We start from the raw sequence: 72,089 nt of genomic DNA, 5'->3' as shown, positions 1-72,089 counted from the left end.
ACCAAACACAGCAGGGGAGAGGTCGTGAACAGGTACAGTAGCGTCCTTGGTCGATCGACTAAGGACAGAAGTCGATCGACCAATGTGTCAGGAACAGTAGCTCCTGGAAAGTGCAACTCAGTCGATCGACCAATGTGGCCAGTCGATCGACTGAAAATACTGCTGTACTCCTTATTTCTTCGTATTTGCTCAATAATTTGAGCTAATGAGGTCTAAAAACCTGCAAATGCACAGTAATACGCGCCCAAAATTGCGCAAAACCCAAAATAAAGTCTAAAGTACTTAAAAATCCTAAACAATCAAAATAAAATGCGAAGTTCCGCGCACACAAAAGCAATAAAAAACGTCTAACAAAAGCAAATAAAATGAAGTTTATAGCGAGCTCGATCAACTAATAGTTGATCAAGAACGACCACGGTATGGCCCACTTCGTCGGTTTCTGGCTACTAGAGGTAGCCTCAATGGTGCTTATTTGAGCAGTTGCACCCTTCGTAGCTTCCACGTCCGTATGGCTCAACGGATCAACATTCTCATCATCTCTCCAGTCAAGGATCTCTTCGGGCTTATCAGAATCCAAATCAGACTTTCTGGCTTTGACCGGCTCGTCATCAACTACCTCATCAATTCCATAGCTCAGGCAACCAAGACCTCCTCTTTGTATGATCGGCTTCTTTACAGCTGGAGCAACTTGCAGCACTTCCTTCCCCAAACCAGCTCCTGCAACATCTAAAACAACAGATTCTTCCTCCTTTTTGCTCCCAGTTTGGGGCGGAGGGGTTAACACAGAAGTGGTAATAGAGACAGGCAATTCAGGAAGCACAAAGTACGATTTCTTTTCAGAAACCGTGTTACAAGTCACAGGCCACATGGGGTCCTTTTTCTTAGCAGGTTGGGCAAAGACAATAGAATGCTTTCCCACTTTGAAAGTCAAGGTTCCTAAACCGACATCTATGACTGCACCAGCAGTGTGCAGAAATGGCCTACCCAAAATAATGGGTATATGAGCATCCTCAGGCATGTCAAGTACAACAAAGTTGACGGGGAAGAAGAACTTCCCTATTTGGACAGGGATGTCCTCTAAGACGCCTATTCGCTGGACCACAGCTCGGTCAGCCATCTGAACTATCATATCTGTCACCGCGAACCTAGTCAATTTGAGCTTCCTAGCTAGACTCAAAGGCATGACGCTTATACTAGCTCCTAAGTCACATAATGCCTTCTCAATAGAGAAGGTACCTATATTGCAAGGAACAGAAAAGCTACCCGGGTCCTCTAGCTTATGGGGTGCAGTGTGAGACAAGTAAGAGCCTGACTCTTTAGTTAATGCAACAGTGTGAACATGTTCAAGCGACTTTTTCTTAGACAGGAGTTGTTTCATGAATTTAGTGTATGCTGGCACTTGATTGACCAACTCAAAGAAGGGTACTTGTACATTCAAGCTACGAATAACTTTTTCAAACTTACTGAAAGATACATGTTCCTTTGTTGGCACTAGTCTCTCCGGATACGGGGCTGTAAGAAGTACCTTAGCCCTCTCCTCTAAGTTGCGCATGCCGGCATCCGTGGACTTAGGCTGGAAGTCCACTGCTTTCTCCCTGTTCAAGCTCGAATCCTCCTCAGACCGTCTCAAATGTGAGCCATTAACCGTCATTGGATCGAACTTCGGAATTGGGACGGACCCATCAGCACTCGGGTCTGGCCCTAACACCTTCGGAGCTGTCGTACCCTGAAACAAATAGTCCCTCAAGTTATCGGGCATCAGAGGACGAACAATCTCGCTATCAGCAGTAATCTTGGTCGATCGACCACCATCCTTAGTCGATCGACCAAGGTGTACAGATTCAGAAGCCTGCTTTGTAACCGCGTATCGGTCGATCGAGGGTGTATCGATCGATCGATCGATATACCAGTAGACGCCTTTTCTTTGAATTATTCGTTTCAGCTTTCTTTTGACTCGGATCTCCCTCATTCTTTTCAACAGCATCCTCGACCATGGCAGGCCCCTCCAGGGTGGACCCACTCCTCAATGTGATGGCGTTCAAGGTCTCCTTTTGGTCGGTTTGAGTCGGTAAGTGTCCCGGAGCTCGAGAGGTACTCTTACTAGCCAATTGAGCAATTTGGATCTCTAGTAGCTTCATCCCGGCCTCTCTTGCTTGGGACTCCTTCATCAACAAGCTCTTAAACTCAGCAAATTCAGAACTATCGGATTGTTGTTGCTGCTGCGGCACATAGGGAGGTTTTTGATATTGTTGTTGCTTTTGATGAGGGGGCACATAGGGTTGCTGCTGCGGAGGTGGAGTTGGATTTAGGACATTCTGGCTACTCCACCTCAGGTTGGGATGAACATTGGGCTCATAGTAGGTGTTTGTCTGCCTATAATGTTGAAAGGCAGCACAAGACTCAAAGGGACTAGGGCAATTCTTCGAGACGTGTCCCTCAGCTCCGCACCTTTCACAGACGAATGGACCGTCTGACACAACATTTACTTGGTACATCCCACCTTTAGAAGCTCCTCCCAATTCATATTTGTCAAATCTCGCAGTGAGAGCTTCAAGTGCAGCAACAGAGGAAGATTCAGCAGCTCTCCTTTGGTTCCCTCTGGAATTCCCATACTCGGCCTTGTGGGTGGCTAGATCGTCGATGATCTTCCACCCCTTGGTCTCTCCCAAGTTCTCAGCAAATCGGCCATTGGCTGCAGCATCCAAAATAGCCCTCTGATCGTCATACAGCCCATTATAGAAATGATTGCACAAGCTCCATTTTTCGAAACCATGGTGCGGTATGGTTCGCACCAGCTTCTTAAATCGGACCCATGCCTCGTGGAAGTTCTCATCTGGCCCTTGTTTGAAACTCGTGATTTGGGCTCTAATAGCAATCGTCTTTAAAGCAGAAAAGTACTTCTTATAGAATGCCAATGCCAAGGAATTCCAGTCGGTGATCCCATGAGCGGCTCGGTCCAGATCTCTATACCACTCCCTTGCAGCATCACGAAGAGAGAAGATAAACATGGTCTCCTTGATCTGGTCTTGGGTCACGTCGGCTGGTGGGGGTATGGAACAGCAGTAGTCAATAAATGTTTCCATGTGCTTAGCTGCATCTTCATTTGCAGCTCCCCCGAACTGGTTTCTCTCAACCATATTAATGTATGAAGGCTTTGGTTCGAACTTCCTGGCATCTCCTGGTAATTCGAACCCCTTATATAAGTTTGGTGTCGGCTCGGCTCGAATGACTTGCTATACTCGCTTCCTCGCCATGACTGGAATTTCGGAGAAGTAACGTCTCGGTGAAGAGGTGGAAACGGGTGAAGAATGTGGGTCTTCCTCGAACAGCTCGTTCTCGTAATAGCTTGACAGAGTACTCAGCTCTTCCTCTGTCGGTAATACTCTTTGTGATCGTCTCAACTCGCGCAAAGATTTCTCTATCTCAGGATTGAATGGTACTAGTTCACCACCCTGTGACCTGCGCATAAGAAGAAACTACAAAAAGAATATAAGAAAAGTTTAAGGAACAGAAGTCCCTTAAACTAAGAAAGACTAAAATTAAAACAACTAAAAATTAGAACTATTGCCTCCCCGGCAACGGCGCCAAAATTTGATACCGTCGTTGTGAGTACCAAAAATAATATTTATAATTTCCTATTAAGACTAACCTAGGCTAGTGGTAACAGGGTCGAACCACAAGGAGGCGGACGTAATTTCTAGCTGTCTAATTCTAGTCTAAGGTAACAATTGTGGGGGTTGAGTTGAATTGATCTATAACTAAGAATAAATAAAGACAGTAAACTAAAAAGACGGATTAAATAGATAAAGAAGGGGTACTAGGATGGTCGGTTCATTACAGCTTCGGCGGCAGCATACTAAACAGGTCTAAATCGAACACAAGTGAGGCGGGAAACAAGAGGTCCTCTCGGTCCACTCTTAACAAATAGCATCTTTCGATCTCGCTATAGGTCCCTAATATCACTAATACTGACTTTCGTCCTGAAAAGTGACTAATAATCTAAACTTTACCTATCTTTCGATCTCAGCATAGTTTAGTCATTTTAATTGGTGGTCAATCAACTGTCCCTATCTCTCGATCTAATGGGTCAGTCAAATATTAAGCATTCAACTAGTCGCATGCATTCGATTCGTTAAACACAACATTAAAATCAATTAAAACGAAAGGTAACCTCACGAGGTCAGTCGATCGACCAAGTATGTCAGTCGATCGACTGACACGCGAATTCAGTCCAATTTAATACTTCGCAACCTACGCCATAATTCGCCTACATCCTAGCACAAACTATTTAGCTACTCATGCTAAAAGTGATAACAACAATAATACTAGGGCAATAAAGTATTGAATTCATGATTAAAGCGGTAATTAGCATACAACAGTAAGATGGCTCCGGGAATCTAACTAGCAATTCTACACTAATAACGAAATAGAACGAACTGAAAGTAGAACAGGAAGAATACCGAAAATCGCAGGAGAACAGTACGGAATGATTAGAAGTATGAATAAAAATCCGATGTAATCAATATCCAAACCCTAACTATGATATTCTAAAATGAATGTGAAACTTAGATAAAAACTTGATGTCAAAACTGAATATCAAACTGATGTTTCTAGGTTACGTTATATAGCAACTAACGTAGCTTTATTTCCTAAACCTAACATAACTTTGGGCTTCAAGATTCACGGTCTTTTAATTCTCGTCTGGAATAGCAATTGGGTCGATCGACTGCTAGAACTGGTCGATCGATCGGTCTTGATAAGAAATGATAGCTTCGGAACCCGATGGTTGGTCGATCGACCGATGGCAGTGGTCGATCGACTGCTTGAGCTGCTACTTGACTTCTATAAACTCGTGGACTTGTCTTTTGGGCCTTAAATTGCGCACCAAGCTCGTTCCTCGGGTGAATACTTCACGTCATATGCAATGCAGGATACTCGGGGACGGATTTAGCTCGATTTCCGCTGGATTCTTCACATTTCTACAATAATGTACAAAAATACGGAAGTAGACGGAAATAGGGAGAAATGTAGCATAAACTACATGAATGAGCTCTGAAATGCGTGTAAAATAGGGCGTAAAACAACATACTTAGGACACGCATTAACTAGGGCGTGAAGCCACTCCCGCAAGTGACCCCACTCAGCCGAGGACACGCCTCGAGAACCAGAGACAAACAATCACAATCAACAAACCGTCACAATACAATTACTATATTATTCAATCAACCACAACACATCAACAATCATCCCATTATGGGACTAATACTGAGTAGGAAATCCTACCTGGAAAGCACAACTATCAGACGGTCTCTACAGCTGTATCAAAAAGCTTCTTCTACGAACCTCCTCCTATCATACAACATACAAATGCTACCAAATCACAAACTACTCAAAAACCCCCAAATCCCTAGATTAGGGTTTAACCAACTTAAAGGAAAGACAACAAAAAGGGTACATGGATCTTACCCTTGACGCAAGGATCTCAACGGTATAACAAACGATGAAAACCGACCTTCCAAACTCCGGGATTTGCTAACAATGCGATTAAGATGATGAACGTACTTGCTTTCTCTCTTTGACAGTAAATTAGGTTTTGCAAAAGTGTTTAGCATAATGACGAAAAAGGTTATATATCTTAATCGCAAAATTAACAAAACCCGAGAAAAACTCCCCGTAAACCGGCTACTCGATCGAGTACCCAAGGTACTCGATCGAGTACCCCCTTACTCGATCGAGTATCCTAGTTACTCGATCGAGTACCCAACAGGTCAGAAACTATTTTAAGACGCAACTCACCCTTACTCGACAGAGTAAGGCCTACTCGATAGAGTACCCAAAGACTCATAAATACGGAGTATTACAGTCTTCTCTCCTTAAAAAGAACTTCGTCCCCGAAGTTCAAACCACTACTAAACAAAGGTACCCCCTCAACACTTCCGACTCAACATCCAAAACAAAACTCAACATAAAACATGTTACTAACCCAACTCATCCCGACAAACATACCGACACAACATACAAAAAAAAGGTATAAAACTCTTCGCGATCATCTCCTACCCCCCTAAAAGAAACAAGGTTACGTCCCCGTAACCATATATACCTGATCAAAAACAAAAGGGTAACGCTCTTTCATAGCTTCCTCTGGCTCCCATGTAGCTTCCTCAGTCTCGTGGTTAGACCAAAGAATCTTAAGCAAAACTGTCTCACCACTCCTAGTCTTCCTAACCTTTCGGTCAAGAATCTGCTTAGGCACCTCAAGATATAATAAGGACTCATCTAGCTCTAAGCTCTCTGCCTCTAACACATGTGATGGGTCACTCACATACTTCCGCAGCTGCGATACATGAAACACATTATGTACTCTCTCTAGCGCAGCTGGTAAAGCCAGACGATATGCAACTTCCCCAACTCGCTCTAAGATCTCATAAGGCCCAATAAACTTCTGACTTAGCTTGCCTTTCTTCCCAAATCTCATAACCCCACGCATAGGAGACACTTTCAAAAGAACCTTGTCCCCAACTTAAAACTCTATGTCCCGGCGATGTAGATCTGCATAACTCTTTTGCCTATCCCGTTTGCTCTCATCCGTTCCCCGATCATCTTAACTGTTCCACCATCTCATGCACCATCTCTGGTCCTAAAACCTTTGCCCTCAAAGACTATCGTCCCAACAAATCGGACTCCTACATCTCCTCCCATACAAAGCCTCAAACGGTGCCATACCAATACTAGTGTGATAGCTGTTATTATAAGAAAATTCTATCAAGTCCAACCTCTGTTCCCAGCTACCACCAAAGTCCATCACACAAGCTCGCAACATATCCTCAAGAGTCTTGATTGTTCTCTCAGTCTGTCCGTCTGTCGCAGGATGAAATGCTGTACTCATCTTCAAAGTTGTTCCCAACGATTCCTGCAACTCTTTCCAAAACCTTGATATAAATCTCGCATCTCTGTCAGACACTATGTCCTTAGGGACTCCATGTAACTTAAGCACGTTCTTTCGATAGGCCATAGCCAATTGTGCTTTAGTCCATGTATCTTTCATTGGAACAAAGTGAGCTGACTTGGTCAGTCGATCCACTATTACCCAAATCATGTTGTTACCTTGTTGACTCTTTGGCAAACCCACGATAATATCCATGGAAATGGATTCCCACTTCCACTCAGGTACTGTTAAAGACTGGATCTTACCTTGTGGTCGTCGCTATTCCCCCTTAACTCTCTGGCATGTCAAACAACGGGCCACAAACTCAGCTGTCTCTTTCTTCATTCCAGGCCACCAAAACGTATTCTTTAAATCCTTATACAACTTATCTCCCCCTGTATGAACTGAATATGGTGTGCAATGTGCCTCTGTCATGATAGTCTTTTTCAACTCCTCATCATTAGGAACACACCACCTACCATCAAACCTCAAACTACCATCTGTGTGAATGGAGAATCGAGACATTATCCCTTTCTCTACTCCAGCTCTCCACTCCACTATCTTAGGATCCAACGCCTGCTTACCTCGAATGCCATCATAAAACTCAAGTTGAACTGTCAGATCACCCATGGCATCTCCTTTCTGCATCATATGTATCCCAAACCTCGCTACCTCATCTCTCAGCCTCATCAAAGATAGAGCTGTACACAGACAATGTACACTCTTCCTACTCAAAGCATCAGCAACTACATTGGCCTTCCCTTCATGGTAGATAATTTCCATGTCATAATCGCCAATCAGCTCCATCCACCTCCTCTGTCTCATGTTCAACTCCTTTTGAGTGAAAATATACTTGAGACTCTTGTGATCAGAAAATACCTTAAAGATTGCTCCATAAAGGTAATGTCTCCATATCTTGAGAGCAAACACCACTACACCCAACTCCAGATCATGAGTAGGGTAGTTCTCCTCATAAGGCTTCAATTGCCTAGAAGCATAGGCAATCTTTACCGTTCTGCATCAACACACATCCCAACCCATTCTTTGAGGCATCTTTATAAACCTCAAAGTTCTCGATCCCTTCGGGCAATTCTAAGATAGGAGCTGTGGTCAAACGCTCCTTTAATGTTTGGAATGCCGTCTCACAACTCTCATCCCAACGAAACCTGTTCTCTTTCCTCATCAACGCTGTCATAGGTCTAGCTATCTTGGAGAAATCTTTCACGAACCGTCTGTAGTACCCAGCTAAACCCAGAAAACTCTTGATCTCAGCAACATTCTTTGGTGCTTCCCACTTTGTCACTGCCTCAATCTTCGCCGGATCCACAGCTACTCCCTCCTTAGAGATCACATGCCTCAGAAAAGCAACTTTCTCTAACCAGAACTCACACTTGAACAGCTTAGCATACAACTCATGCTCCCTCAAAGTTTGCAACACGATCCTCAGATGCTCCTCATGCTCCTCCTTAGTCTTAGAGTAGACTAAGATGTCATCGATAAATACCACCACAAACTTGTCCAAAACCCAAACGGCATCACTACATACTCATAATGGCCATACCTCGACGTGAAAGTTGTCTTTGGTATGTCCACCTCTCTAATCTTCACCTGATGGTACCCCGACCTCAAATCAATCTTGGAAAAGACCGATGCACCAGTCAACTGATCAAACAGGTCATCTATCCTTGGCAAAGGATACTTGTTCTTCACCGTCACTCGGTTCAGCTCCCTGTAATCTATGCACAACCTCAAACTCCCATCCTTCTTCTTCACGAAAAGAACTGGTGCTCCCCACGGTGATACACTAGGTCTAATGTATCCCTTCTCTATCAGATCATCCAACTGTTTCCTAAGCTCCTCCATCTCCTTAGGACCCATACGGTACGTTGCCTTAGAGATTGGCCCCGTCCCTGGTTTCAACTCTACTGTGAAATCTATCTCTCTTCTCGGCGGCAACCCCGGAATCTCCTCGGAAACACGTCCTCAAACTCTCCCACCACCGGAATCGATCAATCGTCGGACCCTCTATCCGGTCATCTCTCACATGGCACAATATCAAAGGACATCCCTTCCTCGGATATGACTTCAAAGTGATTTGCAATCAACTTAACTTTGGGTTTGACTAGAAACCCACGATAAGACACACTAACACCCTTAGGACCTCTTAAAGACACTTTATTTTGATGACAGTCTATTTTAGCTTTATACTTTCCCAGCCAATCCATCCCAACTATCATCTCAAAACCGTCAAAAGGAAACTCTAGCAAGTCTACAGGGAAATCAACTTGCCCAACTATCATAGGTACATCCCTATATTACCTCCCACAAGATACAGACTCACCCGAAGGTATAAAAAACTTTCTCACTTACAGACTCATATACCCTCAAACCCAACCGTTTAACATGACTCGAAGATACAAACGACTGAGAAGCCCCCGAATCAAACAAAACAAAGGTATGAATACCATTAACAAGAAAAGTACCGGTGATAACGTGTGCATCCTCCTCAGCTGCTTTCTTCTCCATCATGAATAACTTTCCATGGTCTTTGGTCCACCTCCTGGACAAGATCTTGGTGATGTGGTCGGCTTAGCACCCGACCCTTGATTGTTGTTGTTGTTCGTCGATGGTTTCTGATAAGAATTACCGTCGTTGCGGTTACCTCCACTCTGATAGCTCTGACTTCCCCGGTTTGCCCATGATCCAGTCGGTCTATTGCTCGCATAGCTCTGCGCAGGTCTCTGGAAAGTTCCAGGTGCACTTGTGCAATCATGTCTCTTGTGTCCTACACCACCATAACTATAGCAGGTCACTCCCCAACTGCCACTAACACTTCCACGGCCACGCCCAAAGGAAGCCCAAAGATCGAACCACGACCTTAAGAAAACCCTTTAGACTAATTGTGGTTGCCTTTCTTGTGACTAGGTTGGCTACCACCCTCGCTCTCAGACTTCCTTTTCTCACCACCTAACCTCTCCTGAGCCATCTCCACCAACCTCTCAGCTCTCCCAGCCCTCTCATAAGCTTCCTTAACATCGGTAAGGACTCCCACGGGTACCTTATCCATAATCTTAGGGGTCAACCCCTCTCAAACCGGCGCCGTGATTCTCCTCACTCAAACCCATATCCTCAAAGATACCTAGACTTGTCATTGAACTCGCTGTAGTACTCGGCCACGGAGACATCTCAGCGGTCATCTTAAAATTGTCAAACTCTTCTCTCAACTTACTCCTCACATGCTCCGGTACAAACTCTTTTCTCATAGCCCTACGAAACTCTTCCCAAGGTATAGCAGGTAAACCTTGGTTCACATACAACTCCTTAGCACTCACTTTCACCGTATCCCACCACTTACCAGCTGCCTCCCTCAGATAGAACGCAGCCTGTTCCACTCTCATCTCATCAGGACAGTGAACCAAATCTAATATGTTCTCCATCTCTCTAAGCCATCTATCAAGAAGGTTCGGCTCCCCAAATCCCTTGTACTCTTTCGGGTTAAACCTCGCTATATAGAGGCTGATTTTAGAGTGATCAACCTCTTTCTCCTTATCCTTATCCTTATCTTTCCCCACGGTCTTTAAAGCCTCAGTAAGAGCATCCTGATGCTCCAACATCTTAACGATGTCATCTATGTTCATAAGCTCAGCTCTCGCATACAACGCATTCTTCTTGGGCGGCATCTTGAAACTATAACAGAAAAAGGGGTGGATATAAACATACGCGCCAAAACCTCAAAACAAGAAAACAAGCTGCTCAGACCCTACTCGATCGAGTTCCCAAACATACTCGATCGAGTAACAGGCTACTCGATCGAGTGCCCCAACCTCAGACCCCAAACAGATCTTCTGATCTCTAACATACTCGACCGAGTAGCTAGGGTACTCGATCGAGTGACCCCCTACTCGATCGAGTGCCCGAGGTACTCGATCGAGTGCCCAAAAACACGATTCTGGACTCAAAATCGTCAAAAACCCACCCGATCAAGTCAGTCCCACTCGATCGAGTCATGTTAACTCAGAAACGCTACCCGCATGCTATATCATATGCTAACATGCTAAAAACATTATAAAACCAACATTATATCATAACTAAGCATATAATGCTACGCATCTTTTCATACGATCTACGAAATCATTATATCATGTTATTAAACGCCACATTGTAAACATCCAACATGTTTCTCATTCCAACAACAGTTCTACATACATCATCAACCTTTCTTTCACATTCTCAACTTCCTACTGCAAACATCCAACGGTTACACACACTTCATCACATTCACACACAAGCTAACCAAAAAACTCATACGACCTTGACATACACCCCCCATGTGACCGGTTCAAAATTGTAGGGCGAGTTCGCGACTTCAGGACGTCTCCCAAGCCTTTGCATTAGCTCCTACAACCTTTACCCCGGGTTCATTTTAATTGACTCCCTATGTTCATTAGGTTCATTGGTTACAGGTTTCAGGATCGTCGCTCTGATACCATTTGTAACACTCCCATACTCCAAGTGCCTTACCAGGACCATTCAGGTATGAAGATATTACCATCTCGGTCACCCGAGGCATGATATTCATAAGACAATAACGAAACAACTTAAATAATATAACTTTAGTGAAAAGTACAACTGAAACCGAATCCCAAAATACGGGTACAAGTTCTTAAAACCAATCGTCTCTTGAAATCTTGAATTGTCATAAAACTAAAAGACTACAGCGGAAGACTTCTATCGTCGGACGGTGGCACCTCCCAACTATCCCAAGAGACTCAACTCAAAAACCGCTCAATTCTGCTCACCATCCCCGAATGGATCACCGCAGTTTACAAAACAACAACCGGTCCAAGACTAATCACATAACTCAATATATATCAACAATAAGATAAAAGATGATCAACCGTCACACACACACAACCACACCAATTCCAACAATCTCAATCACCGATCGTCCCTTTGGACAGACCCCGCCGATGGGGGACCGCGGCCGTACCCACCAAATCCCCGCTCCTAATAATGAGCGATAACCCTGTCCATTAATGTGCACATCCCCTTCCGTGGCGGGTTCCACGAAGGGCAAAACTAGGGCGTGAAGCCACTCCCACAAGTGACCCCACTCAGCCGAGGACACGCCTCGAGAACCAGAGACAAACAATCACAATCAACAAACCGTCACAATACAATTACTATATTATTCAATCAACCATAACACATCAACAATCATCCCATTATGGGACTAATGCGAGTAGGAAATCCTACCGGAAAGCACAACTATCGACGGTCTCTACAATTTGTATCAAAAAGCTTCTTCTACGAACCTCCTCCTATCATACAACATACAAATGCTACCAAATCATAAACTACTCAAAAACCCCCAAATCCCTAGATTAGGGTTTAACCAACTTAAAGGAAAGACAACAAAAAGGGTACATGGATCTTACCCTTGACGCAAGGATCTCAACGGTATAACAAACGATGAAAACCGACCTTCCAAACTCCGGGATTTGCTAACAATGCGATTAAGATGATGAACGTACTTGCTTTCTCTCTTTGACAGTAAATTAGGTTTTGCAAAAGTGTTTAGCATAATGACGAAAAAGGTTATATATCTTAATCGCATAATTAACAAAACCCGAGAAAAACTCCCAGTAAACGGCTTACTCGATCGAGTACCCAAGGTACTCGATCGAGTACCCCCTTACTCGATCGAGTATCCTAGTTACTCGATCGAGTACCCAACAGGTCAGAAACTATTTTAAGACGCAACTCACCCTTACTCGACAGAGTAAGGCCTACTCGATAGAGTACCCAAAGACTCATAAATACGGAGTATTACACAAGCGATGCTCATTTTTATTTAATATTTGGGTCTTCGAATCATTTATATAATTTAGTGGGAGATCATTATATAAATGCTAAAAGTTGTTAAACATGTTTTCATAAGTAATTTTAAAACAATGGATGTTAATTTTTCCTTATTTGTTGTAGCATTTTAATTGGGAATGGGAACTTCTTCAACTCCATCGACTACTTCACTAGGCAAAGATTCATGGTTAAGGTCCGTAATGGACAAATGTATCTTAAAAGATGACGGTAGTAACACTTTCTTGAATGGGAATCCAACATCAAAAGCGCCGCGTTGTCCTACAACGTGCTCACTTACTTAACCGATGCTCCTCCCATCGAGCCCGGTCCAAGGGCTTCATCGGCGGTGTGGACCGCCTATGATGACCATGTGAGGATGACGAATGATATCAAAAATGTGTTGATATGGTCGATGTCCCCAAAGCTCAAGCTATCATACATTTCTTTAAATGCGTACGAGATATTCACTCGTATGATTACTATATTTTCACAAACACGTAAAGTCCGTCAATACAATGCGGCGGCACGCTTCTTTGAAGCTAAGCTTGAGAGGGGCCAAAAGGTTGGTCCCTATGTGCTAAAAATGGTCGAATATGTTGACATCCTAGAGCGTCTAGGGTGTAAGATTTCTAAGACTCTTGTGGTGGATCGTATCCTCCCCTCACTTCCCACCAAGTTTGCCCACATGGATAAGAGTTATCATGAAATTCATGCACTCCTCACCCAGGCGGAGAGGGATATGGAAGCTAGTGGGAGTGAAAAACGGGATGTTCTAACCATGAAGTTAAAGAACATGTCCCTTGGAGTTAAGAAGGGAAAGGGGAAGGAAAAGTCCCAATTTAAGAAATCGTCAAAGAAACAAGACAAGGGAAAGGGGAAAGCCGTTGAGAATGGCAAACCCAAGGCAAAAGTTGTCAAACTCTCCGAGGCCGAATGTTTCCATTTTAATGGGAAGGGTCATTATAGGAGGAGTTGTCCCAAATACTTGGAGGATCTCAAGGAAGGGCGTGTGACGCCTATTGGTATGATTTCCTCTCTTTATGTGATAGACGTTAATTATACTTGCACTTCCACTTGGGTACTTGATACCGGATGTGGCTCTCACCTTTGTAATCATTTGCAGGGTTTAAGGGACGTGCGAGCACTAGCAAAAGGTGAAGTGGATCTCCGCATGGGCAATGGAGCTAGAACAGTGGCCGTTTCCGTGGGGACCTATGTGCTCACTTTAGCTAGTGGTCTAGAGTTGTATTTAAATAAGTGTTATTTTATACCAACGTTAACCAAGAACATCATCTCCATTTCCGCGTTAGACGCGGAAGGCTTTTGTTTTATGATTAAGGACAATAGTTGTACTTTTTCATTAAATGATGTGGTTTATGGCAAGGCCATTTCAATTGGAGGCATTTATGTTTTAAATGATGTTAATGACGTTTATCATGTGGAAACTAAAAAGCTCAAAACGGGTGATCCAAACGAATCCTACCTTTGGCATTGTCGTTTAGGCCACATAAACGAAAGACGCATTAAGAGACTTACTTCATCAAAAGTGCTCATACCATTTGGTTTTGAATCTTATGGTATATGCGAGTCTTGCCTTTTAGGCAAGATGACTCGTGCACCTTTTTCGGGAAAAGGGACACGAGCTAGTGAGGTTTTGGCTCTCATACATACAGATGTATGTGGACCATTAACCATCACCGCTAGAGGAGGTTTTCACTACTTCATTACTTTTACTGATGACTTAAGTAGATATGGGTATGTCTACTTAATGAAGAACAAGAGTGAAGCTTTTGACAAGTTCAAAGAGTTTCAAAATGAAGTAGAGAACTAATTGGATAAAAAGATTAAGACCCTACGATCCGATCGTGGTGGTGAATATCTAAATTCTGAATTTGATTCACACCTAAAAGATTGTGGTATAGTATCACAATGGACTCCTCCTGGCACACCACAATTAAATGGTGTGGCCAAAAGGAGAAACCGAACTTTATTAGACATGGTTCGGTCTATGATGAGTCTAACCGAGCTTCCTGATTCGTTTTGGGGTTTTGCCCTCTTGTCTGCAATATTTTCACTAAATCGAAGCCCGACTAATGCGGCCGATAAGACTCCATATGAGATATGGACAGGGAAAGTTCCTCATTTGTCATTCATGCGTATTTGGGGTTGCGAAGCGTACGTCAAGATCAAGTCTGACAATAAGCTTGCACCCAGGTCTGATAAATGTCTTTTTGTAGGATATACAAGGGAAACACGTGGCTATTACTTCTATAATAAACACGAGAACAAAGTGTTTGTGGCTCGTGATGCTGTCTTCCTAGAAAAGGAGTTTATTTCTAGGAGACAGAGTGGGAGAAAATTTAAACCTGACGAAGTTCGAGAGCCACAAACCGAGAATGAGGTAGAGGAGAACGTGGAGGATAACATTCCTTCTTCCTCTGAAACGGTAATTGTTCCTAGAAAGTCAAGTAGGATTTCTAATCCACCTGACCGCTACCTTGGTAACATCGAAGAGGAAGGTGATTTGTTACTTTTGGAAAGTGATGAACCCACTACCTAAAATCGGCCATGTCTAGTCCCGACTCTTCGTATTGGCTAGAAGCCATGCGGTCCAAAACGGATTCCATGTACGAGAACCAAGTATGGGACTTGGTGAATTTACCTGAGGGAGTGCGACCCCTTCATTGTAAATGGATATATAAAATTAAGCTCGGCGTGGATAAATATATAGATGTTTACAAAGCTAGATTGGTGGCAAAAGGTTTCACCTTAGTTCATGGTTTACACTATGATGAAACCTTCGCTCCAGTTGCTATGCTTCAGTCCATTAGGATAATCTTAGCGGTTGCCGCATTTCATGATTATGAGATTTGGCAAATGGATGTCAAAACCGCCTTCTTGAATGGGATTCTAGAAGAAGAGGTGTACATGATACAACCTGAAGGTTTTGTGGATGCATCTAACCCTAAGAAGGTGTGTAAGCTCAAGAAGTTCATCTATGGTCTTAAGCAAGCATCTCGAAGTTGGAACCATCGCTTTGATCATGTCATTAAACAATACGGTTTTACTAGAAGTGTTGAAGAACCGTGTTTATACATGAAGTTTAGTGGGAGTAAGGTTGCATTCCTTGTTCTATATGTGGATGACATATTGCTCATCGGGAATGATGTTCCATCGCTCACTTCCGTTAAGGAGTGGCTATGGAAACACTTCCAGATGAAGGACTTGGGAGAGGCACAACGAATCTTGGGTATCCGGATCTATAGGGATAGGTCCAAGAGGATACTAGCATTGAGTCAAGAAGCTTAGACAAAGTTCTTGACCGGTTCAATATGAAAGATTCCCAAGAGAGGATTTCTATCTATGGGCCAAGGGATTACTTTGAGCAAGTCACAGTCTCCCTCTACCCCTAAGGATATTGAACACATGAATACCGTCCCTTATGCTTCCATTGTTGGGTCTATTATGTATGCTATGATTTGCACTCGTCCCGACGTTGTGTATGCCTTGAGCACGACAAGTCGTTATCAAGCCAAGCCTGGTGAGAGTCACTGGATAGCCGTAAAGAACATCCTTAAGTACTTGAGAAGGACTAAGGATTCGTTCTTAGTGTTTGGAGGAGAAACTGAGTTGCGTGTAAGAGGTTACACGGACAGAAGTTTCCAAACCGATCGGGATGATATGAAATCCCAATCCGGCTATGTGTTTATGCTAAATGGAGGAGCTGTTTGCTGGAAGAGATTCAAGTAAAGCGTTACCACGGATTCTACAATGAGGTGAGTACCTTGCAAAGATCTCGAGGCGCAGCAAAGGAGTTTGTTTGGATTAGGCAATTTATGGAGGGACTAGGAGTAGTCCATTCCGCCGAAGATCCGATCACTCTATATTGTGATAACAGTGGAGCTATTTTTCAAGCCAAAGAGCCGAAGTCTAGTAACAAATCTAGACACATTCAAAGGAAATACCATGTAATTAGAGATTATGTGGAAAGGAAGGAAATTGACATTTATAAGGTTGAGACAGATGATAATATTGCTGATCCTTTAACCAAGCCTTTATCAAAGGCCAAGTATGATAGTCATGTCGTCGCAATGGGATTGAGACGAATACCATATTTTCTTTAAGATTATGGATATGTAATAATTGGATAGTGTATTATTTTAGATATATGGTAATCCCATTCATTGTTTTTGAATTCATTTATGAATCATTTATTTAGTGTGACTAAAGTTTTAATACCTTGTTTATCTGAATAAGTTGTAGAGACAATGTTGAACACTATTCAAGTGAATAAGATGAAAATTGTATTTTGTCCCTAGTCACTTAATGAGTTGACGTCTCGGAGAGACTAGATTGTAAGTCGATTGATGGTAGTTCAACATCATAAGGTCATACGTGATGAATAGTCGATTACATAGGCAGTGTGTGTGACACTTTGCCGGACAGTGACCATTTAGAGAGTCTCTAAGTTCTATTATAGACGCCTGGTCGTGGCAGGGATCTCTAATATGTTCCTATGAGTCGATTCTTTTGACTGGAGACTATTATCAAAGTCAATGCAGTTTCAGAGTGACTTTGGTTTTTGTCCTAAGTCGTGTCGTGAAAGGAGGCCAAAAAGACATCTTCTGAGTCATGATGAGCTGTATTGGGCAAAGATAGATAGGGCATATAGGAATTGTCCACCCACGTTGGGTAACTATATCTCAAGGCCACTCGAGGAGTTAATGACTACAAATGCGTGGCCAAGCTCGGAAGTAATATGTGGGAGATTTTTCCGGTCACGTAGTCACACTCCCGATCGAGAAAACCACTCGCGATATGTTCATGTGCAAGTGCGACCTGAAAGACACCTTGTATTGAGTGGGAGATTAAAACGGACAAGAGAATTGGTAGCGCACACCTTGTGTCGGACAAGTGGGAGATTGTTGGAGTTAGTATCCTCCACAATAGTGCGTTTACATAATAAATCTCATTAAAGGAATATCATCAGGATATTTAATTATTTGATCCTTATCAGTTGATTAACGTAAATCGATAACGGTTGGCTAACTAGAGTTTGACGTTATTGTCGTGAGACGGCGGTGATCAACTGACCCCTTTCGGTCACTCCTATAGGAACGAACCCCAATTGATAACTAATTAATTGTCTAATACAATTTATTTAGTCCCTTGATTTATAGACTAAAAGGTTAGTCGATTATTTTAGAGAGATTTCGAGTTGCGAACTCGAGGCACGACAGTTATTATTTAATTATGCGATAATTGAATAATAAATTTTGGGAGACGGGTTTAGTTAATTAATTGTTAATTCACTAAAATTATACTAATTGATTAATGTGATTAATATTAGTACATAAATAATATGTGTAGCGGTAAACGTATATTTACGGAGTGATTTGGACGAAATTAATTGGAAGTATTTAAACATAATACGATGTTTAAATAAAATTTACACGTATTTGTGCGACAAATATAAGAACCAAAATGGACCCATAAATAGGACATTGGACCGTGTAAATAGAGTGTAGTGGATGATCATAATCATTTCACTTTGCTTCATTTTTCTTCCATAAGTTGTCATGTGATCATTATGCATGTAATAATTAATTGGACAAAAAAATAAGAAAAATCACTCCCTCACTCCACCTGCCACTTTCCCCTTTATACACTCCAATTGTTGTTCATTTTTTACACTACAGTTTGAACATTTGCATGTGTAGTTTTCTCATCTCTCTAAAATAATAAAACCCATTATTTACTAAGTTGTTAGTAAACAAAATAATTACTAAGTTTTCTTTAGTAATATTCACATATTATCAAGGGTTAATTTTACAAGTATCTAGTTAATACTTGTAAGATTATTTTGGGTGTTGTTCTTGGGTACAACTTGAAGGAGACTTTCTTTTTGAAGGTTTTTCTAGGAGGATCATCCATCTTTATTTAGCTCAAGAACAAACTAGATAGGTGATCTAGTTTGTGCCCATTTTTACCATAAATATCAATGTAAGGAAATTGTTTTTCCTCAATCTTTATTTTTATGCTTTTATATTAGCATGCATGTTACATAGATCACTAAATAAACATATTATGAGAGAATTTGTTACTAATTAGAGAGTCTAATTAGGATCTATGATCTTTCAGAAAGGGGTGTGTTAGAGAGAAGGAAAGTGTCTAAAATTATGAAGATTGGGGCTTGTTTTGTGCGTTTTAATGAGCATTGGAGGTCTCCCAGCCGATCGGTGGACCGGCCGCCGGTGCCTCTGCTGGGAGATCTGGCCAATTTCAAAAATTATCGATGTGTTTTCAGAGACTTCCCAGCCGGTGCAGGGAGCGGCTGCCGGCCACCCGCCTGGGAGAGCGCCTTGTCTTTAATTCCTCCTTAAACATGCTCTCTGCCGGCCTACCGGCAGAGAGCTCCCTTTTACTCATTTTTCCATCGCGTTTTCCTCAATGGGGTGTTCCCAGCCGTCTAGCCGGCTGGCCCCCCTCCCCCACACACACTTCATTTTTCAAAAATTCAACAGTTTAATCAGCGACTTCCCAGCCGGTGCATGCACTGGCGGCCAGTATGTCGGCTGGGACCCCTTTTACACTTGGTTTCCATGATTTTCATAATTCGATAGCAGAAACTTCCCAGTCGGGGTGTGGGCCAGCTGCCGGACTACAGGCTTGGAGTCCTTTACCTTGTTTGCTCCTCTTTCTCTTGCAATTTTAAATACCGATTCTTCACTTAGCTTCGAAATGCGTTTTTTCCTCCTTCAAACCGACGCATCATGTTGGGATTTTGGCTAATTGAAGGTTATGCTTGTGATCTTCATCGAATTCTCGGTCTACTTCCAAGTGACAACCCGTCACCAACTAAAATTGTGCCAAGTAAGATGGTTCCAAATTCTTCTATTGTCTACCTACATGCATGCCATTTACAAATGGTGGTTCTTGTGGGACTCCACCAAACCAATACTTGCTTGAGATTGAAATTACTCATCCCCCAAGGATGGGGGATCTTCTAACTCAACTTCACCTCTGGTCTCAATAGGTTGACGCTCATACAAGTATTTCACTCGTTGTCCATTTACCATGAAACATTCACCCTTTTTATTCTTCAATTCAAATGAACCATAGGGAAACACGGTCACTACTTCAAAGGGTCCCGACCATCAGAATCTCAATTTTTCGGGAAACAATTGGAATCTTGAGTTGAAAAGTAGGACCGTATCCCCTACACTTATCACATTCCTCATGATCTTGGAATCATGTCATTGCTTGGTCCACTCTTTCTAGTGTTTAGCGTTCTCATATGCATCCATCCTAAGCTCATCTCGCTCATTTAGTTGGAGGAAGCGCTTGTTTCCCGCAATACCCAAGTCATAATTGAGCTCTTTCAAAGCCCATCATGCACGGTGCTCATATTCAAGAGGAAGGTGACATGACTTAGCTTATTAAAAACCAAATGATAAGGAGTGGTGCCTATCAGAGTTTTATAAGCGGTCCTTAGTGCCCAAAGTACATCGTTAATCTTGGAACTCCAATCTTTCCTAAACTTGTTTACCACACGCTCTAGAATAGCCTTGATTTGATGGTTCAACACCTCCACTTTCCCATTTGTTTGGGGGTGGTAAGCAAGAGCAACCTTGTGTCAAACACCATACTTCTTAAGCAATGCATAGATGGTGCAGTTGATGAAATATGAGCCACCATCACTTATCACGACCCTAGGCATTCCAAATCGTGGAAAAATGTAGTCCTTGAAAAGCTTGGTAAAAACTCTTGAATCATTAGTAGGTGCGGCAATGGCTTCTATCCATTTGGACACATAATTCACCGCAGCCAAAATGTATTGGTTGCCAAATAAGGATGGAAACGGTCCCATAAAATCCACAACTCATACATCAAATAGTTCAACTTCCAAAATGTTTTTTAGAGGCATCTCATCCCGCCTCCCAATATTTCATCTTCTTTGACAAGATTCACAAGAGTGGACCAAAGCATAAGCATCCTTAAATAATGATGGCCAATAGAAACTACAATGAAGAACCCGAGCTTAGATCCTAGAGGTAGATAAATGGCCTCCATAAGTCGTAGCATGACAAGCTTGAAGGATTGCCTTCATTCCCCTCTTCATGAGTGACACATCTTCTATAAATGCCATCATTGCACCTTCTATATAGGAAATGGTCTTCTCAAACATACCTCCTTGACTCATATCTCAACTTCTTCCTAGCTTGGTTGTCAAGTTCTTTTGGAATAAAGCTAGAGCTCAAGTAATTAGCAATATCCGTGTACCAAGGGTCGGAGTGCGTGATAGACAAGATAGAGTCATCGGGTATCCATTCACCAATGGGTATCCCATCATCAATATCCCCTCTTGCTTCTTTTGTCAACCTAGACAAGTGGTCCGCAACAACATTTCCGGAGCCTGGTTTATCCTTAATTGCGACATCAAATTCTTATAGCAATAATACCCAACGTATCAACCTCGTCTTAGCGTCCTTCTTGACCATGAGTTGTTTGAGAGCGGTGTGATCCGTATAGATTATCACCTTAGAATAAAGGAGGTAAGGTCGAAACTTCTCAAAGGCATACACTACCACCAACATTTCTTTTTCCGTGGTAGTGTAGTTGCATTGAGAATTGTCTAAGGTCTTGCTCACATAAGCTATAACATGAAGCTTCTTGTCTTGCCTTTGACCTAAGACCTCCCCTAATGCAAAGTCACTTGCATCACACATCAATTCGTAGGGGAGGTCCTAATTGGGTGGTTGCAAAATTAAAGCCGAAACCAAAGCTTGCTTGAGCCTACAAAAGCTTTCAACACAAGATTCACCAAATACAAATGGAGTGTCCTTGGCAAGAAGTGAGGTGAGGGGTTTGGCAATTTTTGTAAAATCCTTTATAAACTTTCTATAAAAACCCACATGACCCAAGAAACTCCTCACACCCTTGACATTGGTGGGTAGGGGAAGTTTCTCAATCACCTCAACTTTAGCCTTGTCCGCTTGGATCCCTCTTTTAGAAATGACATGACAAAGAACCACTCCCTCTTGCACCATAAAGTGGGATTTTTTCCAATTCAACTTGAGGTTGTATTGGATGTAAGTTTGGAGCACTTAGGAGAGGTTCTTCAAACAATCATCAAAGGAAGTGCCATGGACACTAAAGTCATCCATAAACACTTCCATGGACTTCTCAATATAGTCCAATAAAATTGACATCATAGCTCTTTGAAATATCCCGGGAGCATTGCAAAGCCCAAATGGCATTCTCCGATATGCGAAGACACCATAGGGACAAGTGAAAGTAGTTTTTGCTTGGTCATCCAGGAGAATAGGTATTTGGAAAAACCCGGAGTAACCGTCAAGAAAGCAAAAATGCTCATGATTTGCCAATCTCTCGAGCATTTGATCAATAAAAGGCAAAAAAAAGTGATCTTTGATTGAGGTGGAATTTAATTATCGGTAATCAATACACATTCTCCATCCCGTGACCGGTCGGGTGGAGATGAGTTCACCATCCTCATTCTCAACCATGGTTATACCGCTCTTTTTGGGGACAATTTGAACCGGGCTTACCCAATCGCTTCCCGAGATGGAGTATATAATTCTGGCCTCAAGAAACTTATCAACTTTCTTCCTCACCACCTATTTCAATTTGTCATTCAACCGCCTTTGTGGTTGGGCGGAGGGGGTAAATCCATCCTCAAGTGTGATGCGGTGCATGCACACTCGAGGATCGATTCCCATGAGATCATCAAGGCTATACCCAATGGATTTCTTGTTTGCTTTGAGGACATTTAAAAGTTTTTTCTTTTGAGTTGTCATTAGGTTTGCATTAATGATAACGGGGAACGAGTTTGCCTCATCAAGGTAGGCATACTCAAGGGAGGGGGTAAGGATTTGAGATGTTTCTTTGGAGGGTTCTTACCCCCATCTTCATCAAAGAGTGGTGGTAAAGCCTCATAGTCTTCTTCCAAATGCTCCCCCGAGCATTTATCTTTTGCATCTTCAATCACATCTTCTAGCATATCTACCGAGTAGACACTCTCAAACATTGGTTATGACATTACCCCGGTAAAGGAAAATTCTACCACACTTCCCCCCACTTTGAAAGTGAGCTTCCCTTCCTTGACACTTATGTTGACATCTCCGGTTGCCAAAAAGGGCCTCCCAAGGATGATGGGAGTTTTTTGGTCTTCCGGAATGCCTAGAACAACAAAGTCCGTCGGAATGTAGAATACCTCACCTTAACCGGAGCATCCTCAATTACACCCATTGGTCATTGCACCGACCTATCGGCTAGTTGCAAGGTCATAGATGTAGGTATCATGTCATGCAAACCAACCTTCTTTGCAATAGGGAGCGGAAGTATGTAAACACTAGCACCAAGATCACAAAGTGCCCTCTTGATACTCACATTACCCACCATGCACGGAATAGACAAATTACCCGGATCTTGTAAATTTTTCGGGATAGGGTTGAGTAGGACCGCGTTACATTGCCTTCTAAGAGCCACTAGCCCATCTCCTCCAATGCTCCTCTTCTTTTTTTTTTGGTAAAATGTGAGATTTGATTATATATTGACAAAATACAAAGCGTTACATTGCCCTCTAAGAGCCACTAGCCCATCTCCTCCAATGCTCCTCTTCTTTCTTTTTTTTTTTGGTAAAATGTGAGCTTTGATTATATATTGACAAAAGACAAAGTGTTGAGTACATTTTTGAGACCTTTCATTACTTCCATTACATAATAGCCAGGACATAGTTATAAGACTCGAATATCTAGTCCATTAAGCTAAGCTTTATCTTGCTGCAAAATCACCTTCTCCATTTTCTGAAGTATTCTGGAATGCATCAGCATCTTCACCTCTTTGATAAGCTGCACAGGCCTCCTAAGCTTCAGTTCAAGTCGACAGGAGTTTCTTTCATGCCAGATAGTATACCAACATGCTAGCTTAGCCATCTTGCACACCTTCTTTTGCACCTTTGAGTTGCTGCCATTACCATCCAAGTTCAGTAGCAGCCAATGCTCAATCCCTGCTATGATCTGGGCACTATATAGACAATCTTTAAACAGATGGTCATGAGATTCTTCACCCTGTTCACACAAAACACTGCTAGTAGTTGCACACAAACCTCATTTGAACAGTTTTGCCCTAGTATTCAGTGCCTCATGTTGAATTAACCAACCAATATAAGAATGCTTTGGAACATTCCAATTATCCCAGATATCCTTATACCACTGGACAGGGGGTATGGTCCCTGCATCCAGTGATATCCATAAGCAATAGTATAACCCCTAGTACCAGCTATCCACTGATTACCCTGGTATCCACCAGCCAGTGTATCCCTGACTTTGTATATATTCCTTCAATTCCAGTTGGAATCAGAAGGAGGTTGATATGTAAGCCAGTCTACACCTTTTAAGTAGATATGATCTATTCAAAGCACCCACAGTCTGTCTACCTTAGTGTAAATCCAGTTAACTAGCTTGCCAACATTAGCTATATTCCACACCCCAGTATCTATAATATCTAATCCTCCTTCCTTCTTACTGCAACAAACCTTATCCCATGCCACAAGGGGACTCATGTGGTATTCAGTATCCCCATTCCAAAGGTAATTCCTGCAGATAGCCTCAATTCTCCTTACAACCCCTTTGGGGATCAAAAATACAGAAGCCGAGTAGTTATGTAAAGTGTTAAAGACTGAGTTGATGAGCACAAGTCTTCCAGCATAGCTTAGTTTCCTTACACCAATCCCCCTCACTTTAGCTACAATTCTTTCAGTCAGTATGTTGCAGTCCTGCCTAGTAAGCCTGCCTACTTGAATTGGGACCCCAAATACTTAAATGGGAGCACCCCTTCCTGGAAACCTGAAATCTGGGTGATATCCTGCTTCAAAGTATCATTCACCCCATTGAAGACTACCTCTGATTTAGCTGCATTGACTTGTAAACCAGAGGTAGTAGAAAATGTAGATAGGGCCCTTAGCAGCAACATGATTGAACTGGCATCACCCTTAGAAAACATTACAAGGTCATCAGCAAATAGTAAATGAGTTAGCTTTAGACTTTTGCATAAAGGGTGATATCTGAAAAACCATTTGTGTGTGGCAAAATCCATAACTCTGGTAAGATATTCTATGCAGATACAAAAGAAAAGGGGAGAAATGGGATCCCCCTGTCTCAGACCACTCCTCCCTTTAAAGTAACCAAACTGAGCTCGACTGAGGGAGTAGGATGTTGAGGAAACACAACTCATTATCATTTGCCTAAACTTCTCAGGGAAGTCAAGTGCATCCAACATTTGGTCCACAAAATGCCACTCAATTGAATCATAAGCTTTTTGTAAATCCAGTTTAAACAGGCATCTAGGAGAAGCCATCCCTTTCCCATAATACCTGATCAGATCTTGACATATAAGGATGTTCTCTAGGATACTCCTTCCTTTAACAAAAGCCCCATGATTCCTGCTAACAATCTCTGGTAACACTAAAGACAATCTATTGCACAGGATTTTAGATATTGAGTTATATAACACATTACAACAGGATATGGGCCTGAAATATTTCACACTAGTTGGTCTTTCCATTTTGGAGATTAATGTAATCACAATGGAATTCACCTGAGCCAGTATCAAAGAAATTAATCATTGCATCATAAATTTCATCTCCTATAACATCTCAGGCATCTCTATATAACTGACTAGAGAACCCATCTGGCCCTGGTGACTTCCCTTTGGGAATGCTAAAGATACTTTGTTTAACTTCCTCAGGAGAGACATGTTTATTCAGAACTCTCCAATGTTCCTCAGTACAGCAATGCCCTCTTCTGACTATATGCTGATTCACATCAAAAGTATCCTTATTTGTCCCCAACAAGTCTTGATAGTAGTCCAAAAAAGCAGATTGAATAGCATCTCCTTCAGTACACAGGACCCCATTCTTATCCTCTATTTGAAAAACTTTGTTCAACATCATTCTTTTCTTAATAGCATGGTGAAAATATGAGGTATTCAAGTCACCTTCAATAGACCACTGCAACTTAGCTTTCTGTGATAAAAAACTATCCCTTGCTACTATAAGCTCCTTGAGATTGTTAGCTAAGTCTATCTCCTGCTGCATCAACTCTATATTTCCTGGATTATCAATTAACTGTTGCTGAATTTTCTCCAATATAGTACTAGCTATATTTGTGTTATTCTCAATATCATAAAAGCAAGTTTTGTTGAGGCATTTAAGTACTGGCTTCAGAGCTTTAAGCTTCTTCACTACCCTAAACATTTTAGTTCCAGAATAAAGTTGCTTCCACACACTCTCAACAGTCCCTTTAAAAGTTTCAGCAGTACCTCATATATTAAAGTACTTAAAGCTCTTCCTTCCTCATATCTCAGCTCTTCTATCCATCATGGTACATGGGCAATAATTAGATAATCCTTCAGGGTGAAAGTGAGCAACATAGTCCCCAAAATTCTCCATCTACTCCTAATTACCCATTGCCCTATCAAGTCTACTGTAAACCCTATCAGTAGGCTCATGTTTGTTATACCAGGTAAATAAGGCACCAGTAGCTTGGATATCCTCCATACAACATAGAGACACACATTCTTGAAAATGTTCCATCTCTACGTCAGTAGTATTGCCACCTAACCTCTCTACTGGAGATAAAACAATATTAAAGTCCCCCAACCAAAACCAGGGATCAGTGCAAGTTGTGGCCACCCTCTTTAAGAAATTCCATAACTCGATTCTTTCACTAGACCATTGAAAGCATAGATCACAGTCAGGTAAAAAGTCTTCCCATCAGTTTTGGAATGGACAAGCATATGAACATATTGAGCATTATACTCTAAAAATTGTATATCAAAACATTGAGGTTTCCAAAAAATCCATATTCTTCCTCATTTATGCCAACTATAGTTAGTGGATACACTCCATCCATCACAAATAGAGGTCTCTTTCTTAAGTAACATACTAGGTTTAAGCTTAGTTTCTAGTAAGCCAAACAAACCAACCCCATGATTGTGCATAAACCATTTAGCCACCTTCTGCTTATTCAGGTCATTAAGACCCCTAACATTCCAAAATCCAATGCTATGCATTAACACTACAATCAGGAGGATCCTTCCCACTCTAAACTACTCTTCCTCCAGGAGTAGCAGTGTTGTTCAACGCATCCATAAAAGTGTATTGTCCAAATTTCCCAGACAGTCTCACTCCCACAATCCCAGATTGCCTATTCAACCTCATAATTTGCTTAGCAGGTGTAGACTTAACAGCTGGAGTAGGTATCTCTCTAGATAGAGGAGGAAAGATATCAGGAGTAAAAAAGGGAGGAGTAGGATAAGGGACAACCTGAGTTTTCTGAATAGGTTTCCATATTTGAGTGACTGGTGCTTTTGATTTAGTTACAGGAGCCTATCCTTTCTTATCACCACTTTTGGGAGTAGGTTTCCTGCATTGAGTACTGTCATGCCCCATTCCTTTACAACTTGTACAAGAAATGGGCTTCCATTCATATTCAACAGGCACCGTAACCAACTGACCAGTTTTATCTAAGAAATGCACCTTCTTAGGCAATTTATGATTCATCTGCAATTCTACCATAACACGAGCATAGCTTAACGTGATCTTGTCTGCAGTAGCCCCATCCATCTGCACATACTTACCAACTAATCCCGCAATCCGAGGCAAGCATTTACCCCAAACTTTCAAAGGGCAGGCACAACATCCACTTTCTCCTTTACCAGGTCCATATTAACATCCCATGGTTTAATAACCACAGGTTTGTTAACAAAAAGATAATAACCTGATTTCAAAAAAGCTTCTCTACTCTGAAATTTGGTAAACGGCAATAAAAATCCCATTATCTAGGAACGAGACTTTATCAATGCCAAAGTCCTCCCATACACGATAAATAAAGCCCTCAATGACATCCCAAGGCGGGTTAGCACCCAAGATATAACAGTATATAGAATTGTTCCAAAACTGTACCTTTGTTTTGATGTCCTCAGTAGTAAATTGTAGAAGATCAACCAATTCTTCCTCTTCATTGATTGTTTCCATCACCAGAACATCTCGACCACCTCTTGGAAGTAACCATCCATCACTTTCATTTTCCAGAGTTTCAACAATTCCAGCTTCGAAGTAATAGTTGATCGTTTGACCAAGTCAGCTCATTTCATTCCGATGAAAGATAAGATACAGTTAGCTTTGGCTTATAGGAAGCATGTGGTTTGTTTGCATGGGATGCCTAAGGATATAGTGTCAGATAGAGATGTGAGATTCATATCACGGTTCTAGAGAGAGTTGCAGGATTTGATGGGAACTACTTTGAAGATGGGTACAGCTTTTCATCCTGCGACAGATGAGTAGACAGAGAGAACTATCAAGACCTTAGAGGACATGTTGAGGGCTTGTGTGATGAAGTTTGGTGGTAGCTGGGAGGAGAGGTTGGATCTGATTGAGTTTTCTTATAACAACAACTACCACACAAGTATTAGGATGGCACCGTTTGAGGCTTTGTATGGGAGGAGGTGTAGGAATCCGATTTGCTGGGATGATAGAGCTGGGGCAGTGGTTTTAGGACCACAGATGGTACAGGAGATGATAGAACAGGTTAAGCTGATCAGGAAAAAGATGAAAGCGGCCCAGGGTTGACAAAAGAGTTATGCAGACTTACATCGTCGTGACATAGAGTTTCAGGTTGGGGACAAGTTTCTTTTGAAAGTGTCTCCTATGCGTGGGGTTATGAGGTTTGATAACAAAGAGAAGCTGAGCCAGAAGTTTATCGGACCATATGAGATTTTGGATCGTGTGGGTGAGGTTGCTTACCGGTTAGCGTTACCAGCGGCTTTGGATAGGGTGCATAATGTGTTTCGTCTCAGTTACGTAAGTATGTGAGCGATCCTTCACATGTGCTAGAGGTGGAGAACATAGAGTTTGATGAGTCCTTGTCTTATCTTGAGGTGCCAAAACAGATTCTTGATCGCAAGGTTCGGAAAACTAGGAATGGGGAAACAGTGTTGCTTAAGGTTTTATGGTCTAACCATGAGGTTGAGGAAGCTACTTAGGAGGCGAAAGAGGCTATGAGGGAGCGGTATCCATCTCTTTTTAATCAGGTATGTGTGGTTACGGGGACGTAACCATGTTTCGTTTAGGGGGGTAGAAGATGGTCGCATAAGGTTTTGGTGTGGTTTTATGTTACTTTTGCATAGTTAGTAGTTGCTTTGAGTCAGGTTGAGTTGCGGTTGGGAGTTTTGTTTTGAATTTTAGTTGCATTGTTGTGTCGTGTTTTGAGTTAGTATGTTTTATTTTTTTGTATGGGTGAACTTCGGGGACGAAGTTCTTTTTAAGGAGGGAAGACTGTAATACTACGGTTTTCTATGTCTATGGGTACTATATCGAGTGGGGCTTACTCTGTCGAGTAAGTATGTTTTTATACGAAACAGTAGTCTGCCTGATGGGTACTCGATCGAGTAAGTGTGACACTCAATCGAGTAAGGGGCACTCGATCGAGTAAGTCACTTACTCGATCGAGTAAGTTGGTCTTACGGGTTATTTTAGCCGGGTTTTGTTAATAACGCGTGATTAGTATTTAAGGGTTTCGTCATCTTTCTTAATCACTTTTTACTTTTCTAAAAAACCTTTCAAAGAGAGAAAAGAGTACATTGTTTCATTCTTCGCGTTATTATCAAATCCCAAAGGCTAAGGTTGTCGGATCGTCATGTTCTTTACGTCGTTGAGTTCGTCGCGACAAGGGTAAGATTCTTGTATAATTTTCATACTGTTTCGTTGAGTTTGTTTAAAACCCTAATTGGGTAGAATTGGGGGGTTTTGGGAGTATTATGTTGTTTAGATGGTAATTGTATGAATATGTGTTTATAGGAGGAGGTTTCGTAGAGGAGCATTATTGATTAGCTACTTGTGACGGTCTCATAGTTGCTTATTCCAGGTAGGGTTTTCCTACTCGGTTATTGATTACATGATGTTGTTGATGGTTGTTTATTGTTGTTGGTTCATATCATATTGGAATTGGTAATTGGTGTTTGTTGTTGTATAATGTAGCTGGTTGTGATTATTTGTCTGTGGTACTCGAGGTGCGTCCTCGATTGAGTGGAGTCACTTGCGGGAGTGGCTTCATGCCCTTGATTCGCCCTCTGTGGAACCCGCCACAGAGGGGATGTGCATATTAAGGAACATGGGTTATCGTTCGGATGAGATGAGCGAGGCTTAGCTGGGAACGGCTACGGTCCCACACTGGCGGTGTGGAATACTTGTTGAGATGGGTATTCTAGCAGGACTACACACTTTAGTGTGTAGTCAGGTGTGTGGAGTTATGATGGAGATTTGGGTGATTGTTGTATTGTTTCTGTTGTATTATTTTGTGTAATCGGTAATTGAACCTGTTTAAATGTTTTGAAAACTGTGGTGATTCATTCGTGGGTGGTGAGAAGTTATTGAACAGGTATGAGATGGACTCACATGGATAGCTGGGTTGAGTCATCACGAGATGTTTAGAAGTCTTCCGCTGTGTCGTTAAACATTTATTTACTTTAGTTGGTTTGACATTTTTGGGAAACTGTTGTATTTTCTTTAACAGTTTTGGTATTGGACATGTATCGCTTTAAATTCATTTAATAAAGTACGTTTCTTTATTGTCTGTTTGATATACATTGCCTCGGGTAACCGAGATGGTAACATTCGCATGCATTAGGTGGTCCTGGTAAGGCACTTGGTGTATGGGGTGTTACAAGGGATACCCTCCATCTCCCTGATGGAACGTGTTTTCCGCGCATCCTCCATGGTTGGTCCACGAAAGTTACCACCTTTTCCTCCATTTTTTGAACTACTAGCTTCATCTGACCTTATTACAGTATGTTTGATAATTTTTTGTAATGATTTAGGTGCAGAATGTAAGGGAGAGAACCGATTTTGTGACTTTCATAGCCGTAATGCTTCAAACTTCTAGGTTATTATTTTTAGAGCTTTTCTCTCTCTAACTTTATCTCTCATGCTTTTGTTTCTTTTAATGCTCCTCTTCTTTGTCAAGACATCCTTCAAGAATTTGGTGTAGAGTGGCATTTGTGTCACTACCTCGGTGAAAGGTAATGAAACTTCAAGTTTCTTCAACATATCAAGAACTTAGAGAATTTCTTCTCTTCATTCATTATTCTACTCCTATTAGGAAATGGTATTGGACAGTTGTAGGTCTTTTCGGAGGAGGAAGCTTGCTTGGTGGTATCCACTTCTTTTGATTTTTTTATTTTACCTTGGTCTTTTTCAACCACTCTTTCTTGGTCTCTTTCAACCACAATTTCCTCTAAGACAAAGTTTTCGTCATCCTCAAGTTATTCACCTAGCTTTCCCTTCTTAGTGATTTCAACTCTACTTGAGGGTGACAGAGGTGGACCCTCCTCTCCTCCTTACATCACACCCCTCTTCCTTTTCGGTTCATATTCTTTGTAAGGATCCTCTAGTTCTTTTCTACTCCTCAAGGACACCACATGGGCTTGTTGGTGTGGTGGTGGTCCATCTCTAGGATGAGAACATTGAGGAGGCAATGAATGCCTGACTCTTTGTGAGGAAGAGGAGCTTTGGTTGGCCATGTATGAGTCAAATGTCCTTTGATGTGCTTGGACATTGGTGAGGTCGGTCTTCAAGTTTTTTAATTGTTGATCCACTTGAGCCTCTCTTTTCTCGGCCCTTGTGTCCATTTCTCTTAGCAATTTCTCAAGAGAAGAGTTGGGGTTTGGTGGTTCAATGTATTATTGGTTTTGTGGAGGTGGGTAAGGGTTTTGTTGTTGTTGAAACCCTTGTTGTTGGTTGAATGGTTGTTGGAACGGTGGGTTTTATTATTGGTTGCGGTAATTGTCCCTTTGATGTGGTGGGAAGTAATTGGGGTTATCATGTTGTCGTTGACCCTGGAAATTGGAGCCTTGACCTTGATTTTGGTTGTATTGTCTTGAATGATCGGGTTTTGGTGGAGGCATGTATTATGCGTGTTGGTACTTGGGGTCCAATGGTTGTCCCGCATAAGAAAGTTTGGGATCTTGGTTGGGAAAGGCACGGTAGAAAGTCTCTTGGCGTTGATAAGAGTACCTTGGTGCACCTTGCCCTTGAAGAACAAAGAATTCTTGTTGGTGTTGGTCATCTTATGGGATTGATGAGCAATATTCACTTGTGTGCCCAACACCGCCACAATAGTCGCAATTAATTTGTGGAGGGTAATGTCTAAGAGGAGACCTAGGCTCTTGAACATAATATATCTTAGAGTGACTAGGCCCTACCTCTTTAACTTGACGTAATTTCCCTTACTTCTTTTCCATTTTAAACTCATCAAACCTCTTGGTTAAGTCATCCAACTTAGCTTTGTACTCCGCTTCTATCTTAGAAGACCCTTCATTCTTGTACTCCACATCCCTTGCATAACTACTCTCCATCTCGGAAATATTTTGGATCATTTCCGTGATTTGAGCATTGTTCATATTATCGAAATTGCCACCGGATGCCGCCACGATCATATCCCGAAAACTTTGTTCAAGGGTTTGGAAAAAGGTTTGGGCGGTCATCCATTTTTGGATGTCATGGTGTGGACAAGACATGAGGAGGTCCCTAAAACATTCCCAAGCTTCACTTAGAGTTTCCATGTGTCTTTACTTGAAGGTTTGAATCTCATGTCTAATTCTTGAGGTTTTAGATGGTGGGTAAAATTTGTTGATGAAAGCTTTAGATAAAGCCTCCCAAGTGGTAAATGTACCCAACTCATGAGAATTCAACCACTTCTTAGCGTTGTCCTTCAAAGTGATAGGGAAAAGCATTAGAAGCATTTGCTCTTCGGTTACACCGTTATGCTTGATAGAACCTGCTTTCTCCATGAATGTAGTGAGATGTTGATGGGCATCTTCATTTTTCATCCCATGGTACACATCTTGTTGCATGTAATTTATCACATGGTGTCGGATCTTAAAGGTGTTAGGAGCAAGGGCTACATAGTTGATTGCTGAACAAGCCCGTTTGGGGTCCGGCCTATTATAGTATCCCATGGGTTGATCCGCCATATCGTCGTTCACAAGGTTATGTCGTGGAGAGTTTTGTGAATTCGGTAACCTTGGTGATTTGGTGTTTTTGGTATGGATAGAGTGTTGTGAATGTGTGGGTGAGTTTTGGGGAGAGTTGTTTGGTGGAAAGTGTGGTGGGTTGTTGAGAGTTGATAGGGTGGAAGAAGAGGGTGGTGTATTTGGATGGTCAATTGTGGAAATTTGGGTGTTTGGCGGGTTAACAAAAGGTGGAGATCCTCGTATTGCCGATAGAGCTTGTCGTCTTCTTGCCTGAAATGTTTTCTTGATCTCGCGATCAAGCGGGAGGAGAGGTCCGATATAGCACATATTCATGCACTTAACAAAAGTTTAAATAGTTCTAATGCAAAGATTGCACTAGGACAAGGGGAGAAAACAAACAAATAAAAGAACTAAGCCTAGATGAAAGCAAATAATGCTATCCAATATCGCCGTCTCCGACAACGGTGCCAAAAACTTGTTGTCAAATTTTGTATTTGTACCTTACAAGTGTACGAGGTTGTCGTGAGTATGTGAGGGTTGAACCCAAAAGACGGCTATTATAGTTCAAAGATTGTTTGTCTAGACACTAATTTTGTTCAATTTAAGATGATGAGTTGGTTTTAAGATTAACTAATGAAATTGAGGCTAACAAAATTGAGAGTCAAGTAATTACTAGAACGATAAGAAATGATGATTAAGGAAACTAGGATGTTCGGGTTCACTTATACAGATAAAGAAGGAAGTACACATAGATTAACAGCATCCAAGAGTGAATGCAAAGGAAATATCCAACCTCTTGATGTGAGACTAACCCTAGGTTAAGATTTATTAAGTCCTCACTTAATTAACCAAACTCACAATTTATCATGTGATTCCTAGATACTAATCGAGCTCTCACCCAACAAGTAGAAAAGATAGTGCAAACACTTAAATTCTCATTCAAGCATTCTCATAAACACCTTGTGTGCATGATAAAACAAATAAGCATATACTCAAGGATTGTAGTATCTCTATGTCATAATCCAATCTTATAACTCTATATAAGATCCCCCTCCATCCTAGTAGGAAACTACTCACACATGGTGACAGCAACTAATACAAAAGATGGAAACTTTGACATAAAACAAGTAGAATAAAGCATGTTGTTGAGATAAACTAATTAAGCAAACTTGAATATGTAAAAAATTGAAAGGTAATCAAACTAGAGGAAGAATTATACCAGTAAGAGATAAAGTTGCAATCTTGGATTAAATGGAAGATGAGTCTTCACCAATCTTCAAATTGCAACCCAATACCAATTGTAAACTATCGAGATAAACTAATTCTAAGCTAAATTACTAAGTAATTAATGTTTGATTAGGGAAAGATTAAAGTTTGCTTAAGAATACTTGCATGAATATGGAAATAATTTCAGATCTAGTGTTGTGTGTCTAAATAATTAAGAGAGGGGGGTATTTATAATTTACAAGGAAAATATGTCAAAAATTACAAAGGAAGTCAAAATGTGAAAAATACGTCTCAGCCGGTGGGTCGGATGCTGATGCACCACCCGGCTGGGAGTCTTATGATAATTGGTTATCAAGTGTGAGTCATCAGGTATGCACGACCGGTGGGTCGGCCGCCGGTGGGCTGCCCGGCTGGGCGCCCTCTATAACTCTTCTTCATTTCTTTGCTTTGACTCATCTTCATGCTTTCCTAGGCGGTACGTCGACTGCCGGTAGGCTGCCCGGCTGGGAATCTCCTATAATCTTCCTCCAATTTCTTCCTTGGCTTCAAGGGAGGGAGTTCCTGGCCGGCTAGCCGGCTGGGAACCCCTTCTTCTCCTCATGCTAACTCCTAATCTCGTCTTTCTTGCTCTCATTCCCCCGTTTCCGTCCCAAATCCTACAAGATGAGATACAAATACATAGGATAGAGAACCGGGACGCAAAATGCAAGTAAAGACATGCAAAATCGTATCAAATGGAGTCAAAATGCATGAGAATAAAGAGAAAAAATGGTATAAATTGATCATATATCAATTACGTTGATGGAAAATAGTCATCATCCTAAGAATTATAAGAATTAAACTCATATATAAATGCCCAAAGAGTAAATGTAATGAGAAAAATATCGAGAAAAGTTTATCATTAAAATACGGGTAGAAATACTACGAAGTATTCATTTTATAAACTAAACAAATTAATTTTTCAGTGTTGAAAATAGAAAAAATTGTTAAAATAAAGATTAGTTAATTAGAGAATATCCTCCGTATGAAATAATGAGCAAATTTCTAATAAATTAAATTAGATTTTGTGCTTCGTTAGAAGTTATGAGCAATAATAGCTAATCTACTCAATTTTTTGTTAATCTCAGTATAACTTGTTTTTGTCTTAGGTGTGATACTTGACTCGTCTTAAGCTTAAGACGAATAAGCCGGAGACTTGGAGGATTCGGTAATACAGGCTATTAAATATTTTAAATGGAAGATGATATGAAAGAGGGACCTTAAAGTTGAAGTTTTGTAGTACATTGAGAAAAAGAGGCTCCATGCAAGTGTCTTGGGATGTTTTTACGTCCATTGTTTAAAGCCAATGAGTGAAAAAAAATAAGGCGCAACTGTATGATAATGGTTAAGAGCAACTCGGTTAAATGTAGGGGCTTGAAATTTATAATAATGATAGAATGTTCAACTTTTAATGAGAGAACTTGGAAGTAGTTTTTGATTGTTGGACTCTTTCTAATTAATATTAAAATTAGGGTCGGTCCTAGACTTCTGGGGACCCTAGGCAAAATCTTGAATTGAGTGCCCTTTAAAAAAATACAATGTATGATCAGTGACGGACGTAGAAAATTGGGGCATCGGGGCACAATTTTGTTTCCCTAATAAATTATTTCAGCTTGAATTTTTTTTAAAAATTTCCCCCTAAATAATTTTATACAGTATAAAAAATATCAAAAATTTAGTAATGTCTCATTTTATATACACTATAATTTTTTAAATAAGTAATGTTTTAGTGTGAATTAATATGGATAATATTAGTACAAGGCGGACTATGTCAAATAAGATAAATTAATTTCTAGTTACAAGACTAAAAACAGCTTTGCAATATTGCCAATTATAAATAATTGTTTTATAAATGTCCATTTATTCTACTAAAGATTTTATTAAAAGTTGTTTCATAATCATTTAAAACTAGTTTTAACCCCGCGCAAAATTGCGCGGGGTTGCTTATTAAACTTGTTTTAAATACTGTTTGACTAAATTACAAAATATTAAAAACGGAATTCCATAAAATTATATTCTGAAATACTAATTAATTAATATCAACTAACGAACAAAAAGTTATAGTGTGTTACATAATTTAATATTACAAATATTGTAAAGTTTTTTTTGTCATGGCATATCAATTTCTTTATAAATTGGTTTGCTTTAATACCATTTGAATATTAAATATAGAGTATAAAATTATATAGCAACGTATATGTCTTATACAATAGTAATATGGTAATAAGTATAATATAGCTAATGTCTAATAGATAGGAACTACTCTTCCTTACGACGAAGTATCCATCTTAATAATAAAATTGGTCAAATATTATCCATTGCACATATAAGATAAATCTATTATATACATTATATCAGTATATAAGTATATTTTTATAGAACGAATTTAATTAAATTGAAAAGTTAATTAGAAATTTGATTTGAAAGTAAATATATTTATTTAATGAATATAACAGGATTTTAGTATCACACTTAAACCGATATAAAGGGTAAAGAGAAATCTTCTATACTTAATACGAGTGACTGAAAATAAAATAAAATATTATCTCGATATTATTAAAATAAACGTAAATCTGAAAATTATATACTTACAATGTTCAGCCCTAACATTCATGATTAACCCAAATTTTATGGCTGGCCCAATTACTACCCTAAAAACTCAACTCAATTAATATAAGACCTACCTATTCCTAAGCCCTCATTTGGTCGTCCTCAATACTACTCAGTACTTATCATCTCCATCTCCCTCTCCCTCTCCTTTCTACTCACTTTCTCATCTCCTTACTCTACCTCCATATTCCAAAATATATCCTATTGTCTTGCTTTATTCTTAGCAAAAAAGATAAATCACCCTTTAATTTTCCACTCATCTTCAATTTAAATCAAAATATATTTTCTATGAGATCTTGTATATGAAAATTTGTTGGATTTAATATCAATATTGGAGTTAGTTGAAGAGGATAATCTGCAGAAATTCATGCAATTATAATCCAAAACTTATATATGGATTTTTTTTTTAATATTCGCTTGAATGCATTATAATTGCATCTTTTTTTCGATTTTAAACTTTTTTATGTCAAAAAAATACTGAGTCTGTTTTTTTTCCATAATTTTCAGATCTATTATATTTTCTATAATCTTAGTATAATTATGGTGTTTTTTTATTTTTAAAAGAAAAATCAGTAATTTTGTTTTTTCTCAAAGTTTCTGATTTACATTTTTTTACTATGTTGTAGTATTATTATTAAAGTAAATTATCAATTACACTCACGCTTAATCACTACTACAGATACAGGCTATAACAACGGTTAAAAACCGTTGTTATATAAAAAAGCGGACGTTGTTAAAGCGTCCGTTGTAAAAGGTTTTAACAACGGTTGGTTTTCTTAAGAAACCCGTTGTTAAAACTATTAACAACGGTTTTAAGTATAAAAACCCGTTGTGGAAAGTGTGACTCAATTTTGGGGGGAAAGTTATAACAACGGGTTGTAATATAAAAAACCGTTGTTATAACTAAAGACAACGGGTTGTTTATCAATAACCGTTGTTGTTTGTTTTTAAAAAATAAAAAAAATTAAATTAAATATTACTAGATGCATGCCTAATTACAGCCCGTTATAATTCCGATGCATGCATTATTACTGCCATCCCTGTGCATATGAATGGACAATATGGAATGAGAAGGGTTATAATAAGATTTGAAGCAGCAGAGAGAGATATGATGATGATTATGGCACAACTTCCTAACATATATATTAATTAAAAAACAACTAAAACCACACATTACTTAGTATAAATACATGCATTATCTCAACTAACATTTCATTATCTCACTATACATCTCTGTAGATACCCGTATCCGTCGATATTGGAATTTATAGAGAACCCGACAAACACCCGATGATGATAGGACACATGTATTCTTTAGTTGTCATTGTCATTATTTGGAGCTCGTTTTACGATATAGAATGGGCGTCGTCGATGAAGTATTTTATTAATTTAAATGATATTTAAATTAATGTTTTTTTAAGTGAATTCATTTTATTGATTTAAATGATATTTAAATTAAAGCTTTTTTTAGGTGAATTCAATTTATTTTATTTTGAATTTAGTTTCTCAAGTTTATTTTATTGAAAATAAAATAAATATTTGATTTGAAAAATCATTTTATGAGTGTATTTGATTTGAAAAATCATGTATTTTAATGTGTTAATCGATTTGAAAAATCGATTTAAAAATCGAAAAAAACTCGTTTTAAACACCGTTTTGGAGCTCGATTATAGCTCGGTTTTTGAGCCCGTTTTCTTTACGTGTTGGCACGAATCTCGAGTACACTAACCAACCTAGGCTTCTACCCATCCAACCACAGTTCGAACCCCCTTATCCACATCCCAAATCTCGTCCCAAGCCCCCCAACATAGCCCAACTCCTTCCCAACCCGTGTTCAACATAGCCCGTTTGTTTTGCTCCAAACTTGGTCCAAACCCGCAACCCATCACCACCAACCCGTACTCCACACTACCCACCATTGCCACGTCCAAACCCACCATGAAACCCCTCCACAAAACCCGTCTCCAACACTCCAAAACAGGCCCCAAACAACACGACACAAACAGCCCCCTGATTTCGTTCAGCTCAAACCCGAGTCCAAAACCCGCTCCAAATACCTGCAAAACCCGTGCCCATTAACCCTAAACCATACCCTAGTATCCTACCTATACTTCCCTAGCTTAACCACCAAGAAAACCCCTCACAAAGCCTCTCAAACCCTCACAAACGCTGCTGGACAGCAGCTATGCGTGAAAGGAGCCCGTCTGCCTCTCCCCCCCTTTACCCTACCTTAACTCCTTATAAATACCACCCCTTCACCATACATTCATTCCTCTAAGTTCTCCACACATACTACCGTCATTCACAAGCTTTAAACTCCAGAAACAAACCCTAATTTCCTCTCAAAACCCCTCGACAAAACCGACTTACAAACTGAGAATCAGTTTGTGTGTCCTCTTTGAAACCCTTCGTTCTCCCTTCAAACCTCCATCAAAATTCGAGTTTCTTGTTCCAAATTAACCATACAACATCCATCAACACATTAGATAAAGATTTACGAGCCAAATTGCCCTTGAGAGTACACGAATTCCCTCGAAAAACAGAGTGTTATACACTCTGTTTTCGCGGCTTTTCCTGTCTGTCCAGTTCTGTTTGTGCTCGTTTTTCGTGCCCAATAACTCAAAACGAGCAGGGATTGTTTTAAGATCTCTCTTCTCCTCTCTTTCTAGTTTTCAAAAAATCTTTTAAATCGAATTTTCACCGTGAAACGAGAGAGAAATCGCAGTTTGAAAGTTGTTGTCCAGATTTGCAAAAAAACGTGTTGTTTGCTTTGTTTCTTCGTCGACGACGGCCTCTCGAGATAAAATCTACCATCGATTACGACCCAAGACGGTGTCAACGATACATGTAGGTTGAGGGTGCATCAAATCCTCCTCTTTCTCCCTTTTATTTCGTTTTTTATGTTTGTTTTCTTATAGTTCGTTTTTGTTTGTTTATCGTTTTTGTTTATCGTTTGTTATAATTAACTATGAAACTACTTTAGTCCGAGTATGAGTTAAAGTACCACCATGAACACCCGCGTTGACTTGAGATGGGAAATAAACCACTACATCAGTCGGTCGTAACCCCCGTCTCATTTACATATCCTCGTGTTCAAGGTAGGGCATTAATAAAACGAATTCTAACTTCGCTCTTCGCTTTTGACCCCTCTTTTGTTTCGTGTAATTCGACCCACCCTAGGACCATTCACATGTTAGTATGACCTCTGATTGTTAACATATAACTCGTTTAGATTACATTAGATCAGTTTAATAACCTAATTAGACACGTTAGGGTACATCGACATAGCTTTAAAAATCAACTAACAATTATGTAACTTAATTGAATGCATCTCTCTCTTTCACCTAATTTCTCGCTAGTATAAGAGTGTGTGATTAGCACCGTCTTATTAACACTCGATGAGTTAAATTAATTAGCGAACTTGACCTAATTTGACCCCTTTAGGCCGTGTAGAATACGCGTTTACAAGACATCTTTTCGATCGATCAACGTCGTTTCTAACTTGTTTTCTAGCCCGCTTACGAACTTGTTTCGCAATCAATTGATCTAACTAATGAACCTGACCTAGGACCTAGGGTTGGACATGGCTTTAGGCCGTGAGGCTTGGCCGTGTCCTTTGGTCTTTCTTGTTTCGTTTGTTTTGCATCGTTTGTTCTTTTTTGTTTTGTCGCTTGTAATTTATCGTTTGTTCATCGAGTTGTATTTTTCAAGTTAGCTTTCTTTTATCGAGTCAAAACCTCTTCCAAAAACCTTAGTCTTGTTTGGTTAGATGGTTGTGCCCCAATGCATGTAAGAGCGTAGTAAATCGCATGTTGTTTAAAGCAACATGGCCCGATTTATGCTAATGCATGCTTTGGTGCGTAGCCCTATGTCTAATTCGATGAGATTAAGTGAAAGCACACATTACGAGGAGTGACCCAAGGCCGTGAGTCATGTAAGCCGTGGGCCACCCCTTTGTGCACGTTTTCCTAGGCCGAATGGCCGTGTAATGCGTCGTGTACGGTTTTATGTATAGCGTTGTATTTTAGATCGAGTTGTATCTTTAATTTATCGTTGTGTCGGCATGAAATGCCTGGTTTGTAATAGGATAGATCCCAACGGCTCCCCCACTCCCATCAAGCCTTGTTTGTTTCGTTTACATGTTGCTAGATCAATCAACCCACATGCTAAATTACAACTTTGACAAAGTTAGTTTAGTTGCATCTAAATCGACTTAGAAACTTCACATGTTAGGGTTTTAAAACGATGTTTGCATATCATATATCGTAGTAGCTATGACCTTGTTTGAAATCCGACACTTGACTTAGTAGAGGCCGTTATCGACGGGCGGGGTTAGGTGTCCTTACGGGCTTCCTAACACGTACCCTCACCCCTTACTCAAGATCTATGGTTTGTGGATCCGTCTAAATACCATTGGATTACGAGAGTCATTCAAATCGAGTGATATAGGGTAAATGTCTTTATCTTTAATCACTCGTAGTCGATTGGCTTTATGCTTTTCGATGAAAGGTGTAAAGTTGACTTGAACGGTTCCAAGTTCCCAAAAAACTTGGTGGCGACTCTAATTTGTCTTAATTCGATTCGAAAGAACCTCGAGTCGATTATGCCTAGTGTGGATCCCGCGGACGCATTTCCGAGGGCTTTGTCCACAATTTGGCGACTCCGCTTGGGGAAAAGAGGACTAGTTACACTTTGTTTCTAGGGTCTTTTCCTCCGAGGTGAAACTTGAAAAGAAAGTATTGGAAAGTAAAACATTACTCATAGTGCTACGATTCATGCATAAACCCTTAAGGATTTTCCCGGGCCGTCCCAGCGTTTCTTTGTGATGCGTGGGGGGCGACGTCCCACTATGCCAGGAACTCGCACATTGCTTGCTTCCGCTCCGCCTCGCGTGGTTCTTGATGGTGGGGATGCTCTTCTAGGTACTCTACCTAAAGGCCCTTGCTCTATAAGACCGCAAAAGGATGGAGGGCATAGACCTTCTTGTAGAAGACTTGCCGAGACTTAGAGATGTCTAGGAGCATACATCCTTATAACATGAGAATGACAATGTGCAAGGTGTTTTCCCGAGTCTTTTCAAAATTTTCCATGTCAATTTCAAAACCGAACTTTTGAACAACTTACTTTCAAATAGCGCGATTTTCAAAACGCGGAATACTGCCCAAATAGGACTAGAATTTTCGGCCAAAATAAGCTTTTATAGCCGGCATGCTGCCCATTTCAAATCTCATTTTCAAATCGATTATTCGTTTTTTTCAAATTCAATCCAAAATGTTTATCGAACCTCAACCAAGCATGAAATGCGTCGAGTCGTGTCCGGGTCCTGGCCGTGTTAGGCTAGACGTTTTTTCGTTCCAAGAGTCTTGAACACGACCCTGTTGGGTCACCCAAGCTCACCTCTTGGGCTTTGAGTCATGTTGGTCGACCATTTGGTCTAGGATAGTCCACAGAAACGCCCAAGCTAGGCCATTTAGGGCGTTTCACCCGAACCTATGGGCTATGTTAGTCCAATCACGGGTTTAGTCACACCGAGTCCAGTTTAGAATCGAGCTATGACAACTTGAGTCATGTCGTCTTGTCGAGTCTAAAATAAATCAAGGTCTAAATCCAACCGTGAGTCGAACCTTTGGTTAGTCAGTCTCAAGTCGAGTCTTTGCTTGAGTCAAGTTGGTGTCGTGTCCATAAGTGTGCAGGGGCTCTTACTTTAAATATTGACTCGGTTCGGGGTTTTCTTGTAGAAAGGCCGCCAAAAACCCGACGTCAAGCAATGGAAGATGCTGTTAACAAGCTCACCGAGGCCGTGAACCTCATGATGACCCGAATGGATGCAATCGAATCTAAGCTGGGTGAAGATTCCCCTCTATCTACCCCACCTCCGATCGATCCGGAGAAACGGTTCAAGTTCATCGAAGACCGTTTGAAACTCTCCAAGGGGAAGAACATCCACTATGAAAATGCTAGGGCCTATGCCCCGATTCAGATAAGTTGCCCACGAACATGGTACTCACCGACATCCCAAAGTTCAAGGGCACCAAGATCCATCCACCACGTTAAGGCCTATAAAGGGTACTTAGCATCAAGGGAGTACTGCCGACATGCTCTCGAAATTTTTGCCCAATCTCTCGGATGAACACCGAAGGCGTGGTTCTATAATCTTGACCTTTAGAACTTCCCCACTTTCGAAGATATTACGGTGGAGTTCTGTAAGCACTATGCTGACAATGTCGAGATTCAAACCACCATAAGGACTTTGGAGGTAATGACACAGAAGCAAAAAGAAGGCTTTACTGAATTCCTCGCAAGATGGCGCGCTGAAAGCGTGAAACTAGCCAAGAAGCCTGATGAAGTTGAAATGGTAGATAAGTTTGTAAAGAATTTACGACCTGTTTACCGTAATGCTCTGAAATACCAGAATTTTGGTTCTTTCAAAGAATTGATAAGAATCGGGATAAAGGTAGAGGACGACGTCCGAATGGCTGAAGCTGAGAAGCCAAAAGGATACCAAGGGGCCTCGTCATCTAAAGCAAAACCACCAGCAACGTCCCACTTTGTTGAAACTGTCAATCTCTTAGATGGACAGTCAAAAAGGCCTCCGCGCCAAGCTCCGAGGGCATTCACCGATATCGGATGCACTTATACAAATGCTCTCCAAAGGCTCATAGCCCAAGGAAAGCTGAAGCCTATTGGTCCAACTCCGGACCCTCCCGCTGATCAACAAGGTAAATGGTATAAACCAAATGCCTATTGTGCCTTTCATCAAGGGAAAGGCCATGATACTGAAAGGTGTTATCGACTGAAGCACGAAATCCAAGACATGATTGAGAATGGAACACTCCCGATCCCAACTGTTAAACCCAATAACATCACCAATCCATTTGGCGATCACGCCAACTTTGTTTCTGTCGAAGACAATGTCGGTTATTCCCATCTTATCCGCCCATGTCACTTGAAAGAGGTGTTTATCGGGAAAATATTTGTGGATTGCTTTGAATTCTTGCCAAACCCGAAGAATGAAATTCAAGTCGGGAGTCTTGCTCTAGAATGTACTCCTCTCGTTAACGAAGTTAATAAAAGACAATTCGGTTCACCAACCTTTATCACTGGCGTAGATCCTCAGAGGACTACCTCGGGATGGAGGCAAACCATCAAAGGGATCAAGGACCAGAGCCGGGCATCTAAGCTGACAGCTGAACAAGAGAAAGCTCAAGACCAGATTTGAAAATTATGAGTCGGGATCTGTTTTCTTATCTTAGTCGAGTCGAGTCTAGAACTTTCTTTTTTTGAATTTGAGTCGTTTGTTCCGCGATGACCTAGGATGTGTCCTAGGAATCATTTCTTCGAGTCTGTTAAGCATGTCTCATTCCAATAAAAAAGTTGCAGTTTCGTTTCCAAATATGTCTTGTTTCCAATCCTCAATCATTTCGAAATATGATAAAACGCACAACACACTCAAAGGAATCCCTGGGGTAGAAATATGTCCTGTTTCAAAATGTAAGGTACACTAGGATCCCGTGTTTGATTCCTTTACCTATTCCATGTCTGGCGGTAGAAAACCTCCATCAGAACCAGTGCTTTTGACAAGCTTTTAGATGATTCTAGGACGAACCCGGACTAGCTCCTTGTTTTCCATATCTATGACGGAAGGCAAGCCCATCCCCAACAAAATCATCCCCTCTCGAAGAGAGAAGATATCGGCCTGTTCTAACAAGTAATTGTTAGTTCTTACCCAAATTAGTTGGCGAAGCCCAGTTTTCAAGGTGTATCCATTTATGACTAAGAGAATGAATAGAAGATCATTTTCAAAGAGAGAAAAAAGATGAAAAAGAATGAAAAATGAGAAAAAGAGAAAAATTGGAAAAATGAAAAAAAATGAAAAAATGAAAAAAGAAAAGTGATGAAAGAAAAAAAAAAAAAAAAAAAAGATGTTGAAGTAATTGCAGAACGCTTTTGGTTGAATGTCGAAGTTACGGAAGCCAGAATTCAAGCAAGTACCCATAGTTGAGGTTCAATGGGTGAAGCCCAAAAGCGTAAGTAGTGACCTCTTTACCCTCTAAGTCCTTCGAGACGAGACGATTCAAGGGGATAGTCGGGAATTTTGAGAATCATTCCGCTTGTGTTGTTACTTGACCTTTAGGGTCCAGATATGGAGATTTGAACCCGCATTGTTTTCCAACCCATTTGCACTCGGGTTTCAACAAACCTGAGACACCATTTCCAACCACGTTATAAGCCATAGCCCTTGGCCTTAGCACCACAAAATGAACCTTCAGAATGATGGTTTACCTTGCGAACCTATTTTTACCAAGCTCCACATCCCAAAGAACCACAGCCTTTTGTACCAACCCTAGACACGGGATTTAACAGTACCTTACAGGCTAGAATGGGATACGACATGATACCTTAGGTGAAACCTTCGAGTGTGTACACACAATTAAAATGCCAAGTTTATGCACCTTGATCGAACTACGTCGGATTTGATTTCGCTCCACGCGAATACGTAGGCAGTCCTTCAGAATAAGGGATTCAATCCACCCATCAACCAAGTTGTCATCTTGTCAGTTTATTACGGGTTTTAACCAAGTCCAAATGAAGCCACCTTTGTTTGAGTCAGTCTTAGCACTCGATGTAGGCTAGGATAAGGATATGGGTTCAGATGAGTAGTGTCAAGTCTCAGAATGAGCTTTATCGAACGGTGTAGGCAAAGATGTTGAGTCATATAGATGTGGGTTTGTGTTGGGAACAGAAAATATGAAAAACCCGCTGAAAAGAAAGAAGGCGTGGAAGAAAAAATAATAAAAGCCCGCTGAAAAGAAAGAAGGCGGTGGCAAGAAATGATGAAAACTCGCTGAAAAGAAAGGAGGCGAGGAGAAGAGTGACAGAATATTCCCAACAAGAGTGATGTGTGATGTCTAAGTGTTCTCATAAAATCAGTCTGTGTTTAGTGTCTGGGCGAAGCCAACGTTGTTGCTCCGTGAGTTTAATCCACCTTGTCAATGTCAAGTGATCTTGATTCCCATGTGCCCTCGGGAGCACGCCCATGCCATACGATACCTCCGTCCCAAGTTCGACGACCTTGTGATTCCCATTTGCCATCTTTTGGCGCCGGAACGGCCAATTTACATTTCTACCCCCAACAAGTCAATAATCGAATTAAAACCCGTGCACACTTACGGTTTTATTTTCTTTTTTTGTTTTACGGTAGCGGGCTACGCCCACGTTATTTACGGGTCATACAGAGTGTTTGAGTCGTATTTCATGCTCACCCGTCAAGGTTCGATTTCAAAATGCCAAAGATTTCAGAATTCCGAAATTTCAAAAACTTTTTGCGAATTATGGGATAGATGATCCATGTAGTGGTACATTTCAAGTCAAGGTTCAAATCTCAAAGTTCAAAATCAAATTTTGGGTCGACGACCCAGCATTCCAAGACTTCAACTTCAAGCCTCGGGTCGATGGCCCAATTTTCTAAGTGATGACAAATTCAAAATTCGGGTCGATGGCCCAATTATTCAATTTTTTTCAAATCCAATTTTCGGGTCGATGACCCAATCTTTTGAATGATCCAATTTTAAGATCGATGATCCAAATGTGCTTATGTGATGATTATTGCTCGTACATTTTCTATGATTCAAATATAGCAGGATATGCTTCAACTGGGGGCTCTAAAGTCTTCGACTTTAGAGCCATCACAAACTGGGGGCTCTGAAGCCGTTGGCTTCAGAGACCATTATCAGGATGTAAAGGATGACATCCACCAAGAATTCAATTCAATACAAGAGTATGAAATGGAAGAATTCCGTAGCTGAAAGCAAATGATGAAAGCGGCGGCAACCTCCTTGGAAAGTCCCGTCCTATTCGGACAAGCGCCAGCAGATGATAAATTTTGGGCAAATGTCAGCAGATGATGAATTTTGGACATACGCCAGCAGATGATAAACTTTGGGCATGTGTCAGCAGTTGCCGAACTACGACGCGGGTTTGATTCCGTTAGAAACGGATACGTAGGCGCCTAAGGATAAGGCTCAATCCACCATATATGCAATTTGTGGGTCGACGACCAATGATTATAATTTGACGCAACAGAAGTAAGAGTTAATCCCCGGCAAAGTTTCAGGTATGATCTCTTCTTATGGCTGGCGAGCTTATATACGCAAGTCTAATGGACTATAAACGACCCGAAGAATCCTCAGGTCGAAAGGGACCTGGGGTATACTTTGACTTTCGCCTTGTCCAAGCCTCAGTCAAAGTGGGGGCTCTGTAGATACCCGTATCCGTCGATATTGGAATTTATAGAGAACCCGACAAACACCCGATGATGATAGGACACATGTATTCTTTAGTTGTCATTGTCATTATTTGGAGCTCGTTTTACGATATAAAATGCGCGTCGTCGATGAAGTATTTTATTAATTTAAATGATATTTAAATTAATGTTTTTTTAAGTGAATTCATTTTATTGATTTAAATGATATTTAAATTAAAGCTTTTTTTAGGTGAATTCAATTTATTTTATTTTGAATTTAGTTTCTCAAGTTTATTTTATTGAAAATAAAATAAATATTTGATTTGAAAAATCATTTTATGAGTGTATTTGATTTGAAAAATCATTTATTTTAATGTGTTAATCGATTTGAAAAATCGATTTAAAAATCGAAAAAAACTCGTTTTAAACACGCGTTTTGGAGCTCGATTATAGCTCGGTTTTTGAGCCCGTTTTCTTTACGAGTTGGCACGAATCTCGAGTACACTAACCAACCTAGGCTTCTACCCATCCAACCACAGTTCGAACCCCCTTATCCACATCCCAAATCTCGTCCCAAGCCCCCCAACATAGCCCAACTCCTTCCCAACCCGTGTTCAACATAGCCCGTTTTTTTTGCTCCAAACTTGGTCCAAACCCGCAACCCATCACCACCAACCCGTACTCCACACTACCCACCATTGCCACGTCCAAACCCACCATGAAACCCCTCCACAAAACCCGTCTCCAACACTCCAAAACAGGCCCCAAACAACACGACACAAACAGCCCCCTGTTTTCGTTCAGCTCAAACCCGAGTCCAAAACCCGCTCCAAACACCTGCAAAACCCGTGCCCATTAACCCTAAACCATACCCTAGTATCCTACCTATACTTCCCTAGCTTAACCACCAAGAAAACCCCTCACAAAGCCTCTCAAACCCTCACAAAAGCTGCTGGACAGCAGCTATGCGTGGAAGGAGCCCGTCTGCCTCTCCCCCCCTTTACCCTACCTTAACTCCTTATAAATACCATCCCTTCACCATACATTCATTCCTCTAAGTTCTCCACACATACTACCGTCATTCACAAGCTTTAAACTCCAGAAACAAACCCTAATTTCCTCTCAAAAACCCTCGACAAAACCGACTTACAAACTGAGAATCAGTTTGTGTGTCCTCTTTGAAACCCTTCGTTCTCCCTTCAAACCTCCATCAAAATTCGAGTTTCTTGTTCCAAATTAACCATACAACATCCATCTACACATTAGACAAAGATTTACGAGCCAAATTGCCCTTGAGAGTACACGAATTCCCTCGAAAACCAGAGTGTTATACACTATGTTTTCGCGGCTTTTCCTGTCTGTCTAGTTCTGTTTGTGCTCGTTTTTCGTGCCCAATAACTCAAAACGAGCAGGGATTGTTTTAAGATCTCTATTCTCCTCTCTTTCTAGTTTTCAAAAAATCTTTTAAATCGAATTTTCACCGTGAAACGAGAGAGAAATCGCAGTTTGAAAGTTGTTGTCCAGATTTGCAAAAAAACGTGTTGTTTGCTTTGTTTCTTCGTCGACGACGGCCTCTCGAGATAAAATCTACCATCGATTACGACCCAAGACGGTGTCAACGATACATGTAGGTTGAGGGTGCATCAAATCCTCCTCTTTCTCCCTTTTATTTCGTTTTTTATGTTTGTTTTCTTATAGGTCGTTTTTGTTTGTTTATCGTTTTTGTTTATCGTTTGTTATAATTAACTATGAAACTAGTTTAGTCCGAGTATGAGTTAAAGTACCACCATGAACACCCGCGTTGACTTGAGATGGGAAATAAACCGCTACATCAGTCGGTCGTAACTCCCGTCTCATTTACATATCCTCGTGTTCAAGGTAGGGCATTAATAAAACGAATTCTAACTTCGCTCTTCGCTTTTGACCCCTCTTTTGTTTCGTGTAATTCGACCCACCCTAGGACCATTCACATGTTAGTATGACCTCTGATTGTTAACATATAACTCGTTTAGATGACATTTGATCAGTTTAATAACCTAATTAGATACGTTAGGGTACATCGACATAGCTTTAAAAATCAACTAACAATTCTGTAACTTAATTGAATGCATCTCTCTCTTTCACCTAATTTCTCGCTAGTATAAGAGTGCGTGATTAGCACCATCTTATTAACACTCGATGAGTTAAATTAATTAGCGAACTTGACCTAATTTGACCCCTTTAGGCCGTGTAGAATACGCGTTTACAAGACATCTTTTCGATCGATCAACGTCGTTTCTAACTTGTTTTCTAGCCCGCTTTCGAACTTGTTTCGCAATCAATTGATCTAACTAATGAACCTGACCTAGGACCTAGGGTTGGACGTGGCTTTAGGCCGTGAGGCTTGGCCGTGTCCTTTGGTCTTTCTTGTTTCGTTTGTTTTGCATCGTTTGTTCTTTTTTGTTTTGTCGCTTGTAATTTATCGTTTGTTCATCGAGTTGTATTTTTCAAGTTAGCTTTCTTTTATCGAGTCAAAACCTCTTCCAAAAACCTTAGTCTTGTTTGGTTAGATGGTTGTGCCCCAATGCATGTAAGAGCGTAGTAAATCGCATGTTGTTTAAAGCAACATGGCTCGATTTATGCTAATGCATGCTTTGGTGCGTAGCCCTATGTCTAATTCGATGAGATTAAGTGAAAGCACACATTACGAGGAGTGACCCAAGGCCGTGAGTCATGTAAGCCGTGGGCCACCCCTTTGTGCACGTTTTCCTAGGCCGAATGGCCGTGTAATGCGTCGTGTACGGTTTTGTGTATAGCGTTGTATTTTAGATCGAGTTGTATCTTTAATTTATCGTTGTGTCGGCATGAAATGCCTGGTTTGTAATAGGATAGATCCCAACGGCTCCCCCACTCCCATCAAGCCTTGTTTGTTTCGTTTACATGTTGCTAGATCAATCAACCCACATGCTAAATTACAACTTTGACAAAGTTAGTTTAGTTGCATCTAAATCGACTTAGAAACTTCACATGTTAGGGTTTTAAAACGATGTTTGCATATCATATATCGTAGTAGCTATGACCTTGTTTGAAATCCGACACTTGACTTAGTAGAGGCCGTTATCGACGGGCGGGGTTAGGTGTCCTTACGGGCTTCCTAACACGTACCCTCACCCCTTACTCAAGATCTATGGTTTGTGGATCCGTCTAAATACCATTGGATTACGAGAGTCATTCAAATCGAGTGATATAGGGTACAAGTCTTTATCTTTAATCACTCGTAGTCGATTGGCTTTATGCTTTTCGATGAAAGGTGTAAAGTTGACTTGAACGGTTCCAAGTTCCCAAAAAACTTGGTGGCGACTCTAATTTGTCTTAATTCGATTCGAAAGAACCTCGAGTCGATTATGCCTAGTGTGGATCCCGCGGACGCAGTTCCCGAGGGCTTTGTCCACAATTTGGCGACTCCGCTGGGGAAAAGAGGACTAGTTACACTTTGTTTCTAGGGTCTTTTCCTCCGAATAAGGAAATAGGGAAGAAAATGAGGAATAGGAGGGAGTATATATTTGTTGTTACTTTGTCACAATTGTTCTAATTGCTCTTTTAATTTCATTATTGCAAAACCCCCCTTCTCTTGGGTTCGATCCCTTGCTTACTACTTTACTAGTTTAGAATTAGTGTTAATTAGTATGTTTAGTGGTATATAATTTGTTAATTTGGCCGTCTTAAATAGCGACGTTTTAGACGTGCCAGTGACGATTATTTAAATCAAAGGTTATAATATGTACAAATACATCTTGTTTACAAGGTATGTGATACAGCACATGAAAGTCAACCAACCACCTAACTCAACTCTGTGTATACATGTTCGTTCCGTGAGAAGCATATTCACACAGTTCCGTTTTCTAACTAATCAACGCAACCCTATCTTCGACATTTCTAGGATGATAAGTGTAGATTAGTATATGTCCTTTCTCACAGAATCACGAGAGGACTATCCTTCCTGAGACGATGTGCAAGCAACAGAGTTTCCATTTCCTTGGCTGCCCATTTTTCTTGTTATTCTCATGAATGCTATCTACCTCTAGATTCACTGAACTATCTACTACTGGACTGTTTCCTGCTGAAACCGCATTTCTTGACCAGCTACCGATTGGTGGATTTTCAACCGGTGATGTAAATGTCACTCCCGGATTTGCTCCTCGTGCGTGCAAATCTTGGTCCATGGACCTGACATTAAACAAAGCGACACACAATCAAATCAAATTGTGAGCTCCCAAGTGCCAAGTCTGAAGTTACACTGTCAAACAAATACGAGTACTACACACCAGCTATTTTGCAGCCGACTAGGGGGAAAAATAGGATGAACTTTGAAAAAGAAAAATACTTTTAATATTAGAACCGCCAATTGCAAACTCCCCGTTTATGTTCCTAATTTGTAAGAAAATTTTTAGCTAACCAAGCAACTATAGCCCATAAGGATGCGAGGTAAGCGACCCATCCCAAAGGTAATCAAAAGGGCAAAAAACTACAAAAAATGATAGTATATTAGCTCTAGAGTGAGACTTCCTCGCCCTATAAAACCTTCCCCACAAGTCCACAACCTTTGACAACTTCGACAACCACCGCCTGACCAATGCCACAACCGAAATCGTGACTTTAGCCCAACCCACCCTACCCCTTCCCTATGACCACCGTCCTCCCTCACTCCCTCCATAACCTTTGAATCTCCAAACACCACTACTGCACACCTCAGTCGCCACCAGCTCCGCCCCATCCAATCGCCATCTTCACCCACCTCCCTCAACACACACACACAGTCAACAAATTTTGGGCCGCAATAAGGTTTAGGGTTTGATTTCTTGACATCACCCAAGAGGCGCCAGAAATAAGTATCCTAAACCTTTAGAAACTATTAAGTTGGCTTTACCATGTAAACAAAACCCAATGACATCCTAAAAGAGATTGGCGAAGCCTTTCTGAGGAAGAGGTTAAGCTAGGGGGATGGTGGCATAATTTGAGTGGCTCAAAGTTGTGGTGGTTTTGGAACTGGGGTCAGCATAGTGGTGGCGACGGTCTTCATCGGATGGGCGAGAGTGACGGTCTTTTATTAAAGGTTATGGGTGGAAAGGGATATTAATCAATGAGCTCTAACACAACGACCTTACTTGAACAGGATCTGTTCTATAGGCTCGTACTTCTGTATCCTTGAGATCTACAGAGGCAGGAAACAACGTGTGGTTGATGAACCAATAGCTGTGCGATCAGTGCGTGATTAACGGCTGCCAGCCATCAGTAGATTGCTCGGTTTGCTGTAGAGGATCGTTCCCTAGTCCATTACTGGGCCTGGGATGGTCGCACAGCTGTCTGACACACTCTCTCTTTATAAAAAAAAAAAATGAGCTCTAACACAATAAGACCACCTCATGCTAAAATTTGTGAAAGAATTTACCTTAAACCATTAGGGACAACGCCATTGGTAGATACGTGGGCTGTTGTGCTAACACTTTGTTGCATTGTGATACCCTCCTTAAACGTCCCTTCCGCATTTATTCTGATAGTTGACGATTTAGCTTCACCTGCTTCTACCCGAGGAACAGGTTGAACAGAATCCCTGGATCCGAGTCGACCTTCTCTCACAACATTAATCATCTTATCTAAAGTACCTAGAGCTTTCTCCACCTGAGGGCTAATTGGCACTTTCTTATGGAGATTGACTAATTGAAGTTGATCAGCTGAATTGCAGCCAAGCTTTTCAAAGTAGTCATTATTTTTATCCTTCAGCCCGATCTCACCCCTTCCTATATCTTCTTCCTCAATCTCAGTAGCTGGTTTATGCTGCAAAAAATTTCCATTAACAACGCCATTAGAGAGATTAGTCTCTTCTCTAACCAAAAACATGTCCCCTAGAAGCTTCTTATGTGTTGCAACATTTGTTGCGCGGCATTCTTCTCCCAGATACTCATTATTGCTTGGTTCACACTCATCTATAGATTTTCCAGCACGTCTAGTGCCAAGAAACTCTCCATGGTCCTCTTGTGACGGATCTTGTAAATCTGCCTTTCGCTTTCCATTGCTGATTTCAAGGTTCTTTGTTTCAGTGCTTGATGATAAAGCTTCACGTATACGACTATAGAGGGGCCCACTCAATACCTTGGCAAAAGCTTCATCTCCCTTAGATACAGATGCAACCGTCTGCAATGGCACCATACGTCAAAAACACTTGCCAAGAAAGCTACAGTGATGTAGCATCGCTGTTCTATAAAAGCCAATACTTTCCAAACGATACAGTAAACAAAAAAAGTCTCTTGTAAGGTGATTCTACACTATTATTTGGAACATGTTATTTACCCAAATCCCTGTATAAAAGAACTTTTGAGAAACTACTTTATAGGAGGGTTTGAATGTTTGATTGCTTTGTAGCACGGAAAATAGATCCCTCTGTTTCCATCTCCTTCTAAATCCCTCTAACCCAACTTGCTAACCAAACAAGGGATTTTGTCGTCCTTCCTTTTCCTTCCAAATCCCTCCATCTAACACTGGGTAAAACAGAATAACTGACACAAGGGCATAAAAATCAGAGCAGGGAGAGAGATCATTACCTTCTGGTAAAACCTGAAACCACTGCCTATTACTTGCCTTGATATAAAATTAATAAGTGATGGAGGAACAAAATCAAGTTTTATGTCCATGTTGGCTATTGTCCTGCAAGGTGCGAGTTCAGATTAACAAAACAAAGTAGAATATGAATAAATCGATCAATGTATGAACTATGAAGCGATATCTCAAAAGCATCAATGTGTGCAATAGTCTAGATGTCTGGTCATAAAGAAAAAGGCACGACTACACCATGAGGCCTGGGAGTCAAGAGTCCCAGGACTCTTGACGTTTGCTGAATCAAGGTAATTAGTCGAAGAAGTTATCCCAAAAGATAGACTAACTCAGACTCATACATCCGAGAAAAAGCTATATGATCCCTAACTTAAGTACATGAATTACAATAGAAAACATGATTCATTTATTGATGAGACTCTTAAGAAAGCTCCCTAGACATTATTTCATACTCAACTTATAAATAATGTGTTGAAGATGATGACCTGCATTTGAACACATCAACAAAAATAAATATGACATTGATTTTCCATTTATCACTGGCAAATTCAGACTAGAAGCCGCATTTCTATCACTCTTCGCCCTTGTCCTTTTTCATTAGCACCAATGTGAAGGTGAGTCTTCTCATCCTAAATATGTAATGGTACAGCTAAGTGACCTTAGTAATAGCAAATGACAGCTCAATCTCACATAAATCGTCTACCCAGAAAAAAAAAATCACATAACTCGACTTTGGAAAGTAATTGAATCAAGTAACCATCTTTAGCCGAATCTCTTGAACAAGCATTTCAATGTACAGTCAACCCGTCAACATATAAGTCAGCAATTTTCGAGAGCTCATAAGACATCTGTAATTACAATGCAATTACCTAAAGTAGCTCCTGCTTTCTGTCACTCTCTGCAGGGCAAAACCTCCCACTAAATCTATCCGGACAGTATTCTCTATTTCAGGTATTCCGTCATTCGTAAAGCCATGGGTTTCCACATGAATGTTGTCTACATCTGAAATCTGAGAAGAGCCAAACCAAACCACAAAAGAAAAGAAAACAAATTGTCATTTATAATAGACAAATAACTCAGATCATTGGAATTGCAAGTCTGCGAGTATATACCGTATTTATGAGGACAACAACGAGACCATCTTCCAAGTACTCAAACTCAAAATAGTGCAAAATGGCCTCTCTACTGGACATGGGCCAGGAAAGCTTCACCCTTTCTTCCAAAGAGTAAATGATATGTTCAGTATCCCCAGTAAAAAAAAGAAAAAGAAAAAATAGATATGATAAAAACTCTTCTTATGTCGTATCACAAACCTCACTAAAGATATTTCTTCACCGACCATGACCTTCTGCAAACTTTTGGCTGCTACGACTTTGAAAGTTGGAATAAGCATATCAGGAAACCTGAAATGACAAGTTACAAGATACATAAATAAGAAGTGTGCGTATTAACAATTATGTTAGGGTACAAATTAGAATTGTTAATAAGCACCCTAGCATTTCAAAAACCACTATTATAGTATTATCTACAAAAACCTTGATTTTTTCTTAATGCAAAATTGTTCTTTCGAACGAATCGTGAACAACATATGAAGAAAATTCATTCCATAAACGGAACCAAGTAATGTCACTGTAGCAGATTATTGCAGCTGTAAACCTGTAGCAATCATTGTTCTTATTCGTTGTTCATACAAATACTCTGAAAGAACCCAATATTATTTTAATGCGGCATATCAATCTCAATCTCTAGACAAAACTCACAAAAGAGTTGTATTTGTCACTCAATGTAATGCTAAAATTGTTAATGCTAGGTAGGTATACAAGATACTAATTCTTCCTAAAAGACATAGTTGTCGAGAGATGAAGAAATCATAATGCATTATGAAAGTGTTGTTGACATATTATCTAACTTATTCTTATCATGTTTACATATGACATGAATTTGATATTCTAAATTCCAGCCATGGCCAAAATTCATCTTCCCAAGTTAGATGGATCTCCTGATGCCTCAAGAAAAGAATGCACTAAACGGCAAACTCTTGGTCTCAAATTCCAGATAGTATCCATTTAGTAATGACAGTTAGAATCATTTGAAGTATTCTCATTAAACACAAACAAATGAGGCCAGACATTAAAAGTGATGGACCTTATTCTTAAAAATTGTAATAATTAGCCACCATCACGATCCAAAGAATGGACCAAATAAAGCCATTTTTATCTAAGAACGCTGAAGAAATAAACTCTTACCATCGTGGATAGAGAGCTGTTTCCCAGGAGACACATAAACCTGTAAGAAGTTTCATTATTTTAGATATTTCTTGTATCTAACAGCCAAGTAGGTCATACAATTTGAAAGTTTGAAAGTAAATCAAACTACTAAATATAAGAAGCAAGGCTGACTTACAAACATCCAGAGGAGCATCTATATAACCTTCCACAAGTAATGAATGAAAAGGAGAGCCTACAGGCCCCTCTCGATACATAACACGGAATTCTTCAGTGTCCTGTTTCAACTGTATAGAATATCAACCATTTCAGCTTGCATGCAATGCAGTTCTCAAAGAAAATAAGAAGCCCTTAAAAATCAGACTCATACACTCATCAACATTATTTTAACGTTAAAACCTTTGTATTACATCTCTGCTGCAAGATTCAAGGCCGTCTCACAACCATGTTATACAAGATTTGAAGGTTTCTGTGACCGTATTTTGGGGCAGTATCTACCGCACTTGTGGCGCAACAGCCAAAATCTGGCCACAGCGATGAACTAACCTTAAACCGAGATTTACTGCTATGGGTAGAACCGTAGAAAATTATTGCCAGTTATATATCTAGGATTCTAGGAAGTATAAACAAAATACCAAAACCTTCTATATTTTCGTCACTAAAATCTAACTTGAATGAGACCATAACTGTTTTAAATCAGGCAAATATCCATAAAAACATGTATTCATCTTTAAGCTGTCAGAATAAAAGCCAAAAAACATAAAAGAACGGGGCCAAAATTCAAGAAATTACGTGAAGTTCCGTACTAGATAAACCACTAGAATTTTGATTGTACTCTGAGTCACCCCATTTATACTCCTGATCAAGGGGCCATATAGACTTGCTCACAATAGAACGTTTCCAAGTGCCTCATATGACAGCTTGATCACAGTTATCCCAAATTAATTTCCATTTCAAGTGGGGCCAAAGACTCGTTTTTGGTGCTGGAATATGATAAAATAGGCAAAATGACTCGCTACAATATAAATGTTTCTACGTTGTCAAGTAGCAGCATACCGATATATTTGACACGAGTTTTTATCTGGGTCATCTGGAGATAGCAGTTATGTGTATTCAATTACTCAATAGACTGTAAGACTACTTAATCCCATTCCGCTCAACACCCCATAGGTGAGAGCTTTAACGCACTGTGTAATATCACTATTGTAATGTTCGCTTACTTTCCAAGTGGCCTGATGTGGATTATCTGGTGTACCATGTACGTTAGAAACACTCCTCAGCATCTCAAGAAAAGTTGATACTTCAGCTGTCCTTTTCTCCAGCACATTATCATTATAATCTGCAACATGATAAAATATGAATCCAAGACAATGCCCTCCAACAAAACTAGAAAATTGATGTCTAAAATTGTAAATATGAAAAGGAAAATGGAGTCTGTGCTAAATCTAAGCTAACTGGGAGAGAAGAAAGTGGATTGGTAGATCAAAGACGTAAAATAACAGCGAAAGAAGAAAAGCAGAGGAAAGAAACTAACGCCAACCTCTAGTTTTTCCTACTGACGATCGTAAAATTTGATCTTTGACTAGAGTCTGAAGTTTATTTCCATCAGCAAGGTTATCAGAAGCTAGAGTCTTATCCAGTGTCTCCCTGTAATGAGCAATTTTCCCCTTTATACCCATTATTGCATTTCCAACCAAGCGAAAACAATCCGACTTTGAAAATTAACAGTTGTGTCAGGAGATCAAATCCAAGAGTAGGCCTGTAATTATTTCCAACAAATTACAGAGTTTTTTAAGAATATTCAGAAGGAACTTTACCAAACTTCATTATAAACTGAACTTTTTCATAGGGAAAAAATATGCTATCATAGCTTACACCCTGATGTACACGCATTTACAAATAAGTCTAACCGTCTAACTCCTTTGAATAATACAAATAGTAATTTGAATCTTGGTTACTGGATTCGCTCAAACCCCAGCGAGTATATTTTGTCATGGCGCTAACTTAATAAATATATACGGAGTAACATTCACTCCATAAGACTATAAGCGCGTAGCACATAAGACTATAAGCCCATAGCGAATTAGGCAACCATTATTGGAATAGTGTTAAAGAGTATCCACCACATTAGCCCATAAAAAACATCATTGCTTAATGCCTAATGAACATTACACATCTATGTGACTTATATAATTCCCGGGATAATTGATAAATGAAGCACAGTACACCAACAATACCATATAAGAAAGACATTCCAGCCCCTGAACAGGCAAAACTACATGTTTGTTATCCCAAAAGTCATTTGTCTTATAACTATATGGGACTATGAGACACTGATGCACTGAGCTCAATAACAAAAAAGGTACTGTAGCTAGAGAATTTAGATAGAAGTGGGCATACTGAGTACTATCAATTAAAGTAAAACTTGAGACACATAACTGAGTAAACTGACACAGGGTAAACTTTCTAAATGTTGCATTTAAGAATGTTGCATTTAAGAGGCAGTGGTTAAAACATACATGTAGATTTAAAATTCTGTCATGTCTCACTCACAGTAAGATTTAAAATTCTGTAATTTGAGACTCACAAAATTGAGAGAATTTTTGGAAGCGGATTACGGCTGTAATAGAGTAATTTCGGGGAAAAAAAAAACATATATATTTTAACTAAAATATTCATATTTTTTGTTGCTTAGCGGAGCGATAACACCTACTAACCCCCTCACTCAACTAGGGGTCCTATAAAGTGGGAAAGGTTAAAAAGAGGGGAAAAACGAAAAGAAATCACTGCTAGTGCTACACTAGTACTACACACAAAAAACCAATTGACTGTGTACCAAAAGTTATTGCAATTACCTCAAAAAAAAAGTTACTGCGAATAAATTACTGACACACACCAAACCAATTAAGTGTGTGCCAAAAGTAACTGCTAAGAAGCCCAATCATTTTAAAGCCCAAAATTATCAGCTACGAGAAATCATATGACATATGCAGTACTGCAGTCTGCAGTATCACCAAAGAGCAGTACAAAATTATCAACTTGAATTTATTGAATTTATTCAAGCCCAAACTATCAACTTTGAGAATTCATCATATATGATATACCAAATGGGCATAACCCAACAGACGTACAACCTTGAATCGAAAGTCGAAACTAATTTGGGGTCGACAAACACGAATCATTGTAACAAATGAAGTAATGACTAAAAGATAAATACCAATATTAACAATTTATCATAGTAAACCATGCAAATGAATAATGAAAGCAAGTCCCACAGCAGAAATAAATGATCAAAAAATCAGGAATTCAGCAGCAAAAATATAAAAAGGAACAAAATTTGATTAGAAATTGACCTTTAAGAAGCAAAAGGAGAAGTAGCCAGATGAGGAAACCTGCACATTTGAAGAAATTTGAAGGAAGAAAACTAGAAAATAGGTGATTTAAGAGAAACCCAAGTAAACACGTGAAGCAAACAGTGAAATTGACATGATCATGGTAACAAAAGTTGCAGATCTCAAGGTGTGAAGAAAGATGACAAAAACAAGGAATTTAGAGATGATGTTATTGAATGAGTACAGTTGAAGTTATACCAACAAGGCGGCAACTCAACGTGGGACTATATCTTGTGCTTAACGAGTCAGACACAGCTTAATGAAAGCTAAAAGCTGCTTGCTAAATCTTCTTACCAACCCATTATTTCATCTCCAGTCATCTCATAAATTTCTTCTAAGACGGTTTTACCCTAATACTAAATACCGTATAAAACCGAGCACCATATTACTCCTACAATAAAATGAATAACCGTATTGGTTATAAAAAATATAAACTCTTAAAAAATATTTAAAAAACACTACTTTTATCCAAATTATTATATTTCCTCCATTCAACTGCGCTCAACCTATTCATAAGTGCACATTCAATCTCGATTTACTCTCAATACATAAGTGAAAATATATTCATGTGAGATCTTGTTTGATTCGTCTTTACGAGTACATTAAAAATATCTAACTTTTATAATTTTTGCAAATATGTAGCTAACGATATTTACCGCGTAAAACACTCGTTGACGAACGTGAAAAAGCAAAGTGGTAGAGTGGAGTTAAATGGAGGAAGTATTATGTAAGGCGTTCCTATATTTATGCTTAATCATCTACCGAGTACTAATTTATATTCACTAAAACTTTTAAAAGATGGTCTCTCATTTATATTATCGTGTAAGTCTATCTTATCGCATGAGTTATTTACAGATGTTTAATTAACATTAAACCAATAATAATTATCTTATATACATAAAAAGACCGTCTCATAATATAAAACTCGACTAATTCTATAACCTGTAAGAGTTAAAGTGTTAAGAGCTTTCTTACTCCAACCGTAAAATTATGGGTTCAGTTCTTACCCACGAGTCCGCGACGTAGTGCGCTCAATAGAACCAAAAAGAGAGAAAGAAATAATAATTCTATAACCTGTGATTGATTTATTTTTCACAATCTCATTTTAGACGGATATTATCCGTTTAAAGTTGTAGACATGTCAAATATGTGATAACTTACATAATAAGACAAATAATAAGTGGGATGATGAGGATTACTTTTCATGCAAAAATGAGATTATTTAATCCGTTTACATCTTTAGACGGCTATACCCGTCTACAATAAGACTAATTGTTTATCGTTAGGCTAACAAGTGACAAGTCCTAACTAACTAAGGTTAAAGAGCCTTATCTTAGCTTTATTCCATCCATTTTTTTAGAGTAGTTATTCTTTTTCTCTAATTATCGTTGGACAACTTTTTATGGTGTCACTTTTTTTGGGATAAATAAATTTGTGGTTTACTTTCATGGGCGGAATTTGACAACTTTTTATATGCTTTATGTTGGATAGAAAATGGAAAATTTGTTACCTTTTTCTCATTATATCCATTATTATTGATTAGTGGAAGAATTTATTCTCTATTCTATGGGTAAGAAGTAGAGTCGGCAAATAATGACGCACGACACGGACTGACATGAAAGTAATGGGTTTGGGTTGAGGCTCAATGACTCATTTATGTAAGTGGGTTAACACGAACACGACACGATATTTAATTGGGTTGGATTTGGGTTGAGCTCTCTAAACACGAACTCGACACGAATGACCTGTTTACTAAATTAATCCTATTTTTTTTATCCTTCATCACATAAATATACTTAAACTTTCTCAATATTGACATGACACGAAAACACGACACGAAATTAACGGGTTAGGGCAGAGGCTTGATGACCCATTTATGTAAGTGGGTCGACACGAACACGACACGAGGTTTAAATGGGCCGGGTTTGGGTTGAAGGGTTTGTGACCCATTTACATATAACACGAACACGAACCCGACACGATCCAATCGGTTTGCCATGTCTAGTCAGAAGGTAGAACATCTGAAACTAATATTATCTTAATTTATTGAAAATATTTTGAAGTATGTAATTTATTTTTTCAATGCGTAAACATCTCGTTATTTATTTCAAATTGTATACCCTTGTGGACTTGAAATCATGCTCTATTTGCTAAAAGAATAGGTGAAACTCTAAATTTTCCCACGTAAATATATTTTCTAAAATAATGTTTAGTTTTTTTAGCATATTTTATGAGTATGGTGAGCTATAATACACATAATCTTTTAGATTTATATATTTATGACATTTAGTATTATATAAAAAGGAATTTTTTTTTATTTTGATTTTTAAAATCAAAATGTAACGATGAGAAACATAAAAAAAAAAAAAAGATTAGTTAATTTAAATTTCATAAATAATGCACTAAAAAAATTAAAATTTATATATACTGTGCATACATTGCACGGGATCTAAACTAATTTCATATTATTACAAATATAAATCTCAATGTCACCGTAAAACCGTTTTTTATTTGTTTGTTATTAGAAATTAATTCCAATAGCATGATCAATAATCTTTAAAGTGTATCAAACCAATCGAAATTTATCATCATTTCACGATCGACTTATATATCTCACTATTTAATCAAAATTCCAGCATATAGTAAGTCAAAATCAAATAAACTAACATGATAATAGTTATTACTTATTATAATTGTTCTCCGATAAAAACAATTTGTACATAAAATTGAGATTCGAGGACGTAGAAATGGGAGAGGTAGTACAAAGTTGAAATTGGAATTTTTTGGCTGATTTTTATTGTAACACTCCTTTTTTACTCGGTCAAGGTAATCGGGAGATGTTACCGTCTCGGGTTTCTGAGGCAATGAAATCGGAATTACAATTTAGAAACAACTTATATAAATAAAGTATTTAGTGAATTACATCAGAATGAATAAATGATACAAGTGATCTCTGCATTTGATTACTACTACTTCTATGTCGACTATCATACTACTAGGAAACTCGACTCTAACTCCGTGTCTCGGCCCATGATCCCGCGCTACCAAATGCAACCTGTATACAACTGCTCCCCATATGATCGGAAATATCATATGGATTAACACAGACCACCCCGAAAATAGGTGACAATTTACACACAACCCAAACATGTCAGTTTCGATAATAAGACATAAAATACAACATGATATGTAAGTATGCAACATGCCAATGATATGAACAAGACATTATTATACAATCACCATACCGGCACCGGGACACACCTAGACGTACGCACAACCCGGTGACGGAACCGCAACACCGCCCACTAAACAGCCGGATCGCAGTCCGTAATAAGGTACTCAGGACACACCTGTGGTACCGGGTCCAGGCGCTAACCGGATCCCCTGCCAGACGTTGTGCCTCGACCATACGCGTCCCTCCATCACTCAAGTCCTTAATGTGCACATCCCTCTTGGAGTGGGAAGCTCCAAGAGGCGACTCAAGCGTAAGACGGTCTCTCAACCGTCTTACATCTCCTCAACTACAACCACATCCTCAACAACATATATGACAATAACAATGATATAAAATGCAACACAACATATCAAAATAAGAATAATTATGAGAGACACTTCACAAACATGCCATGAATATCCATTCCTCAAATATCCCGACTCCTCGAGTCATCATAAACCAACATTAAGTTATAATGCATTTCCGACGATATATGAAACTCACTACTTTCCTCAATCACCCCAACGATATGTAATACGACTCGTACAATGCAAGCAATGAAAAATAACCCACTAACAAGTGTACACATTATCAAAACCGAGTAGGATGAACCTACCTTTTAGCAATCCAGTCAAACAATTAAGCTAATATACTCAAATGTGCTCCTCCACAAAACCGTCACCTAGTCATGACAAATAATACATACAATTACTAACTAGTCCAATTAAATTACAATACGTAAACAATTAAACAAAACCCATCTTAAAATACTACCCAAAACCCACAAACACACACGCAAACACACGGGTTAAACCGTGTGCTTCAGCCATAAAAACAGCCCCGAAATAGCCCCACATCCACGGCCAACCTCCATCACCCATCACCCATCACCACCGTGGTCCACCTTCCCCCACACCTGACCACGGTGGCCAGCAGCCACTACAACCACCCAAAACAGCAGCAACAACGACACAAACAGCAGCAACAATGACACAAACAACAACCCTTCAACACACATACACACACAAAACACCACCATAATCACCACCTAGCCGCACCACCACAACTCCCACCTAGCCACAGTGATTACGGCCTGCCCAACCACCAACAACACCACCAAACACTAGCCCTAATCAACAATACACGACACCAACAACACTAATCAACAACAACTTAAACTCGCATGCCCTATAAACCACCTGATTTATACACCTTAACACCACTCTTACCACCACCACCACTGACCACCACCGTAGCCTCCCTTCAACCCACGACAACATCCACCCAAAGCCAACCCTGGTTAGTCACGAACGAAGGGACAAAAACCAGCCCAAAGACGGTATAAACAATCGACAATAATAACAACATAGTACACGGTCAAACCCCCACTAATCGGTCAACGGCAAGTCAATAGGTGGTCAACGACGGTCCAAGGTGGGTCAACGGTATAAATTATTAATATACCGACTAGTATAAGACGGTCTTAGCTTAAAATCTTGAGGCGGAAATATGAAAAGCTCCCTTCAATTCTCCCTTTAAATCTCTCTTTCTCTCTCTTTTAATTATTGGTGGTATGATTTTATGAGTTAAGGTGAGTGGTAGTAAAGTTGGTGGGATATATATATATATATATATATATATATATATATATATATATATATATATATATATATATATATATATATATATGAGTATGGATCCTCTCCATTTCCTAAAAGAAATGGAGAGTCCATTTCCCTCTCACAATGTAATATTATATTGCACTCTCCTCTTTACTACCTTTTACCTTTACTTATCGGGATAAAACCCGAATCGTTGGATCGTCCCCAAATGAAATCTTGTCCATTAAAAAGAAATGGAGGGTCCATTTCTTTTAGGAAATGGAGAGAGTCCTCATTGGATTTATATGTAGGTGGGTGGAAGTTTCTAATAACCTTAGCAATCTATTATGTATTATTATTATAATTATAATTATCGTATATTATTATTATTATTATTATTATTATTATTATTATTATTATTATTATTATTATTATTATTATTATTACCATTATTACTAAATACTACCGTCACCAAGTCATACTGTATTGAGTCAATGCTACTTCATACACACCCGTCATCACTCCGTCATAATTATCTCATTTTATTATTCCGTTTTATAACATAATTTGTAGGACACAATATAATTTTATAAAAATACATTTTCTCATTTACCGTTGACTAACTTTTGGCCAAGACACTAAAATATGAGGTATTACAGTCTTCCCCCTTTAAAATGAACTTCGTCCCCGAAGTTCGCCTCAACTCCATTTTCTAACACTTTCATAAAGTCCGCTATTGCCTCTCAAACACTCCCTTACCGTCACCGCTATCTTTCACACCTGACAAGGTCAACCATGCTCTCGCCGCTATTAACACTCTCCCTATGTCCAATATGCTTCGCCTCAACACTTTTATACTCTTACTAAGTTCACCCCAACTCATGCTAACTCCAAAGCATTCATTATACCAAATTCTAAGTGTTCCTTTATTCGACTATTCATTCTCTTTACTTCCGTATTTGTCCTTTAAATTCCAAATTATTACATCCACTCCCCCTAAAAGTGAACTTCGTCTCGAAGTTCAAATCCCAAACATCGATTATTAACATCTTCTCGATTCTCCAACTAAATTCCACGATGTTTCACGCCTAGTCATGCCTCAATGGTACATTTCACAACGACGTATACCATAAAATGTCCACTCCGTACTATATCTTTACCTACTTGTTGATTAACACCATCCCGTCCCGCCGATAATCAGTTATCGCTTACTATACTCATACACAAAGTAAATCCTCCAAAACATCACTACTAGGCTCATCCAAGTCAGGAGCGGTACAACAACTACATCTATGAAATATATCGAGTCAACAATCATAGTTAAAATTTTCCAATCCATCGTGTATTTTCTACTCTTTTATCTATAAATGGGAAATCACGGGAAGTAAACAATAGTACTGAAAACGCAATATCAATTCATATGACAATAATAAATGAACATAATATTTTCAAAGTTCATTCACAACCATTCCGTCTCCTCCGCCACAAATGCTGACGGTAAACACCATCACCAACAATCGCACCGCAGCGCGAAACACAACGGCCATATCGACCACCATCACACTCTATCAAGTCTCGTGAACACGGACTCAACACACATTATTCATAAAGAATAAGAACAATATCACTACTTAAACAACAATTGACAACTAGACCACAATGCATAACATGGATACTTCACGGAGCAATCAAAAGACAACTTTGCAAACAACATCCATACTCAAATCAGACGGTTATTCTACATGACACAAGCGATCAAAATACCTTAATAGCATAATTCGGCTCATACATACCACATATCACATTCCCAATCCCGTATCCGTGAAGACCCAACTTGGTAGTAGCAGATTTACAACTTTATACCCTAATTATTAAAACTAAGACTCATCCATTTTACGTCACGACCGACAACACAATCTCCTTACAGGAGTTCGTGCCAAACTTTTAACAAATTTCTTTAGAATTCTAAGTCCTTAATTACATATTCACTTTCGATTGACTAAGCTCAATTCTTCATCTTACAAAATAATGCTCCCCAAAAACCGACGTGGGTATAACGATATAACCACCGTATACGATTACTCTCAAGTAGTTCCTCCACTAGACAATTCTATGACTTTTACTATACATTTTCCACCACCTATACTTCAACTATTTCCTTGTCATCTAAAGTCAAATCATGGAACTCATTAACCATAAATCCCAAATCGTACCCATAATAATCACTCACGCATGTTGTCCAACCGCATTCACTATTTGTAAGTTCAAACACTCGATAAATATTCAACCTTGATTACACCTCACTCATTATTCGTAATGTTACTTCTTATCATTAACTTACTTAACTTGAGACTTTGTAAAGGCTAAACTCTCTCCCTAGTGCCCTCACATTTACAAACTTGACGACTATATACAATTCCACATCCCTAACTCTTTATTTAGTCCCTTAAACGTACCAACATTTCTACGTCGCAAAACAACACCTCCTTGATCACAAAATACTACTACTACTACTACAGTAAAGGTCTCTTTCTCAAATGCGCATTAGTTAACCATCACATTTTCCTATTTCTCACCTTTCATGCCTTAAGGGGTTGACATGCGTTAATGTACAACTTAATTCTACTCAACACTCTCATATTTCTATTATTTACACCACTACTAAGCTAAACCCAACTCAATTACTCACGAATCTTTCAAATTACCTCAATAGCCTTCTTAATCCTCACATAGCTTCCTTTCCGCCACAGTATCAAACACCTACTTGCACGGTTTGAATTCTCATCAAATACCTAATCGACATCATTTCCCATAAATTACGTGCCTTACACTCACATTCGATACGTGGAAATCCCGGAGTTTCAATCACCCGAGGTATCACCGGTTCTTGGCAAACTTGCCTTGCTTGGTTGCTCCTTGCATTTCATGGTGGCTTCGACATGCTATGGGACCAATTCTCATAACAAACTCGGTGTAGAAGAGAAGAGAAGTGAGACGATTGGAAACGAAATTGGAATTTTGCGCGACGATTCTAGTTTGCTAACAACAATATGACTAGAAAAATTTGACTTATTTTCCTTTGAATTTAATTAAACCAAAATTTACTCAAGAGTCAAGACACAAATTTTTCGGAAAAATGAACCTCTTGTGGAATTACATCACTATTTAATCTCAATTCAAGGCAAGATACTATAATCATGGTAAATATTAAAGCTTTTAACACTTTTAAGTTAAGGACGAAACATGAAACCAAATTTTGGCACAAGCTTTGGCTATTTTCGAGAACTTGAAGAAATTTTGGGACGAAATTTTCAATTAAGACAATACAATGCATCACTAACAAAATCGAAGTCTTATGGCTCAATTAATTCAGGAATTAAACATAACAATTAAATTTGTAGCATGAACTCTAAACCATTCCAAAATTTTGGAAAAGCTTTAAGACAAAATTTTCAAATTTTAAAACCATGCCTAACATTATGAAACAACATTTGAGGCTTTATGACATAATTAAATAAAGAATGGAGTATAAAATCAATTTTTTTGGTATAGCTAACATACATGTCGAAACTTGAGGCGATTTGTAAGGCAAGACTCCTAGTTTAATGCAATATCAACAAGGACCAAGTGCCAAGAAACAAATAGATCATGTTTTGAGTGCAAGAATCAAAATTGGTCATATATGCTATGGGATTTCAAAAAAATTTAGGCAACATTTCAAGACGAAATTTTGATTCAAGATGACACATATTGTTATTAACAAAGATAGTAGCCTTATTAGTCAATTAAACTAAGTGTTAAACACTTATTTACTGGTCAAGAATTTTGGCTAACACTGGACTATCATCATTGTTCGTGTTACGCCATCAATAGTTCAATACCACGAGGTTTCCAATGATGAGTTGTATTCCTCGCACTGGAGGGTGATTTTCCCATCAAATATCCATCGGTAGTTTCTCATATGAACATTTAGCAGTAGGTAAAATTTTTTCCTTGAGTTGTAAGCGCCTTTTGTTTTCTTTTTTATATTGTTTTTCAAAAAGGCAGTTAGAGAATGGTAATATATAGGTGCGTGTATGTAAATGACTTAAACCAGCTAGTCATGTTTTCATAAACGGTTCAATTAAAACTCAAATATTGAGCTTAAGTTGAGCTCATCCAAATCTGAGTCGATTCCGAGATCAACAAGTTTCGGATCAGACTCGTTTGGGCTCGGTTTTAGTTTTTCTTAGTATAGTTTGAATAATTTTTAATTTTATGCTATTATGGTATCTTAACTATATTATACGGAGTATGGCTATTACTTGTCTTTTAAGAATTTTTTTTACAAAGGAGTAAATGAAAAGAATATTATGACTAATCGAGCTCGGACTTCAATTTTTTTAGCTAAATCAGCTGCAAGTTGAACACGAGCTCAAGCTCAAAATACTGTGCTGATCTCAAGCCCACTTATGTTTCGAGCACAGGTTAATCTGTAACACCCTCATTTATTTAAGAGCCTTTAGTAGGCATTCCTAGATAAATGAAGGTGTTACCATGTCAGTTGCCTAAGGTAGTGATTACAAAGGTAAACGAAACCACAGTACATTAATTAAATATAACGTTAACGGGCCTTATTACATTACTCGAAAATAATTAACTGTAATTAAATAAAATACAACTACTGCGGAAACTAAATAAAACGAATGATAAATAGTGAATGTCCATTCTAAGTGATCTAGACAGCTAAGTATACGCCAGTGCCTCACGCCCTTCTGCTCCAATCTAAGCCAGCTCTATTACTTGTAATCAATCTGCTCCCCAATAATTGGTTCATCACAGGTATTTAACGAATACATTAACAACCATACGGTTGAGTAACAATATCTAAACAACAAGAATAAATACAAGAATAACACAATCAAATATACAAATGCTCAAAACCCGTTCACAACTCCGAACACCCAAATATACTCCGAACACTCATATATACCCGAACATCCATATATACTCCGAAAACCCATATATCCTGCCAATCCCTGGACCGGGGTCTTCATACATCAACAATATAAATGTATGCAACATGGATAATAATTAATCAATGGATTAACAATAATAATTTTCGTTAATAAACGTCCAACAATCAGTACTCAATTCCAAACAACATCCAGATATTAATTACCATAAAAGCACATTCAATTTGAGTAGATAACCTACCTCAGCAGCTATAATCCAACAACGCGGTCCAAAGAATAATAATCAAAAGTACTCCACTTCAAATCCGTCACCTAAATACAATATTATAATTTAATTACTAATTATTCGATTCACTTAAATAATGCAACTAATTATAATTTAATTACGTTAACTATATTCTCATATAATTATAATACAAAATCCTGTTTAATAAAACCAAACCCAAAATCCATGAATTCAAGTCAACCTGTTAACACCCAAAACAAACCCACCAACATCATCAACACGGGTTGAACCCGTGTTCAACCAACCCCCATAAACCCGCGTAAACCGACACCTCACGACCACCACTGACGCTACCTAACACAGCCACCGCAAGCCCACACTACGACGCACCCATACACCCCTTAACCACCAGCCAAGCCACCACCCACAACCCATAACAACACGCCCTAATTCCTTTCTACCCGACACCAACAACACCCAACCTCCTTACAACCACCACCACACACAACCAGTGGCCACCACCATGGTCTCCCTTGACCCGTAGCGGTCCCACCAGTCATCGCCAATCCCCAGGTCAGGTCATGGTCAAGCATGATAACCCCGCACCCGGTTTTAAGGTAACACGACACAAACACCAACAATTATACAATTTTCGACAACCACCGCGCAAACCACAACCTTTAACCACCCCTTCGCCACCCTTAGCGTCGCCCAACCACCACGAGTCCAACCAACCTAGTCCCAAGTCAACCCGTGTCATAACAAGGGTTATAAACCCTTCTTAAACCTACAGGGCTTCCCCCTTTAAGACGCCCTAAACACCAACCACGGTGGTTAACGATGGTCAAGGATGGTCCCACTAAGGTCACGATGGTCCACGGCAGGTCCTAGGGTTAACGGCACAGTCAACGGTGGCTTATACGGTGTTATTACGATGATTTAATTAAATAAAGCGAGATAAATATATTATAAGACGGTCTTACCGTGAGACGATAATTTGATATAAAAATCCTCTACTTTCTCCTCCAGATCTTTCTCTCTTTGCTTCTAGTGAATTATTTGTGTTTTATGATTGTATATGTCTTATGAGGTCGGTATGACTTGCTTATATAGTTGTAAGAAGGAAAGAGGGAGGAAACTTCCTAATTTTCAATTACCTTTATTATTATTGTTTTACTATTATTATTACGTATTTAATTATTATACTTGCGTCTCCATAACCCATGTCACACGCCACACGTGAGACACACGAGTGCTACAACAATTCCTAACTCATTATTATTTAATTATTTTATTTCCACCTTACAACTTAATTATCTAATTTATATAATTATTAAATACCTTTTAAAATACATTTTAATATAATTCCACCGTCTGACTAACCATTAACCATGTCTTAAATACGGGGTATTACAGTCTTCCCTCCTTAAAAAGAACTTCGTCCCCGAAGTTCACCCAAAAAATGCAACTGGCCGAAATAACAACTCAAGTTAATTTAAATTAAATTCTTTATGAGGTACTTTTATTATCAAATTATCATAGAAATGTCACAAAATACGAGATGTTACATCCTATCCCCTTAAAAAAGGGGTTACGTCCCCGTAACCAACTTACTTAAACAAAAAGACTAGGATACTTGTCTCGTATTGCAGCTTCAGCTTCCCATGTAGCTTCTTCTACCTTATGATTAGACCATAAAACTTTCACGAACGTCGTCTCACCATTACGAGTCTTCCTCACTTTTCTATCCAAGATTTCTTTAGGTTCCTCAACATAAGACAACTACTCATCAATCTCAACATGCTCAGGCTCTAGTACATGAGTAGGATCACTCACATACTTCCTCAACTGCGAAACTTGGAACACATTATTGACCCTATCCAAAGCTGGACATAGTGCTAAACGGTAAGCTACCTCTCCAACTCTGTCTAATATCTCATATGGCCCAATATACTTCTGACTCAGCTTACCTTTCTTCCCAAATCTCATCACTTCCCTCATTGGAGACACTTTCAACAACACTTTATCTCCTAGAGCAAATTCTATATCACTTCTCTTCAAATCTTCATAGCTTTTCTGTCTATCCTGCACTGCACGCATTTTCTGACGAATAATGTGCACTTGCTCCACCATTTCCAGTATCATCTCAGATCCTAACACAACCGCACCTACTCTGTCATACCAACACACTGACTCCTGCACTTCCTTCCATATAATGCCTCAAAAGGTGTCATGCAAATATTAGCATGATAATTGTTATTATAAGAAAACTCAATCAATCCAACCTCTCCTCCCATGATCCACCAAACTTCATCACACAAGCTCTCATATCCTCCAATGTTTGAATTGTCCTCTCCATTTAACCGTCTGTAGCTGGATGGAATGTTGTGCTCATTTTCAACCGAGTCCCCATCAAGGATTGCAATTTCTGCCAGAACATAGATATAAACTTTGAATCACGATCATAAATAATATCCTTAGGCACACCAATTTTATCCACATACTTGACATAAGCTTTAGCCAACTTAGCTTTACTCCACATATCCTTCATAAGAATGAAGTGAGCTAACTTAGTCAATCGATCCACAATAACCCATATCATATTATTCCCCTTCTGAGTCTTAGGCAGCCCCACAATGAAATCCATCGAAATGCTCTCCCACTTCCCCTCAGGTACATTCAAGGATTGAACTTTACCTTGTGGTCTCGTATGCTCTCCCTTTACCCATTGACAAACCAAACATCTTACAACGAACTCAGCAACCTCCTTCTTCATCTTAGGCCACCAGAAAGTCTTCTTCAAATCTTTATATAGTTTATCTCCTCTAGGATGAACAAACTATGGAGTAGAATGACCTTCAGTTAAAATCCTTCTTTTTAATTCTTTATCATCAGGTACACACCACCTCCCATCAAATATCAAACTACCG

At 39.6% G+C, this 72,089-nt stretch overlaps 2 protein-coding genes, 1 long non-coding RNA gene and 2 other non-coding genes across 7 annotated transcripts; 2 read left to right on the top strand and 3 right to left on the bottom strand.

Annotated features, from left to right (window-relative positions):
• Positions 1-25,463: 25,463 nt before the first annotated feature.
• On the bottom strand, positions 25,464-26,881 carry LOC141648900 (uncharacterized). Its single transcript, XM_074457611.1, has 4 exons — positions 26,755-26,881; positions 26,542-26,628; positions 26,273-26,437; positions 25,464-26,107 (listed from the first exon to the last, which is right to left on the bottom strand). Exons 1-4 carry the CDS (start codon positions 26,879-26,881, stop codon positions 25,464-25,466), a joined length of 1,023 nt encoding a protein of 340 aa, XP_074313712.1.
• Positions 26,882-32,360: 5,479 nt separating this feature from the next.
• Positions 32,361-32,467, top strand: LOC141620828 (small nucleolar RNA R71). The gene has a single exon (XR_012532048.1). It is a non-coding gene; the product is annotated as a small nucleolar RNA R71 (small nucleolar RNA).
• Positions 32,468-50,696: 18,229 nt separating this feature from the next.
• Positions 50,697-59,492, bottom strand: LOC141606473 (uncharacterized). Of its 3 annotated transcripts, XM_074425627.1 has the most exons (12): positions 59,362-59,492; positions 59,125-59,163; positions 57,312-57,530; positions 56,992-57,110; positions 55,950-56,058; positions 55,793-55,832; positions 54,860-54,949; positions 54,659-54,758; positions 54,416-54,555; positions 53,537-53,639; positions 52,387-53,129; positions 50,697-51,164 (listed from the first exon to the last, which is right to left on the bottom strand). In XM_074425627.1, the coding sequence occupies exons 3-12, from the start codon at positions 57,448-57,450 to the stop codon at positions 50,918-50,920; spliced, it is 1,830 nt and encodes a 609-aa protein (XP_074281728.1). In that variant the 5' UTR covers positions 57,451-57,530; positions 59,125-59,163; positions 59,362-59,492; the 3' UTR covers positions 50,697-50,917. The 3 variants fall into 3 exon arrangements, with proteins under 3 accessions (XP_074281728.1, XP_074281720.1, XP_074281734.1); XM_074425619.1 differs by having other exon boundaries at positions 59,125-59,463; XM_074425633.1 differs by lacking the exons at positions 56,992-57,110; positions 57,312-57,530; positions 59,125-59,163; positions 59,362-59,492 and adding an exon at positions 56,171-56,189.
• LOC141622769 (small nucleolar RNA U3) lies at positions 52,093-52,311 on the top strand. The gene has a single exon (XR_012533087.1). It is a non-coding gene; the product is annotated as a small nucleolar RNA U3 (small nucleolar RNA).
• Positions 59,493-62,033: 2,541 nt separating the features above from the next.
• LOC141606467 (uncharacterized) lies at positions 62,034-63,978 on the bottom strand. The gene is made up of 2 exons (XR_012526743.1): positions 62,994-63,978; positions 62,034-62,228 (listed from the first exon to the last, which is right to left on the bottom strand). It is a non-coding gene; the product is annotated as an uncharacterized LOC141606467 (long non-coding RNA).
• Between the last annotated feature and the right edge of the window lie 8,111 nt (positions 63,979-72,089).

The sequence above is a fragment of the Silene latifolia genome, chromosome 1 (assembly GCF_048544455.1).
Source record: "Silene latifolia isolate original U9 population chromosome 1, ASM4854445v1, whole genome shotgun sequence".
Classification (NCBI taxonomy): Eukaryota; Viridiplantae; Streptophyta; class Magnoliopsida; order Caryophyllales; family Caryophyllaceae; genus Silene; species Silene latifolia.
The sequence above is the reverse complement of the archived record's forward strand: the minus strand, read 5'-3'. Positions and strand labels throughout refer to the sequence as shown.

What these genes read in the sequence shown, in the direction of transcription:
- LOC141606473 (XM_074425627.1), bottom strand. Translation starts at nt 57,450, where the DNA reads ATGGGTATAAAGGGGAAAATTGCTCATTACAGGGAGACACTGGATAAG. An exon ending in ACAGCTCTCTATCCACGATG is followed by an intron (nt 54,950 to 55,792) that starts GTAAGAGTTTAT and finishes TTGTCATTTCAG; the next exon opens with GTTTCCTGATATGCTTATTC. An exon ending in GAAAGCAGGAGCTACTTTAG is followed by an intron (nt 53,640 to 54,415) that starts GTAATTGCATTG and finishes CGCACCTTGCAG; the next exon opens with GACAATAGCCAACATGGACA.
- LOC141648900 (XM_074457611.1), bottom strand. Translation starts at nt 26,881, where the DNA reads ATGCATAGCATTGGATTTTGGAATGTTAGGGGTCTTAATGACCTGAAT. An exon ending in AGAAACTAAGCTTAAACCTA is followed by an intron (nt 26,629 to 26,754) that starts GTATGTTACTTA and finishes TACAATTTTTAG; the next exon opens with AGTATAATGCTCAATATGTT. An exon ending in TGTGATCTATGCTTTCAATG is followed by an intron (nt 26,438 to 26,541) that starts GTCTAGTGAAAG and finishes TTTTATCTCCAG; the next exon opens with TAGAGAGGTTAGGTGGCAAT.